This window comes from Bombus affinis, unplaced genomic scaffold (assembly GCF_024516045.1).
Source record: "Bombus affinis isolate iyBomAffi1 unplaced genomic scaffold, iyBomAffi1.2 ctg00000557.1, whole genome shotgun sequence".
NCBI classification, from domain to species: Eukaryota; Metazoa; Arthropoda; class Insecta; order Hymenoptera; family Apidae; genus Bombus; species Bombus affinis.
In genome coordinates, this window is record NW_026109184.1 from 12734 (window position 1) to 75431 (window position 62698).

A 62698-nucleotide genomic window follows, 5' to 3' on the forward strand; every position below is an offset into this window, starting at 1 on the left:
GGATATAGTGATGCAATATAACGTTATAACTGATATAGTGGTAGAATATAACGTTATAAGTGATATAGTGATGCAATACAACGTTATAAGTGATATAGTGATGCAATATAACGTTATGCGTTATAACGTAATAGTTTAAATCGTTATACGATATAAGGTAATACTCTACAACGCTATACGTTATAACGTAATAGTTCATAACGTTATACGTCATATAGGGATGCTATATAACGTTAAAAGTGCTATAGTGATGCAATATAACGTTATACCTTATAGCGTAATAGTATATAACGTTATACGTCATATAGTGATGCGGTACAACGTTATAGGTTATAACGTAATATTATACGACGGTTATACGTCAAATAGTTGTGCAATATAACGTTATAAGTGATATAGTGATGCATTATATCGTTATACCTTATAACGTAACAGTACATAACGTTATACGTCACATAGTGATGAAATATATCGTTATACCTTATAACGTAATAGTATATATCGTTATACGTCATATAGTGACGCAGCATGACGTTATAGGTTCTAACGTAATAGTATATGACGTTATACGTCATATAGTGGTGCAATATATCGTTATAAGTGATATAGTGATGCAATATGACGTTATGCCTTATAACGTAATAGTTTATATCGTTAAACGTCATATAGTGATGCAGTACAACGTTATAGGTTATAACGTAATATTATACGACGTTATACGTCATATAGTGGTGCAATATATTGTTATACCTTATAACGTAATAGTATATAAGGTTATACTTCATATAGTGATGCATTATATCGTTATACCTTATAACGTAATAGTATATAACGTTATACTTCATATAGTGATGCAATATATCGTTGTACGTTATAACGTAATAGTGTATAACGTTATACGTCATACAGTGATGCAGTACAACGTTATAGGTTATAACGTAATAGTATATGACGTTATACGTCATATAGCGGTGCAATATAACGTTATAAGTGATATAGTGATGCAATATAACGTTATGCGTTATAACGTAATAGTATATAACGTTATACGGCATATAGTGATGCAATATAGCGTTATGCGTTATAACGTACTAGTATATAACGTTACGCTTCATATAGTGATGCAATATAACGTTTTAAGTGATATAGTGATGCAATATAACGTTATGCGTCATAACGTAATAGTATATAAGGTTATACTTCATATAGTGATGCAATATGACGTTATGCCTTATAACGTAATAGTTTATAACGTTAAACGTCATATAGTGATGCAGTACAACGTTATAGGTTATAACGTAATATTATACGACGTTATACGTCATATAGTGGTGCAATATATTGTTATACCTTATAACGTAATAGTATATAAGGTTATACTTCATATAGTGATGCATTATATCGTTATACCTTATAACGTAATAGTATATAACGTTATACTTCATATAGTGATGCAATATATCGTTGTACGTTATAACGTAATAGTTCATAACGTTATACGTCATATAGGGATGCTATATAACGTTAAAAGTGATATAGTGATGCAATATAACGTTATACCTTATAGCGTAATAGTATATAACGTTATACGTCATATAGTGATGCGGTACAACGTTATAGGTTATAACGTAATATTATACGACGGTTATACGTCAAATAGTTGTGCAATATAACGTTATAAGTGATATAGTGATGCAATATAACGTTATGCGTTATAACGTAATAGTATATAACGTTATACGTTAAAACGTAATACTCCATAACGTTATACGTCATATAGTGGTGCAATATATTGTTATACCTTATAACGTAGTAGTATATAAGGTTATACTACATATAGTGATGCATTATATCGTTATACCTTATAACGTAACAGTACATAACGTTATACGTCACATAGTGATGAAATATATCGTTATACCTTATAACGTAATAGTATATATCGTTATACGTCATATAGTGACGCAGCATGACGTTATAGGTTCTAACGTAATAGTATATGACGTTATACGTCATATAGTGGTGCAATATATCGTTATAAGTGATATAGTGATGCAATATGACGTTATGCCTTATAACGTAATAGTTTATAACGTTAAACGTCATATAGTGATGCAGTACAACGTTATAGGTTATAACGTAATATTATACGACGTTATACGTCATATAGTGGTGCAATATATTGTTATACCTTATAGCGTAATAGTATATAAGGTTATACTTCATATAGTGATGCATTATATCGTTATACCTTATAACGTAATAGTATATATCGTTATACGTCATATAGTGACGCAGTATAACGTTATAGGTCCTAACGTAATAGTATATGACGTTATACGTCATATAGCGGTGCAATATAACGTTATATGTGATATAGTGATGCAATATAACGTTATAACTGATATAGTGGTAGAATATAACGTTATAAGTGATATAGTGATGCAATACAACGTTATAAGTGATATAGTGATGCAATATAACGTTATGCGTTATAACGTAATAGTTTAAATCGTTATACGATATAAGGTAATACTCTACAACGCTATACGTTATAACGTAATAGTTCATAACGTTATACGTCATATAGGGATGCTATATAACGTTAAAAGTGATATAGTGATGCAATATAACGTTATACCTTATAGCGTAATAGTATATAACGTTATACGTCATATAGTGATGCGGTACAACGTTATAGGTTATAACGTAATATTATACGACGGTTATACGTCAAATAGTTGTGCAATATAACGTTATAAGTGATATAGTGATGCATTATATCGTCATACCTTATAACGTAACAGTACATAACGTTATACGTCACATAGTGATGAAATATATCGTTATACCTTATAACGTAATAGTATATATCGTTATACGTCATATAGTGACGCAGCATGACGTTATAGGTTCTAACGTAATAGTATATGACGTTATACGTCATATAGTGGTGCAATATATCGTTATAAGTGATATAGTGATGCAATATGACGTTATGCCTTATAACGTAATAGTTTATATCGTTAAACGTCATATAGTGATGCAGTACAACGTTATAGGTTATAACGTAATATTATACGACGTTATACGTCATATAGTGGTGCAATATATTGTTATACCTTATAACGTAATAGTATATAAGGTTATACTTCATATAGTGATGCATTATATCGTTATACCTTATAACGTAATAGTATATAACGTTATACTTCATATAGTGATGCAATATATCGTTGTACGTTATAACGTAATAGTGTATAACGTTATACGTCATACAGTGATGCAGTACAACGTTATAGGTTATAACGTAATAGTATATGACGTTATACGTCATATAGCGGTGCAATATAACGTTATAAGTGATATAGTGATGCAATATAACGTTATGCGTTATAACGTAATAGTATATAACGTTATACGGCATATAGTGATGCAATATAGCGTTATGCGTTATAACGTACTAGTATATAACGTTACGCTTCATATAGTGATGCAATATAACGTTTTAAGTGATATAGTGATGCAATATAACGTTATGCGTCATAACGTAATAGTATATAAGGTTATACTTCATATAGTGATGCAATATGACGTTATGCCTTATAACGTAATAGTTTATAACGTTAAACGTCATATGGTGATGCAGTACAACGTTATAGGTTATAACGTAATATTATACGACGTTATACGTCATATAGTGGTGCAATATATTGTTATACCTTATAACGTAATAGTATATAAGGTTATACTTCATATAGTGATGCATTATATCGTTATACCTTATAACGTAATAGTATATAACGTTATACTTCATATAGTGATGCAATATATCGTTGTACGTTATAACGTAATAGTGTATAACGTTATACGTCATACAGTGATGCAGTACAACGTTATAGGTTATAACGTAATAGTATATGACGTTATACGTCATATAGCGGTGCAATATAACGTTATAAGTGATATAGTGATGCAATATAACGTTATGCGTTATAACGTAATAGTATATAACGTTATACGGCATATAGTGATGCAATATAGCGTTATGCGTTATAACGTTCTAGTATATAACGTTACGCTTCATATAGTGATGCAATATAACGTTTTAAGTGATATAGTGATGCAATATAACGTTATGCGTCATAACGTAATAGTATATAAGGTTATACTACATATAGTGATGCAATATATCGTTATACCTTATAACGTAATAGTATATAACGTTATACGTCATATAGTGATGCAGTATAACGTTATAGGTTATAACGTAATAGTATATGACGTTATACGTCATATAGTGGTGCAATATATCGTTATACCTTATAATGTAATAGTATATAAGGGTATACTTCATATAGTGATGCAATATATCGTTATACCTTATAACGTAATAGTATATAACGTTATACGTCATATTGTGATGCAGTATAACGTTATAGGTTATAACGTAATAGTATATGACATTATACGTCATATAGTGGTGCAGTATATCGTTATACGTTATAACGCAATAGTATATAACGCTATACGTCACATAGTCATGCAATATGTCGTTATACGTTGTAACGTAATGCTCCATAACGTTATGCGTCATATAGTGGTGCAATATATCGTTATACCTTATAATGTAATAGTATATAAGGGTATACTTCATATAGTGATGCAATATATCGTTATACCTTATAACGTAATAGTATATAAGGTTATACTTCATATATTGATGCAATATATCGTTGTACGTTATAACGTAAAAGTATATGACGTTATTCGTCATATAGTGATGCAATATGTAGTCATACGTTATAGCGTAATACTCTATAACGTTATAAGTTATAATGTAATAGTATATGACGTTATGCGTCATATAGTGATGCAATATAACGCTATAAGTGATATAGTGATGCAATATAACGTTATATCTTATAACGTAATAGTATATAACGTTATACGTCATATAGTGATGCAGTACAACGTTATAGGTTATAGCGTAATAGTATATGACGTTATACGTCATATAGTGATGCAATATAACGTTATAAGTGATATAGTGGTACAATATAACGATATAAGCGATATAGTGATGCAATATAACGTTATAAGTGATATAGTGATGCAATATAAGGTTATGCGCTATAACGTAATAGTATAAATCGTTATACAATATAAGGTAATACTCTATAACGCTATACGTTATAACGTAATAGTTCATAACGTTATACGTCATATAGGGATGCTATATAACGTTATAAGTGATATAGTGATGCAATATAACGTTATATCTTATAACGTAATAGTATATAACGTTATACGTCATATAGTGTTGCAATATAACGTTATAAGTGATATAGTGATGCAATATAACGTTATATCTTATAACGTAGTAGTATATAACGTTATACGTCAGAAAGTGTTGCAATATATCGTTATACCTTATAACGTAATAGTATATAACGTTATAGGTCATATAGTGATGCAGCATAACGTTATAGTTTATGACGTAATAGTATATGACGTTATACACCACATAGTGATGCAATATAACGTCATAAGTGGTATAGTGATGCAATATAACGTAAAGCGTTAAAACGTACTAGTATGTAACGTTAAACTTCATATAGTGATGCAATATATCATTAAACCTTATAATGTAATATTATACAACGTTATACGTCATATAGTGATGCAGTATAACGTGATAGGTTATAACGTAATAGTATACAACGTTATACGCCACATAGTAATGCAGTACAACGTTATAAGTGATATAGTGATGCAAAATAACGTTATGGGTTATAACGTACTATTATATAACGTTATACCTTATAACGTTATAGGTTACAACGTAATAGTATATAACGTTATACGTCCCATAGTGATGAAATATAACGTTATCCATTATAACGCAATAATATACAACGTCATACGTCCTATAGTGATGCAATATAACGTTATGCGTTACAACGTAATAGTATATAAGGTTATACTTCATATAGCGATGCAATATATCGTTATACCTTATAACGTAATAGTATATAACGTTATACGTCACGTAGTAATGCAATATGTCGTTACACGTTATAACGTAATACTCCATAACGTTATACGTCATATAGGGATGCAATATAACGTTATAAGTGATATAGTGATGCAATATAACGTTCTGCGGTATAACGTAATAGTCTATATCGTTATACGTCATACAGTGATGCAATATAACGTTATAAGTGATATAGTGATGCAAAATAACGTTATACGTTATAACGTAACGGTATATGACGTTATACGTCATATGGTGATGCAATATACCGTTATAAGTGATATAGTGATGCAATATAACGTTATGGGTTATAACGTAATAATATAAACCGTTATACGATATAAGGTAATACTCTATAACGCTATACGTTATAACGTAGTAGTTCATAACGTTATTCGTCATATAGGGATGCTATATAACGTCATACGTTACATAGTGATGCAGCATACCGTTATACCTTATAACGTAATAGTATATAACGTTATACGTCATATAGTGATGCAAATAGCGTTAGACGTAATAACGTAATAGTATATAACGTTATACTTCATATAGTGATGCAATATATCGTTATACCTTATAACGTAATAGTATATAAGGTTATACTTCATATAGAGATGCAATATATCCTTACACCTTATAACGTAATAATATATAACGTTATACGTCATATTGTGACGCAGTATAACGTTATAGGTTGTAACGTAATACTCCATAACGTTATACGTCATATAGTAAAGCAACATAACGTTATACGTTATAACAGTTTATAACATTATACATCATATAGTGATGCAGTGTAACGTTATAGGTAATAACGTAATAGTATAAATCGTTATACGCTACAACGTAATACTTCATAACGTTATACGTTATATAGTGATGCAATATAACGTTAAATGTGACATAGTGATGCAATATAACGTTATGCGTTAGAACGTAATAGTATAAATCGTTATACGATATAAGGTAATACTCTATAACACTATATGTTATAACGTAATAGTTCATAACGGTATACGTCATATAGGGATGCTATATAACGTTATCAGTGATATAGTGATGCAATATATCGTTCTACCTTATAACGTAATAGTATATAACGTTATACGTCATATAGTGATGCAGTACAACGTTATAGGTTATAACGTAATAGTATATGACATTATACGTCATATAGTGGTGCAATATAACGTTATAAGTGCCATAGTGATGCACTGTAACGTTATGCATTATAATGTAATATTATATAACGTTATACGACACATAGTGATGCAATATATCGTTATGCCTTATAACGTAATATTATATAGCGTTGTACGTCATACAATGATGCAATATAACGTTATACGCTATAACGTAATTGTATATAACGTTATACGTCATATAGCGATGCAGTACAACGTTATAGGTTATAACGTAATAGTATATAACGTTATACGTCATATAGTGCTGCAGTACAGCGTTATAGGTTATAACGTAATAGTATATGACATTATACGTCATATAATGATGCAATATAACGTTATTAGTTATAACGGAATAGTATAAACGTTATACATCATATAGTGATGCAATATAACGTTATAAGTGATATATTGATGCAATATAACGTTAAATGTGACATAGTGATGCAATATAACGTTATGCGTTATAACGTAATAGTATAAATCGTTATACGATATAAGGTAATACTCTATAACACTATACGTTATAACGTAATAGTTCATAACGTTATACGTCATATAGGGATGCTATATAACGTTATAAGTGGTATAGTGATGCAATATAACGTTATACCTTATAACGTAATAGTATATAACGTTATACGTCATATAGTGATGCAGTACAACGTTATAGGTTATAACGTAATAGTATATGACATTATGCGTCATATAGTGGTGCAATATAACGTTATAAGTGATATATTGATGCAATATAACGTTAAATGTGACATAGTGATGCAATATAACGTTATGCGTTATAACGTAATAGTATAAATCGTTATACAATATAAGGTAATACTCTATAACACGATACGTTATAACGTAATAGTTCATAACGTTATACATCATATAGGGATGCTATATAACGTTATAAGTGGTATAGTAATGCAATATAACGTTATACCTTATAACGTAATAGTATATAACGTTATACGTCATATAGCGATGCAGTACAACGTTATAGGTTATAACGTAATAGTATATGACATTATACGACATATAGTGGTGCAATATAACGTTATAAGTGCCATAGTGATGCACTATAACGTTATGCGTTATAACGTAATAGTATATAACGTTATACGACACATAGTGATGCAATATATCGTTATACTTTATATCGTAAAAGTATATAACGGTATACGTCACATAGTGGTGCAGTATAACGTTACAGGTAATAACGTAATAGTATATAACGTTATGCGTCACATGGTGATGCAGTATAACGTTATATGTTATAGCGTAATAGTATATAACGTTATACGTCACATAGTAATGCAATATGTCGTTATACGTTGTAACGTAATGCTCCATAACTTTATACGTCATATACTAATGCAATATAACGTTATACGTTATAACGTAGCAGTATATGACGTTATTCGTCATATAGTGATGCAATATGTAGTCATACGTTATAGCGTAATAGTCTATAACGTTATACGTTATAATGTAATAGTATATGACGTCATGCGTCATATAATTATGCAATATAACGGTATAAGTGATATAGTGATGCAATATAACGTTATGCGTTATAACGTACTAGTATATAACGATATAATTCATATAGTGATGCAATATAACGTTATATGTGATATAGTGATGCAATATAACGTTATAAGTGATATAGTGATGCAATATAACGTTATGCGTTATAACGTACTAGTATATAACGTTATACTTCATACAGTGATGCAATATAACGCTATAAGTGATATAATGATGCAATATAACGTTATATCTTATAACGTAATACTATTTAACGTTATAGGTCATATAGTGACGCAGTACAACGTTATAGGTTATAACGTAATAGTATATAACGTTATACGTCACATAGTGATGCAATATATCGTTATACGTTGTAACGTAATACTCCATAACGTTATACGTCATATAGTAATGAAATATACCGTTATCCGTTATAACGTAATAGTATATAACGTTATACGGCATATTGTGATGCAATATAACGTAATGCATTATAACGTAATAGTATATAACGTTATGCGTCATATAGTGATGCAATATAACGTTATAAGTGATATAGTGATGCAATATAACTTTATGCGTTATAACGTACTAGTATACAACGTTATACTTCATATAGTGATGCAATATAATGTTATAAGTGATATTGTGATGCAATATAACGTTATAAGCGATATAGTGATGCAATATAACGCTATATGTTATAACATAATTGTTCATGACGTTATACGTCATATAGGGATGCAATATAACGTTATAAGTGATATAGTGATGCAATATATCGTCATACCCTATAACGTGATAGTATATAACGTTATACGACATATAGTGACGCAGTATAACTTTATAGGTTGTAACGTAATACTCCATAACGTTATACGTCATATAGTAATGCAATATAACGTTAAACGTTATAACAGTATATGACGTTATGCGTCATATAGTGACGCAGTACAACGTTATAGGTTATAACGTAATAGTATATAATGGTATACGTCACATAGTGATGCAATATATCGTTATACGTTGTAACGTAATACTCCATAACGTTATACGTCATAGAGTGATGCAATATAACGTTACAAGTTATAACGTAATAGTATAAAAGTTATACATCATATGGTGATGCAGTATAACGTTATAAGTGACACAGTGATGCAATATAGCGTTATGCGTTATAAGTACTTGTATAAATCGTTATACCATATAAGGTAATACTCTCTAACGCTATACGTTATAACGTAATAGTTCATAACGTTATAGGTCATATAGGGATGCTATATAACGTTATAAGTGATATAGTGATGCAATATAACGTTATGCGATATAACGTACTGGTATATAACGTTATACGTCATATAGTGATGCAGTACAACGTTATAGGTTATAACGTAATAGTATATGACGTTATACGTCATATAGTGGTGCAATATATCGTTATACCTTGTAATGTAATAGTATATAAGGTTATACTTCATAAAGTGATGCAATATATTGTTATACCTTGTAACGTAATAGTATATAACGTTATACGTCATATAGTGACGCAGTATAACGTTATAGGTTGTAACGTAATACTCCATAACGTTATACTTCATATAGTAATGCAATATAACGTTATAAGTTATAACGTAATAGTATAAATGTTATACATCATATAGTGATGCAATATAACGTTATAAGTGATATAGTGAGGCAATATAGCGTTATGCGTTATAAGTAATAGTATAAATCGTTATACGAAATAAGGTAGTACTCTATAACACTATAGGTTATAACGTAATAGTTCATAACGTTATACGTCATATAGGAATGCTATATATCGTTATAAGTGATATAGTGATGCAATATAACGTTATACCTTATGATGTAATAGTATATAAGGTTATACTTCTTATAGTGATGCAATATATCGTTATACCTTATAACGTTATAGTATATAACGTTATACGTCATATAGTGATGCAATATAACGTTATGCATTATAACGTAATAGTACATAACGTTATAAGTCAAAAAGGGATGCAGTATAACGTTATAGGTTATAACGCAATAGTATATAACGTTATGCGTCACATAGTCATGCAATATGTCGTTATACGTTGTAACGTAATGCACCATAACGTTACGCGTCATATAGTAATGCAATATACCGTTATAAGTTATAACGTAATAGTATAAATGTTATACATCATATAGTGATGCAATATAACGTTATAAGTGATATAGTGATGCAATATAGCGTTATGCGTTATAAGTAATAGTATAAATCGTTATACGATATAAGGTAGTACTCTATAACACTATAGGTTATAACGTAATAGTTCATAACGTTATACGTCATATAGGAATGCTATATATCGTTATAAGTGATATAGTGATGCAATATAACGTTATACCTTATGATGTAATAGTATATAAGGTTATACTTCTTATAGTGATGCAATATATCGTTATACCTTATAACGTTATAGTATATAACGTTATAAGTGATATAGTGATGCAATATAACGTTATGCGTTATAACGTACTAGTATATAACGTTATACTACATATAGTGATGCAATATAACGTTATAAGTGATATAGTGATGCAATATAACGTTATACCTTATAACGTAATAGTATATAACGATATACTTCATATAGTGATGCAGTACAACGTTATAGGGTATAACGTGATAGTATATGACGTTATACGTCATATAGTGGTGCAATATATCGTTATACCTTATAATGTAATAATATATAAGGTTATACTTCATATAGTGATGCAATATATCGTTATACCTTATAACGTAATAGTATATAAAGTTATACTTCATATAGTGATGCAATATATCGTTATGCCTTATAACGTAATAGTATATAACGTTGTTCGTCATATATTCACGCAGTATAACGTTATAGGTTGTAACGTAATAATCCAGAACGATATACGTCATATAGTAATGCAATATAACGTTATACGTTATAACAGTATTTGACGTTATACGTCATATAGTGATGCAGTATAACGTTATAGGTAATAACGTAATAGTATATAACGTTATACGTCACATAGTGATGAAATATATCGTTATCCCTTATAACGTAATAGTATATAACGTTATACGTCACATAGTGATGAAATATATCGTTATCCGCTATAACGTAATAGTATATAACGTTATACGTCAAATAGTGATGCAATATATAGTTATACGTTATACCGTAATAGTATATAACGTTATACGTCATATAGTGATGCAGTATAACGTTATAGGTTATAACGCAATAGTATATAACGTTATACGTCACATAGTCATGCAATATGTCGTTATACGCTGTAACGTAATGCTCCATAACGCTATGCGTCATATAGTAATGCAATATACCGTTATACGTTATAACGTAAAAGTATATGACGTTGTTCGTCATATAGTGATACAATATGTAGTCATACGTTATAGCGTAATACTCTATAACGTTATAAGTTATAATGTAATAGCATATGACGTTATGCGTCATATAGTGATGCAATATAACGTTATAAGTGATATAGTGATGCAATATAACGTTATGCGTTATAACGTAATAGTATATAACGTTATACGTTAAAACGTAATACTCCATAACGTTTTACGTCATATAGTGGTGCAATATATTGTTATACCTTATAACGTAGTAGTATATAAGGTTATACTTCATATAGTGATGCATTATATCGCCATACCTTATAACGTAATAGTATATAACGTTATACGTCACATAGTGATGAAATATATCGTTATCAGTTATAACGTAATAGTATATAACGTTATACTTCATATAGTGATGCAATATATCGTTATACCTTATAACGTAATAGTATATAAGGTTATACTTCATATAGAGATGCAATATATCCTTACACCTTATAACGTAATAGTATATAACGTTATACGTCATATAGTGACGCAGTATAACGTTATAGGTTGTAACGTAATACTCCATAACGTTATACGTCATATAGTAAAGCAACATAACGTTATACGTTATAACAGTTTATAACATTATACATCATATAGTGATGCAGTGTAACGTTATAGGTAATAACGTAATAGTATAAATCGTTATACGCTACAACGTAATACTTCATAACGTTATACGTTATATAGTGATGCAATATAACGTTAAATGTGACATAGTGATTCAATATAACGTTATGCGTTAGAACGTAATAGTATAAATCGTTATACGATATAAGGTAATACTCTATAACACTATACGTTATAACGTAATAGTTCATAACGTTATACGTCATATAGGGATGCTATATAACGTTATAAGTGGTATAGTGATGCAATATAACGTTATACCTTATAACGTAATAGTATATAACGTTATACGTCATATAGTGATGCAGTACAACGTTATAGTTTATCACGTAATAGTATATGACATTATGCGTCATATAGTGGTGCAATATAACGTTATAAGTGATATATTGATGCAATATAACGTTAAATGTGACATAGTGATGCAATATAACGTTATGCGTTATAACGTAATAGTATAAATCGTTATACAATATAAGGTAATACTCTATAACACGATACGTTATAACGTAATAGTTCATAACGTTATACATCATATAGGGATGCTATATAACGTTATAAGTGGTATAGTAATGCAATATAACGTTATACCTTATAACGTAATAGTATATAACGTTATACGTCATATAGCGATGCAGTACAACGTTATAGGTTATAACGTAATAGTATATGACATTATACGACATATAGTGGTGCAATATAACGTTATAAGTGCCATAGTGATGCACTATAACGTTATGCGTTATAACGTAATAGTATATAACGTTATACGACACATAGTGATGCAATATATCGTTATACTTTATAACGTAAAAGTATATAACGGTATACGTCACATAGTGGTGCAGTATAACGTTACAGGTAATAACGTAATAGTATATAACGTTATGCGTCACATGGTGATGCAGTATAACGTTATATGTTATAGCGTAATAGTATATAACGTTATACGTCACATAGTAATGCAATATGTCGTTATACGTTGTAACGTAATGCTCCATAACTTTATACGTCATATACTAATGCAATATAACGTTATACGTTATAACGTAGCAGTATATGACGTTATTCGTCATATAGTGATGCAATATGTAGTCATACGTTATAGCGTAATAGTCTATAACGTTATACGTTATAATGTAATAGTATATGACGTCATGCGTCATATAATTATGCAATATAACGGTATAAGTGATATAGTGATGCAATATAACGTTATAAGTGATATAGTGATGCAATATAACGTTATGCGTTATAACGTACTAGTATATAACGTTATACTTCATACAGTGATGCAATATAACGCTATAAGTGATATAGTGATGCAATATAACGTTATGCGTTATAACGTACTAGTATATAACGTTATACTTCATACAGTGATGCAATATAACGCTATAAGTGATATAATGATGCAATATAACGTTATATCTTATAACGTAATACTATTTAACGTTATAGGTCATATAGTGATGCAGTACAACGTTATAGGTTATAACGTAATAGTATATGACGTTATACGTCATATAGTAGTGCAATATAACGTTATAAGTGATATAGTGATGCAATATAGCGTTATGCGTTATAACGTAATAGTATATAACGTTATACGTCACATAGTGATGCAATATATCGTTATACGTTGTATCGTAATACTCCATAACGTTGTACGTCATATAGTAATGCAATATAACGTTAAACGTTATAACAGTATATGACGTTATGCGTCATATAGTGACGCAGTACAACGTTATAGGTTATAACGTAATAGTATATAACGTTATACGTCACATAGTGATGCAATATAGCGTTATACGTTGTAACGTAATACTCCATAACGTTATACGTCATATAGTAATGAAATATACCGTTATCCGTTATAACGTAATAGTATATAACGTTATACGGCATATTGTGATGCAATACAACGTAATGCATTATAACGTAATAGTATATAACGTTATGCGTCATATAGTGATGCAATATAACGTTATAAGTGATTTAGTGATGCAATATAACTTTATGCGTTATAACGTACTAGTATACAACGTTATACTTCATATAGTGATGCAATATAATGTTATAAGTGATATTGTGATGCAATATAACGTTATAAGCGATATAGTGATGCAATATAACGCTATATGTTATAACGTAATTGTTCATGACGTTATACGTCATATAGTAGTGCAATATAACGTTATAAGTGATATAGTGATGCAATATATCGTCATACCCTATAACGTGATAGTATATAACGTTATACGTCATATAGTGACGCAGTATAACTTTATAGGTTGTAACGTAATACTCCATAACGTTATACGTCATATAGTAATGCAATATAACGTTAAACGTTATAACAGTATATGACGTTATGCGTCATATAGTGACGCAGTACAACGTTATAGGTTATAACGTAATAGTATATAATGGTACACGTCACATAGTGATGCAATATATCGTTATACGTTGTAACGTAATACTCCATAACGTTATACGTCATAGAGTGATGCAATATAACGTTACAAGTTATAACGTAATAGTATAAAAGTTATACATCATATGGTGATGCAGTATAACGTTATAAGTGACACAGTGATGCAATATAGCGTTATGCGTTATAAGTACTTGTATAAATCGTTATACCATATAAGGTAATACTCTCTAACGCTATACGTTATAACGTAATAGTTCATAACGTTATAGGTCATATAGGGATGCTATATAACGTTATAAGTGATATAGTGATGCAATATAACGTTATGCGATATAACGTACTGGTATATAACGTTATACGTCATATAGTGATGCAGTACAACGTTATAGGTTATAACGTAATAGTATATGACGTTATACGTCATATAGTGGTGCAATATATCGTTATACCTTGTAATGTAATAGTATATAAGGTTATACTTCATAAAGTGATGCAATATATTGTTATACCTTGTAACGTAATAGTATATAACGTTATACGTCATATAGTGACGCAGTATAACGTTATAGGTTGTAACGTAATACTCCATAACGTTATACATCATATAGTAATGCAATATAACGTTATAAGTTATAACGTAATAGTATAAATGTTATACATCATATAGTGATGCAATATAACGTTATAAGTGATATAGTGAGGCAATATAGCGTTATGCGTTATAAGTAATAGTATAAATCGTTATACGAAATAAGGTAGTACTCTATAACACTATAGGTTATAACGTAATAGTTCATAACGTTATACGTCATATAGGAATGCTATATATCGTTATAAGTGATATAGTGATGCAATATAACGTTATACCTTATGATGTAATAGTATATAAGGTTATACTTCTTATAGTGATGCAATATATCGTTATACCTTATAACGTTATAGTATATAACGTTATACGTCATATAGTGATGCAATATAACGTTATGCATTATAACGTAATAGTACATAACGTTATAAGTCAAAAAGGGACGCAGTATAACGTTATAGGTTATAACGCAATAGTATATAACGTTATACGTCACATAGTCATGCAATATGTCGTTATACGTTGTAACGTAATGCACCATAACGTTACGCGTCATATAGTAATGCAATATACCGTTATAAGTTATAACGTAATAGTATAAATGTTATACATCATATAGTGATGCAATATAACGTTATAAGTGATATAGTGATGCAATATAGCGTTATGCGTTATAAGTAATAGTATAAATCGTTATACGATATAAGGTAGTACTCTATAACACTATAGGTTATAACGTAATAGTTCATAACGTTATACGTCATATAGGAATGCTATATATCGTTATAAGTGATATAGTGATGCAATATAACGTTATACCTTATGATGTAATAGTATATAAGGTTATACTTCTTATAGTGATGCAATATATCGTTATACCTTATAACGTTATAGTATATAACGTTATAAGTGATATAGTGATGCAATATAACGTTATGCGTTATAACGTACTAGTATATAACGTTATACTACATATAGTGATGCAATATAACGTTATAAGTGATATAGTGATGCAATATAACGTTATACCTAATAACGTAATAGTATATAACGATATACTTCATATAGTGATGCAGTACAACGTTATAGGGTATAACGTGATAGTATATGACGTTATACGTCATATAGTGGTGCAATATATCGTTATACCTTATAATGTAATAATATATAAGGTTATACTTCATATAGTGATGCAATATATCGTTATACCTTATAACGTAATAGTATATAAAGTTATACTTCATATAGTGATGCAATATATCGTTATGCCTTATAACGTAATAGTATATAACGTTGTACGTCATATATTCACGCAGTATAACGTTATAGGTTGTAACGTAATAATCCAGAACGATATACGTCATATAGTAATGCAATATAACGTTATACGTTATAACAGTATTTGACGTTATACGTCATATAGTGATGCAGTATAACGTTATAGGTAATAACGTAATAGTATATAACGTTATACGTCACATAGTGATGAAATATATCGTTATCCCTTATAACGTAATAGTATATAACGTTATACGTCACATAGTGATGAAATATTTCGTTATCCGCTATAACGTAATAGTATATAACGTTATACGTCAAATAGTGATGCAATATATAGTTATACGTTATACCGTAATAGTATATAACGTTATACGTCATATAGTGATGCAGTATAACGTTATAGGTTATAACGCAATAGTATATAACGTTATACGTCACATAGTCATGCAATATGTCGTTATACGCTGTAACGTAATGCTCCATAACGCTATGCGTCATATAGTAATGCAATATACCGTTATACGTTATAACGTAAAAGTATATGACGTTGTTCGTCATATAGTGATACAATATGTAGTCATACGTTATAGCGTAATACTCTATAACGTTATAAGTTATAATGTAATAGCATATGACGTTATGCGTCATATAGTGATGCAATATAACGTTATAAGTGATATAGTGATGCAATATAACGTTATGCGTTATAACGTAATAGTATATAACGTTATACGTTAAAACGTAATACTCCATAACGTTATACGTCATATAGTGATGCAATATAACGTTATGCGTTATAACGTACTAGTATATAACGTTATACGTCATATAGTAATGCAATATAACGTTATACGTCACATAGTGATGAAATATATCGTTATCCGTTATAACGTAATAGTATATAACGTTATACGTTAAAACGTAATACTCCATAACGTTATACGTGATATAGTTATGCAATATAACGTTATGCGTTATAACGTACTAGTATATAACGTTATGCTTCATATAGTGAAGCAATATAACGTTATAAGTGATATAGTGATGCAATAAAACGTTATACCTTATAACGTAATAGTATATAACGTTATACGTCATATAGTGATGCAGTACAACGTTATAGGTTATAACGTAATAGTATATGACGCTATACGTCATATAGTGGTGCAATATAACGTTATAAGTGATATAGTGATGCAATATAACGTTATGCGTTATAACGTAATAGTATATAACGTTATACGTCACATAGTGATGCAATATATCGTTATACGTTACAACGTAATACTCCATAACGTTATACGCCATATAGAAATGCAATATAATGTTATACGTTAAAACATAATACTCCATAACGTTATACGTCATATAGTGATGCAATATACCGTTATAAGTTATAACGTAATAGTATAAAGGTTATACATCATATAGTGATGCAATATAACGTTATAAGTGATATAGTGATGCAATATAACGTTATAAGTGATATAGTGATGCAATATAACGTTATAAGTGATATAGTGATGCAATAAAACGTTATACCTTATAACGTAATAATATATAACGTTATACGTCATATAGTGATGCAGTACAACGTTATAGGTTATAACGTAATAGTATATGACGCTATACGTCATATAGTGGTGCAATATAACGTTATAAGTGATATAGTGATGCAGTATAACGTTATGCGTTGTAACGCAATACTCCATAACTTTATACGTCATATAGTGATGCAGTATAACGTTATAGGTTCTAACGTAATAGTGTAGAACGTTATACGTCACATAGTGATGAAATATATCGTTATCCGTTATAACGTAATAGTATATAACGTTATACGTTAAAACGTAATACTCCATAACGTTATACGTCATATAGTGATGCAATATAACGTTATGCGTTGTAACGCAATACTCCATAACGTTATACGTCATATAGTGATGCATTATATCGTTATACCTTATAACGTAATAGTATATAACGTATTACGTCACACAGTGATGAAATATATCGTTATCCGTTATAACGTAATGTTATATAACGTTATACGTTAAAACGTAATACTCCATAACGTTATACGTCATATAATGATGCGATATAACGTTATGCGTTATAACGTACTAGTATATAACGTTACGCTTCATATAGTGAAGCAATATAACGTTATAAGTGATATAGTGATGCAATATAACGTTATACCTTATAACGTAATAGTATATAACGTTATACGTCATATAGTGATGCAATATAACGTTATAAGTGATATAGTGATGCAATATAACGTTATGCGTTATAACGTAATAGTATATAAGGTTGTACTTCATATAGTGATGCAATATATCGTTATACCTTATAACGTAATAGTATATAATACTATATGACGTTATACGTCATATAGTGATGCAGTATAACGTTATAGGTTATAACGTAATAGTATATGACGTTATACGTCATATAGTGGTGCAATATATCGTTAAACCTTATAATGTAATAGTATATAAGGTTATACTTCATATAGTGATGCAATATATCGTTATACCTTATAACGTAATAGTATATAACGTTATACGTCACATAGTCATGCAATATGTCGTTATACGTTGTAACGTAATGCTCCAAAACGTTATGCGTCATATAGTAATGGAATATACCGTTATACGTTATAACGTAAAAGTAAATGACGTTATTCGTCATATAGTGATGCAATATGTAGTCATACGTTATAGCGTAACACTCTATAACGTTATAAGTTATAATGTAATAGTATATGACGTTATGCGTCATATAGTGATGCAATATGTCGCTATAAGTGATATAGTGATGCAATATAACGTTATATCTTATAACGTAATAATATATAACGTTATACGTCATATGGTGATGCAGTACAACGTTATAGGTTATAACGTAATAGTATATGACGTTATACGTCATATAGCGGTGCAATATAACGTTATAAGTGATATAGTGTTGCAATATAACGTTATAACTGATATAGTGGTACAATATAACGTTATAAGTGATATAGTGATGCAATATAACGTTATAAGTGATATAGTAATGCAATATAACGTTATGCGTTATAACGTACTAGTATATAACGTTACGCTTCATATAGTGAAGCAATATAACGTTATAAGTGATATAGTGATGCAATATAACATTATACCTTATAACGTAATAGTATATAACGTTATACGTCATATAATGATGCAATGTAACGTTATAAGTGATATAGTGATGCAATATAACGTTATGCGTTATAACGTAATAGTATATAAGGTTGTACCTCATGTAGTGATGCAATATATCGTTATACCTTATAACGTAATAGTATATAACGTTATACGTCATATAGTGATGCAGTATAACGTTATAGGTTATAACGTAATAGTATATGACGTTATACGTCATATAGTGGTGCAATATATCGTTATAAGTGATATAGTGATGCAATATAACGTTATGCGTTATAACGTAATAGTATATAACGTTATACGTCACATAGTGATGCAATATATCGTTATACGTTACAACGTAATACTCCATAACGTTATACGCCATATAGAAATGCAATATAATGTTATACGTTAAAACGTAATACTCCATAACGTTATACGTCATATAGTGATGCTATATAACGTTTTGCGTTATAACGTATTAGTATATAACGTTATGCTTCATATAGTGAAGCAATATAACGTTATAAGTGATATAGTGATGCAATAAAACGTTATACCTTATAACGTAATAGTATATAACGTTATACGTCATATAGTGATGCAGTACAACGTTATAGGTTATAACGTAATAGTATATGACGTTATACGTCACATAGTGATGCAATATATCGTTATACGTTACAACGTAATACTCCATAACGTTATACGCCATATAGAAATGCAATATAATGTTATACGTTAAAACATAATACTCCATAACGTTATATGTCATATAGGGATGCTATATAACGTTATAAGTGATATAGTGATGCAATATAACGTTATACCTTATTACGTATTAGTATATGACGTTATACGTCATATAGCGTTGCAATATAACGTTGTATGAGATATAGTGATGCAATATAACGTTATAACTGATATAGTGGTACAATATAACGTTATAAGTGATATAGTGATGCAATATAACGTTATAAGTGATATTGTGATGCAATATAACGTTATGCGTTATAACGTAATAGTTTAAATCGTTATACGATATAAGGTAATACTCTACAACGCTATACGTTATAACGTAATAGTTCCTAACGTTATACGTCATATAGGGATGCTATATAACGTTATAAGTGATATAGTGATGCAATATAACGTTATACCTTATAACGTAATAGTATATAACGTTATACGTCATATAGTGATGCAGTATAACGTTATAGGTTATAGCGTAAAAGTATATGACGTTATACGTCATATAGTGGTGCAATATATCGTTATACCTTATAATGTAATAGTATTTAAGGTTATACTTCACATAGTGATGCAATATATCGTTATACCTTATAACGTAATAGTATATAACGTTATACGTCATATAGTGATGCAGTATAACGTTATAGGTTATAACGTAATAGTATATGACGTTATACGTCATATAGTGGAGCAATATATCGTTATACCATATAATGTAATAGTATGTAAGGTTATACTTCATATAGTAATGCAATATATCGTTATACCTTATAACGTAATAGTATATAACGTTATACGTCATAGAGTGATGCAATATAACGTTATACGTCAAATAGTGATGCAATATATCGTTATACGTTATAACGCAATAGTATATAACGTTATACGTCATATAGTGATACAGTATAACGTTATAGGTTATAACACAATAGTATATAACGTTATACGTCACATAGTCATGCAATATGTCGTTATACGTTGTAACGTAATGCTCCATAACGTTATGCGTCATATAGTAAAGCAATATACCGTTATACGTTATAACGTAACAGTATATGACGTTATTCGTCATATAGTGATGCAATATGTAGTCATACGTTACAGCGAAATACTCTATAACGTTATAAGTTATAATGTAATAGTATATGACGTTATGCGTCATATAGTGATGCAATATGTCGCTATAAGTGATATAGTGATGCAATATAACGTTATATCTTATAACGTAATAATATATAACGTTATACGTCATATGGTGATGCAGTACAACGTTATAGGTTATAACGTAATAGTATATGACGTTATACGTCATATAGTGGTGCAATATATCGTTATAAGTGATATAGTGATGCAATATAACGTTATGCGTTATAACGTAATAGTATATAACGTTATACGTTACATAGTGATGCAATATATCGTTATACGTTACAACGTAATACTCCATAACGTTATACGCCATATAGAAATGCAATATAATGTTATACGTTAAAACGTAATACTCCATAACGTTATACGTCATATAGTGATGCTATATAACGTTTTGCGTTATAACGTACTAGTATATAACGTTATGCTTCATATAGTGAAGCAATATAACGTTATAAGTGATATAGTGATGCAATAAAACGTTATACCTTATAACGTAATAGTATATAACGTTATACGTCATATAGTGATGCAGTACAACGTTATAGGTTATAACGTAATAGTATATGACGCTATACGTCATATAGTTGTGCAATATAACGTTATAAGTGATATAGTGATGCAATATAACGTTATGCGTTATAACGTAATAGTATATAACGTTATACGTCACATAGTGATGCAATATATCGTTATACGTTACAACGTAATACTCCATAACGTTATACGCCATATAGAAATGCAATATAATGTTATACGTTAAAACATAATACTCCATAACGTTATATGTCATATAGGGATGCTATATAACGTTATAAGTGATATAGTGATGCAATATAACGTTATACCTTATTACGTATTAGTATATGACGTTATACGTCATATAGCGTTGCAATATAACGTTGTATGTGATATAGTGATGCAATATAACGTTATAACTGATATAGTGGTACAATATAACGTTATAAGTGATATAGTGATGCAATATAACGTTATAAGTGATATTGTGATGCAATATAACGTTATGCGTTATAACGTAATAGTTTAAATCGTTATACGATATAAGGTAATACTCTACAACGCTATACGTTATAACGTAATAGTTCCTAACGTTATACGTCATATAGGGATGCTATATAACGTTATAAGTGATATAGTGATGCAATATAACGTTATACCTTATAACGTAATAGTATATAACGTTATACGTCATATAGTGATGCAGTATAACGTTATAGGTTATAGCGTAAAAGTATATGACGTTATACGTCATATAGTGGTGCAATATATCGTTATACCTTATAATGTAATAGTATTTAAGGTTATACTTCACATAGTGATGCAATATATCGTTATACCTTATAACGTAATAGTATATAACGTTATACGTCATATAGTGATGCAGTATAACGTTATAGGTTATAACGTAATAGTATATGACGTTATACGTCATATAGTGGAGCAATATATCGTTATACCATATAATGTAATAGTATGTAAGGTTATACTTCATATAGTAATGCAATATATCGTTATACCTTATAACGTAATAGTATATAACGTTATACGTCATAGAGTGATGCAATATAACGTTATACGTCAAATAGTGATGCAATATATCGTTATACGTTATAACGCAATAGTATATAACGTTATACGTCATATAGTGATACAGTATAACGTTATAGGTTATAACACAATAGTATATAACGTTATACGTCACATAGTCATGCAATATGTCGTTATACGTTGTAACGTAATGCTCCATAACGTTATGCGTCATATAGTAAAGCAATATACCGTTATACGTTATAACGTAACAGTATATGACGTTATTCGTCATATAGTGATGCAATATGTAGTCATACGTTACAGCGAAATACTCTATAACGTTATAAGTTATAATGTAATAGTATATGACGTTATGCGTCATACAGAGACGCAATATAACGTTATAAGTGATATAGTGATGCAATATAACGTTATGCGTTATAACGTACTAGTATATAACGTTATACTTCATATAGTGATGCAATGTAACGCTATAAGTGATATAGTGATGCAATATAACTTTATATCTTATAACGTAATAGTATATAGCGTTATACGTCATATACTTATGCAGTACAACGTTATAGGTTATAACGTAATAGTATATGACGTTATACGTTATACAGCGGTGCAATATAACGTTATAAGTGATATAGTGATGCAATATAACGTTATAAGTGATATAGTGGTACAATATAACGTTATAAGCGATATAGTGATGCAATATAACGTTATAAGAGATATAGTGATGCAATATAAGGTTATGCGTTATAACGTAATAGTTTAAATCGTTATACGATATAAGGTAATACTCTACAACGCTATACGTTGTAACGTAATAGTTCATAACGTTATACGTCATATAGGGATGCTATATAACGTTATAAGTGATATAGTGATGCAATATAACGTATTACCTTATAACGCAATAGTATATAACGTTATACGTCATATAGTGATGCGGTACAACGTTATAGGTTATAACGTAATATTATATGACGTTATACGACATATAGTGGTGCAATATATTGTTATAACTTATAACGTAATAGTATATAAGGTTATACTTCATATAGTGATGCAGTATATCGTTATACCTTATAACGTAATAGTATATAAGATTATACTTCATATAGTGATGCATTATATTGTTATACCTTATATCGTAATAGTATATATCGTTATACGTCATATAGAGACGCAGTATAACGTTATAGGTTCTAACGTAATAGTATATAACGTTATACGTTAAAACTTAATACTCCATAACGTTATACGTCATATAGTAATGCAATATAACGTTATACGTCACATAGTGATGAAATATATCGTTATCCGTTATAACGTAATAGTATATAACGTTATACGTTAAAACGTAATACTCCATAACGTTATACGTCATATAGAGATGCAATAAAACGTTATGCGTTATAACGGACTAGTATATAACGTTATGCTTCATATAGTGAAGCAATGTAACGATATAAGTGATACAGTGATGCAATATAACGTTATACCTTATAACGTAATAGTATATAACGTTATACGTCATATAGTGATGCAGTACAACGTTATAGGTTATAACGTAATAGTATATGACGCTATACGTCATATAGTGGTGCAATATAACGTTATAAGTGATATAGTGATGCAATATAACGTTATGCGTTATAACGTAATAGTATATAACGTTATACGTTAAAACGTAATATTCCATAACGTTATACGTCACATAGTGATGAAATATATCGTTATACCTTATAACATAATAGTATATATCGTTATACGTCATATAGTGACGCAGCATGACGTTATAGGTTCTAACGTAATAGTATATGACGTTATACGTCATATAGTGGTGCAATATATCGTTATAAGTGATATAGTGATGCAATATGACGTTATGCCTTATAACGTAATAGTTTATAACGTTATACGTCATATAGTGACGCAGTATAACGTTATTGGTTGTAACGTAATAGTATATGACGTTATACGTCATAAATTGGTGCAATATATCGTTATACCTTATAACGTAATAGTATATAAGGTTATACTTCACATAGTGATGAAATATATCGTTATCCGTTATAACGTAATAGTATATAACGTTATACGTTAAAACGTAATACTCCATAACGTTATACGTCATATAGTAATGCAATATAACGTTATACGTCATATAGTGATGCAATATATCGTTATACGTTACAACGTAATACTCCATAACGTTATACGCCATATAGTAATGCAATATAACGTTATACGTTAAAACATAATACTCCATATCGTTATAGTTGATATAGTGATGCAATATTCCGCTATAAGTTATAACGTAATAGTATAAAGGTTATACATCATATAGTGATGCAATATAACGTTATAAGTGATATAGTGATGCAATATAACGTTATAAGTGGTTTAGTTATGCAATATAACGTTATAAGTGATATAGTGATGCAATATAACGTAATGCGTTATAACGTAATAGTATAAATCGTTATACGATATAAGGTAATACCCTATAACGATATAGGTTATAACGTAATACTCCATAACGTTATACGTCATATAGTAATGCAATATAACGTTATAAGTGATACAGTGACGCAATATAACGTTATGCGTTATAACGTAATAGTATATAACGTTATACGTCACATAGTGATGCAATATATCGTTATACGTTAAAACGTAATACTCCATAACGTTATACGTCATGTAGTGATGCAAAATAACGCTATACGTTATAACGTAACAGTTCATAACGTTATACGCCATATAGGGATGCTATATACCGTTATAAGTGATATAGTGATGCAATATAACGTTATACCTTATAATGTAATAGTATATAAGGTTATACGTCACATAGTGATGAAATATATCGTTATCCGTTATAACGTAATAGTATATAAAGTTATACGTTAAAACGTAATACTCCATAACGATATACGTCATATAGTGATGCAAAATAACGCTATACCATATAACGTAACAGTTCATAACGTTATACGTCATATAGGGATGCTATATAACGTTATAAGTGATATAGTGATGCAATATAACGTTATATCTTATAACGTAATAGTATATAACGTTATACGTCATATAGTGATGCAATATACCGTTATACGTTATAACGTAATAGTATATAACGTTATACGTCATATAGTGATGCAATATAACGTTATACGTTATAACGTAAGAGTATATGACGTTATTCGTCATATACTGATGCAAAATATCGTTATACCTTATAACGTAATAGTATATAAGGTTATACTTCATATAGTCATGCAATATATCGTTATGCGTTATAACGTAATAGAATATAAGGTTATACTTCATATAGTGATGCAATATATCGTTATACCTTATAACGTAATAGTATATAACGTTGTACGTCAAATAGTGACGCAGTATAACGTTATAGGTTGTAACGTAATAATCCAGAACGATATACGTCATATAGTGATGCAATATAACGCTATACGTTATAGCGTAATAGTTCATAACGTTATACGTCATATAGGGATGCTATATAACGTTATAAGTGATATAGTGATACAATATAGCGTTATGTGTTATAACGTCATAGCATAAATCGTTATACGATATAAGGAAATACTCTATAACGCTATACGTTATAACGTAATAGTTCATAACGTTATACGTCATATAGGGATGCCATAAAACGTTATAAGTGATATAGTGATGCAATATAACGTTATATCTTATAACGTAATTGTATATGACGTTATACGTCATATAGTGAAGCAATATATCGTTATACGTTATAACGTAATAGTATATAACGTTATACGTCATATAGTGATACAATATAACGTTATACGTTATAGCGTAAGAGTATATCACGTTATTCGTCATATACTGATGCAAAATATCGTTATACCTTATAACAGTATACCTTATAATAGTATATAAGGTTATACTTCATATAGTCATGCAATATATCGTTATACGCTATAACGTAATAGTATATAACGTTATACGTCATATAGTGATACAATCTAACGTTATGTGTTATAATGTAATAGTATATGACGTTATGATTCATATAGTGATGCAATATAACGTTATAAGTGATATAGTGATGCAATATAATGTTATGGCTTATAACGTAATAGTATATAACGTTATACGTCATATAGTGATGCAGTACATCGTTATAGGTTATAACGTAATAGTATATGACGTTATACGCCATATAGTGGTGCAATATAACGTTATAAGTGATATAGTGATGCAATATAACGTTATACCTTATAACGTAATAGCATATAACGTTATATGTCACATAGTGATGCAATATATCGTTATACGTTGTAACGTAATACTCCATAACGTTATACGTCATATAGTCATGCAATATAACGTTATACGTTATAACAGTATATGACGTTATACGTCATATAGTGATGCAGTATAACGTTATAGGTAATAACGTAATAGTATATAACGTTATCCGACACATAGTGTCACATATTTATGATATAGTGATGAAATATATCGCTATACGTTATAACGTAATAGTATATACGTTATACGTCATATAGTGATGCAGTATAACGTTATAGGTTATAACGCAATAGTATATAACGTTATACGTCACATAGTCATGCAATATGTCGTTATACGTTGTAACGTAATAGTATATAACGTTATACGTCATATAGTGATGCAATATAACGTTATGCATTATAACGTAATAGTATATAACGTTATACGTCAAATAGTGATGCAATATATCGTTATACGTTATAACGTAATAGTATATAACGTTATACGTCATATAGTGATGCAATATACCGTTATACGTTATATAGGGGTGCAATATATCGTCATACCTTATAACGTAATAGTATATAACGTTGTACGTCATATAGTGACGCAGTATAACGTTATGGGTTGTAATGTAATAATCCAGAACGATATACGTCATATAGTAATGCAATATAACGATATACGTTATAACGTAACAGTATATGACGTTATTCGTCATATAGTGATGCAGTATAACGTTATAGGTAATAACGTAATAGTATGTAACGTTATACGTCACATAGTGATGAAATATATCGTTATCCGTTATAACGTAATAGTATATAACGTTATACGTCATATAGTGATGCAATATAACGTTATGCATTATAACGTAATAGTATATAACGTTATACGTCAAATAGTGATGCAATATATCGTTATACGTTATAACGTAATAGTATATAACGTTATACGTCATATAGTGATGCAATATGTAGTCATACGTTATAGCGTAATACTCTATAACGTTATAAGTTATAATGTAAAAGTATATAACGTTATACTTCATATAGTGATGCTTCATATCGTTATAAGTGATATAGTGATGCAATATAACGTTATACCTTATAATGTAATAGTATATAAGGTTATACGTCATATAGTGATGCAGTACAACGTTATAGGTTATAACGTAATAGTATATAACGTTATGCGTCATATAGTGATGCAGTACATCGATATAGGATATACCGTAATAGTATATGACGTTATACGTCATATAGGGGTGCAATATATCTTTATACCTTATAATGTAATAGTATATAAGGTTATACTTCATATAGTGATGCAATATATCGTTATACCTTATAACGTAATAGTATATAAGGTTATACTTCATATAGTGATGCAATATATCGTTATACCTTATAACGTAATAGTATATAACGTTGTACGTCATATAGTGACGCAGTATAACGTTATAGGTTGTAACATAATAATCCAGAAAGATATACGTCATATAGTAATGCAATATAACGTTATACGTTATAACAGTATATGTCGTTATACGTCATATAGTGACGCAGTATAACGTTATAGGTAATAACGTAATAGTATATAACGTTATACGTCACATAGTGATGAAATATATCGTTATGCGTTATAACGTAATAGTATATAACGTTATACGTCATATAGTGATGCAGTATAACGTTATAGGTTATAACGTAATAGTATATGACGTTATACGTCATATAGTGGTGCAATATATCGTTATACCTTATAATGTAATAGTATATAAGGTTATGCTTCATATAGTGATGCAATATATCGTTATACCTTATAACGTAATAGTATATAACGTTATACGTCATATAGTGATGCAGTATAACGTTATAGGTTATAACGTAATAGTATATAACGTTATACTTCACATAGTAATGCAATATGTCGTTATACGTTGTAATGTAGTGCTCCATAAAGTTGTGCGTTGTCACGTCCCGCGTTCCGCACGTGACGCCACGAACCAATTACTTATGAATAATTAAACACGACCAGTAATAATAAATTAACTAATAACTAACCAATCAAAATAAAAAGAATTATACGACAGACAATCAAAATGAAATAAATGAATCAATAAGAAGAAACACTACAACCAATCAGCAATGACATATAAAATACAAATAAAATGAAATAATTAAATGAACCAATAAATAAAACAAGCCGCGATTCAAATGTATGAGATTTCTCTGCGAAAACACATGTATATACACACACGTGTATGCATATCTGTGTGTGTGACCTACTTCGTGAATCTGAATAATTGGTAATCTAATAAAATATAAAAGAAATAAAATATACTACACTACATCAGCATTCTAATAAAAGTGAAAATTGTATACAAGATTACTCTGCGACACACACATATATAGATATACACATGCGTACGCGTATCTTTGGGAAAAATTCATAATATATATATATATATATATTTATATGTATGTATACGTTATTGAACCATTAAAACGCAAAGAAATAAATATATAGAATTACATTTCTACGAACCTAGAGAATTATAAACGATATCCACATTATGGAATATTCAACCAATTAACGATCTGAGAAACAATGAGAATAACAATACACGCACATATACATATGCATATGTATATTTTACATAATGGAAAATTATATTGTGAAATGTATATATATATATATACACGTATTATTATATCGAACAACTACTCATCTAATATACAAAACCACCTTGTAAAAATTACATTACTGAACATTCAACAAAACCAACTGAAGATTTAATATAATAATATATAATAATATAATAATATATATATATATATATAGATATGTGAAATAGCGTTGTATATAACCAGAAACAATACAAATGTCACACGACTTCTTCAACAACTTCGACTCTTCGTTCCTGCCGACAACACCTCACACGATGACTGCGTCTTCTAGGGCCACTTACGGATTCTTTACAATTCTTCTTCTTCTTGCACTGAAATATCATATGCAGTGAATAAAATACGAAAGAAGCAGGATGAACTAAATAAAAGAAATCATAACAAGATACACACCGAGACAGTCCGCATGGGAACCTCTGACAAAGATACCTCCGTATCTATCATTAAACGCATAATAATCAAGATGCACAAACCTCATTTGGAAGTCGACACCACTCACAGCGTGCCAATGCAAGGGAGGAAAACGAATGAAATTGTATTTCGAGAAGACGTTTCACCACTTTCCATAGATCAGAAACTGGAGTTACACAACTAATAACCTAATAACAAGAAAGTAATATAAAATATACACGATTTAATATATAGCAAATATGGACATATAAATCTACAAGGAGCAAAATATATCTCATATTGTCAAATAAAACCAAATTGTCAAAAGATCATCAGGACACGACGCCAACGAAGGTGCCACTGTGCCTATTTGGATGGAAAACCGCCACTTCAGCATCATCCCTCGCACATATTCACACACGCACGTCGATCACGTCATCTCCTACCATTCGCATATCTTCTTCCTCTTGCGCTAAAACGAATTCACAAGTTTAAGGAAACAAACAACATGCGAAACGAGACAGAATACTAAAAACACACTCACACGGTTCGCACAGGCGCGGACGCTTTTGTGTCCATGACTCAACATAACCTGTAATCATCAAACTCCACGTTCTCTCATGAAAACTCTAAAAACCTGCAACATTGCGATTCCCACCGGAACGAACTGTCACGTGACCGTCATCCCATTGGGGATGTCATTATAAAAAGCGTAGCGACACAATTCAAATCGGAGTAATCGTTACCAGTTGAATAAAAGAGTAAGAGAGTAATTGTTAGCGGTTCGGGAGAATTAAGCGAAAAATAAAGAACAGTCAGATTAATTGTTAGCGTTAGCGTTAGCGATTAATTGTTAGTGGTTCAGTTAGAACAATCAGAGTAATTGTGAAAAGAGAGTAACTGCCATTAGTTGGTTCAGTTAGAATATAGTCAGAGAAATTGTTAGCGTCCGGGAGAATTTAACGAAATTAAAAAAGAGTAATTCAGTTAGAAGAAAGAAATAGGATAGGGCAATTGTGATTAGTTGGTTCAGGAGAATTTAGCGAAAATAAGGAGAGTAATTGTTAGTCGTGCAATTGAATTTGAGTGAGTCTGATATCAGTTCGTTCAGTTGATTTAATTAGAATTTAAGTTAGGATTAGAGAATAATTGTTCGTTCCAGTTCGAGTTTAAGAATTACGAGATATAAATGTTATTAGTCAGTTCGAATTATTAAATAATTGTTATTAGTCAGTTAGAATTAAAACAATAGTTGGCTCAAGTTTTTGTGTTAGAGTTTCGAATTGTTAAACACGTCCGGGCACACTGTTGTTTACACTGTTCAAATTAAATAAAGATTAAAACGAAAAATTATAGAAGTGTCGATCTTTGTAAAACCGGAATCACCCCAGCGGCCTGCCGTTCATCAGCGGAGGCCAACGTCAGGTGAGTCAACTTTAATTATTATTAATAATTAATAATAAACATAATAAATAATATCAATGATTAGTATAATTCGTCATTAATTCCGCCAGTAATAATTATTTATAATATAATTGTTTATTCCAAACAATCCTCTCCCGTGCTAGTATTCCTGCACATAGCAGGTTAGCGGAAACGTGGAGATTGTTGACCAGTGGCCTAAACTCCGATCAACGCTACACAATCTAACAAGAAATATCTAATTGAAACAGTCCTTAGACTGTTTCTGGTGGCAGCGACTACTACATTGTTTAAAATTTCAAAATTTGGATAGCGCAACGTAACAGCGTCATATAGTAATGCAATATAACGTTATACGGTATAACGTAACAGTATATGACGTTATTCGTCATGTAGTGATGCGATATGTAGTTATACGTTATAGCGTAATTCTCTATAACGTTATACGTTACAATGTAATAGTATATGACGTTATGCGTCATATAGTGATACAATATAACGTTATAAGTGATATAGTGTTGCAATATAACGTTATACCTTATAACGTAATAGTATATAACGTTATACGTCATATAGTGATGCAGCACGACGTTATAGGTTATAACGTAATAGTATATGACGTTATACGTCATATAGTGGTGCAATATAACGTTATAAGTGATATAGTGATGCAATATAACGTTATGCGTTATAACGTAATAATATAAATAGTTATACGATATAAGGTAATACTCTACAACGCTATACGTTATAACGTAATATTTCATAACGTTATACGTCATATAGGGATGCTATATAACGATATAAGTGATATAGTGATGCAATATAACGCTATACCTTATAACGTAATAGTATATAACGCTATACGTCATATAGTGACGCAGTATAACGTCACAGGTTGTAACGTAATACTCCATAACGTTATACGTCATATAGTAATGCAATATAACGTTATACGTTATAACAGTATATGACGTTATACGTCATATAGTGATACAGTATAACGTTATAGGTAATAACGTAACAGTATATACCGTTATACGTCACATAGTGATGAAATATATCGTTATCCGTTGTAACGTAATACTCCATAACGTTATACGTCATATAGTGATGCAATATAACGTTATAAGTTATAACGTAATAGTATGTAACGTTATACGTCATATAGTGATGCAGTACAACGTTATAGGTTATAACGTAATAGTATATGACGTTATACGTCAATTAGTGATGCAGTATAACGTTACAGGTAATAACGTAATAGTATATAACATTATACGTCATATAGTGATACAATATAACGTTATAAGTGATACAGTGATGCAATATAACGTTATTCGTTATAAGGTAATAGTATATAAGGTTATACTTCATATAGCGATGCAATATATCGTTATACGTTATAACGTAATAGTATATAACGTTATACGTCATATAGTGATGCAGTATAACGTTATATCTTATAACGTAATTGTATATGACGTTATACGTCATATAGTGAAGCAATATATCGTTATACGTTATAACGTAATAGTATATAACGTTATACGTCATATAGTGATACAATATAACGTTATACGTTATAGCGTAAGAGTATATCACGTTATTCGTCATATACTGATGCAAAATATCGTTATACCTTATAACAGTATACCTTATAATAGTATATAAGGTTATACTTCATATAGTCATGCAATATATCGTTATACGCTATAACGTAATAGTATATAACGTTATACGTCATATAGTGATACAATCTAACGTTATGTGTTATAATGTAATAGTATATGACGTTATGATTCATATAGTGATGCAATATAACGTTATAAGTGATATAGTGATGCAATATAATGTTATGGCTTATAACGTAATAGTATATAACGTTATACGTCATATAGTGATGCAGTACATCGTTATAGGTTATAACGTAATAGTATATGACGTTATACGCCATATAGTGGTGCAATATAACGTTATAAGTGATATAGTGATGCAATATAACGTTATACCTTATAACGTAATAGCATATAACGTTATATGTCACATAGTGATGCAATATATCGTTATACGTTGTAACGTAATACTCCATAACGTTATACGTCATATAGTCATGCAATATAACGTTATACGTTATAACAGTATATGACGTTATACGTCATATAGTGATGCAGTATAACGTTATAGGTAATAACGTAATAGTATATAACGTTATCCGACACATAGTGTCACATATTTATGATATAGTGATGAAATATATCGCTATACGTTATAACGTAATAGTATATACGTTATACGTCATATAGTGATGCAGTATAACGTTATAGGTTATAACGCAATAGTATATAACGTTATACGTCACATAGTCATGCAATATGTCGTTATACGTTGTAACGTAATAGTATATAACGTTATACGTCATATAGTGATGCAATATAACGTTATGCATTATAACGTAATAGTATATAACGTTATACGTCAAATAGTGATGCAATATATCGTTATACGTTATAACGTAATAGTATATAACGTTATACGTCATATAGTGATGCAATATACCGTTATACGTTATATAGGGGTGCAATATATCGTCATACCTTATAACGTAATAGTATATAACGTTGTACGTCATATAGTGACGCAGTATAACGTTATGGGTTGTAATGTAATAATCCAGAACGATATACGTCATATAGTAATGCAATATAACGATATACGTTATAACGTAACAGTATATGACGTTATTCGTCATATAGTGATGCAGTATAACGTTATAGGTAATAACGTAATAGTATGTAACGTTATACGTCACATAGTGATGAAATATATCGTTATCCGTTATAACGTAATAGTATATAACGTTATACGTCATATAGTGATGCAATATAACGTTATGCATTATAACGTAATAGTATATAACGTTATACGTCAAATAGTGATGCAATATATCGTTATACGTTATAACGTAATAGTATATAACGTTATACGTCATATAGTGATGCAATATGTAGTCATACGTTATAGCGTAATACTCTATAACGTTATAAGTTATAATGTAAAAGTATATAACGTTATACTTCATATAGTGATGCTTCATATCGTTATAAGTGATATAGTGATGCAATATAACGTTATACCTTATAATGTAATAGTATATAAGGTTATACGTCATATAGTGATGCAGTACAACGTTATAGGTTATAACGTAATAGTATATAACGTTATGCGTCATATAGTGATGCAGTACATCGATATAGGATATACCGTAATAGTATATGACGTTATACGTCATATAGGGGTGCAATATATCTTTATACCTTATAATGTAATAGTATATAAGGTTATACTTCATATAGTGATGCAATATATCGTTATACCTTATAACGTAATAGTATATAAGGTTATACTTCATATAGTGATGCAATATATCGTTATACCTTATAACGTAATAGTATATAACGTTGTACGTCATATAGTGACGCAGTATAACGTTATAGGTTGTAACATAATAATCCAGAAAGATATACGTCATATAGTAATGCAATATAACGTTATACGTTATAACAGTATATGTCGTTATACGTCATATAGTGACGCAGTATAACGTTATAGGTAATAACGTAATAGTATATAACGTTATACGTCACATAGTGATGAAATATATCGTTATGCGTTATAACGTAATAGTATATAACGTTATACGTCATATAGTGATGCAGTATAACGTTATAGGTTATAACGTAATAGTATATGACGTTATACGTCATATAGTGGTGCAATATATCGTTATACCTTATAATGTAATAGTATATAAGGTTATGCTTCATATAGTGATGCAATATATCGTTATACCTTATAACGTAATAGTATATAACGTTATACGTCATATAGTGATGCAGTATAACGTTATAGGTTATAACGTAATAGTATATAACGTTATACTTCACATAGTAATGCAATATGTCGTTATACGTTGTAATGTAGTGCTCCATAAAGTTGTGCGTTGTCACGTCCCGCGTTCCGCACGTGACGCCACGAACCAATTACTTATGAATAATTAAACACGACCAGTAATAATAAATTAACTAATAACTAACCAATCAAAATAAAAAGAATTATACGACAGACAATCAAAATGAAATAAATGAATCAATAAGAAGAAACACTACAACCAATCAGCAATGACATATAAAATACAAATAAAATGAAATAATTAAATGAACCAATAAATAAAACAAGCCGCGATTCAAATGTATGAGATTTCTCTGCGAAAACACATGTATATACACACACGTGTATGCATATCTGTGTGTGTGACCTACTTCGTGAATCTGAATAATTGGTAATCTAATAAAATATAAAAGAAATAAAATATACTACACTACATCAGCATTCTAATAAAAGTGAAAATTGTATACAAGATTACTCTGCGACACACACATATATAGATATACACATGCGTACGCGTATCTTTGGGAAAAATTCATAATATATATATATATATATATTTATATGTATGTATACGTTATTGAACCATTAAAACGCAAAGAAATAAATATATAGAATTACATTTCTACGAACCTAGAGAATTATAAACGATATCCACATTATGGAATATTCAACCAATTAACGATCTGAGAAACAATGAGAATAACAATACACGCACATATACATATGCATATGTATATTTTACATAATGGAAAATTATATTGTGAAATGTATATATATATATATACACGTATTATTATATCGAACAACTACTCATCTAATATACAAAACCACCTTGTAAAAATTACATTACTGAACATTCAACAAAACCAACTGAAGATTTAATATAATAATATATAATAATATAATAATATATATATATATATATAGATATGTGAAATAGCGTTGTATATAACCAGAAACAATACAAATGTCACACGACTTCTTCAACAACTTCGACTCTTCGTTCCTGCCGACAACACCTCACACGATGACTGCGTCTTCTAGGGCCACTTACGGATTCTTTACAATTCTTCTTCTTCTTGCACTGAAATATCATATGCAGTGAATAAAATACGAAAGAAGCAGGATGAACTAAATAAAAGAAATCATAACAAGATACACACCGAGACAGTCCGCATGGGAACCTCTGACAAAGATACCTCCGTATCTATCATTAAACGCATAATAATCAAGATGCACAAACCTCATTTGGAAGTCGACACCACTCACAGCGTGCCAATGCAAGGGAGGAAAACGAATGAAATTGTATTTCGAGAAGACGTTTCACCACTTTCCATAGATCAGAAACTGGAGTTACACAACTAATAACCTAATAACAAGAAAGTAATATAAAATATACACGATTTAATATATAGCAAATATGGACATATAAATCTACAAGGAGCAAAATATATCTCATATTGTCAAATAAAACCAAATTGTCAAAAGATCATCAGGACACGACGCCAACGAAGGTGCCACTGTGCCTATTTGGATGGAAAACCGCCACTTCAGCATCATCCCTCGCACATATTCACACACGCACGTCGATCACGTCATCTCCTACCATTCGCATATCTTCTTCCTCTTGCGCTAAAACGAATTCACAAGTTTAAGGAAACAAACAACATGCGAAACGAGACAGAATACTAAAAACACACTCACACGGTTCGCACAGGCGCGGACGCTTTTGTGTCCATGACTCAACATAACCTGTAATCATCAAACTCCACGTTCTCTCATGAAAACTCTAAAAACCTGCAACATTGCGATTCCCACCGGAACGAACTGTCACGTGACCGTCATCCCATTGGGGATGTCATTATAAAAAGCGTAGCGACACAATTCAAATCGGAGTAATCGTTACCAGTTGAATAAAAGAGTAAGAGAGTAATTGTTAGCGGTTCGGGAGAATTAAGCGAAAAATAAAGAACAGTCAGATTAATTGTTAGCGTTAGCGTTAGCGATTAATTGTTAGTGGTTCAGTTAGAACAATCAGAGTAATTGTGAAAAGAGAGTAACTGCCATTAGTTGGTTCAGTTAGAATATAGTCAGAGAAATTGTTAGCGTCCGGGAGAATTTAACGAAATTAAAAAAGAGTAATTCAGTTAGAAGAAAGAAATAGGATAGGGCAATTGTGATTAGTTGGTTCAGGAGAATTTAGCGAAAATAAGGAGAGTAATTGTTAGTCGTGCAATTGAATTTGAGTGAGTCTGATATCAGTTCGTTCAGTTGATTTAATTAGAATTTAAGTTAGGATTAGAGAATAATTGTTCGTTCCAGTTCGAGTTTAAGAATTACGAGATATAAATGTTATTAGTCAGTTCGAATTATTAAATAATTGTTATTAGTCAGTTAGAATTAAAACAATAGTTGGCTCAAGTTTTTGTGTTAGAGTTTCGAATTGTTAAACACGTCCGGGCACACTGTTGTTTACACTGTTCAAATTAAATAAAGATTAAAACGAAAAATTATAGAAGTGTCGATCTTTGTAAAACCGGAATCACCCCAGCGGCCTGCCGTTCATCAGCGGAGGCCAACGTCAGGTGAGTCAACTTTAATTATTATTAATAATTAATAATAAACATAATAAATAATATCAATGATTAGTATAATTCGTCATTAATTCCGCCAGTAATAATTATTTATAATATAATTGTTTATTCCAAACAATCCTCTCCCGTGCTAGTATTCCTGCACATAGCAGGTTAGCGGAAACGTGGAGATTGTTGACCAGTGGCCTAAACTCCGATCAACGCTACACAATCTAACAAGAAATATCTAATTGAAACAGTCCTTAGACTGTTTCTGGTGGCAGCGACTACTACATTGTTTAAAATTTCAAAATTTGGATAGCGCAACGTAACAGCGTCATATAGTAATGCAATATAACGTTATACGGTATAACGTAACAGTATATGACGTTATTCGTCATGTAGTGATGCGATATGTAGTTATACGTTATAGCGTAATTCTCTATAACGTTATACGTTACAATGTAATAGTATATGACGTTATGCGTCATATAGTGATACAATATAACGTTATAAGTGATATAGTGTTGCAATATAACGTTATACCTTATAACGTAATAGTATATAACGTTATACGTCATATAGTGATGCAGCACGACGTTATAGGTTATAACGTAATAGTATATGACGTTATACGTCATATAGTGGTGCAATATAACGTTATAAGTGATATAGTGATGCAATATAACGTTATGCGTTATAACGTAATAATATAAATAGTTATACGATATAAGGTAATACTCTACAACGCTATACGTTATAACGTAATATTTCATAACGTTATACGTCATATAGGGATGCTATATAACGATATAAGTGATATAGTGATGCAATATAACGCTATACCTTATAACGTAATAGTATATAACGCTATACGTCATATAGTGACGCAGTATAACGTCACAGGTTGTAACGTAATACTCCATAACGTTATACGTCATATAGTAATGCAATATAACGTTATACGTTATAACAGTATATGACGTTATACGTCATATAGTGATACAGTATAACGTTATAGGTAATAACGTAACAGTATATACCGTTATACGTCACATAGTGATGAAATATATCGTTATCCGTTGTAACGTAATACTCCATAACGTTATACGTCATATAGTGATGCAATATAACGTTATAAGTTATAACGTAATAGTATGTAACGTTATACGTCATATAGTGATGCAGTACAACGTTATAGGTTATAACGTAATAGTATATGACGTTATACGTCAATTAGTGATGCAGTATAACGTTACAGGTAATAACGTAATAGTATATAACATTATACGTCATATAGTGATACAATATAACGTTATAAGTGATACAGTGATGCAATATAACGTTATTCGTTATAAGGTAATAGTATATAAGGTTATACTTCATATAGCGATGCAATATATCGTTATACGTTATAACGTAATAGTATATAACGTTATACGTCATATAGTGATGCAGTATAACGTTATAGGTTATAACGTAATAGTATATGACGTTATACGTCATATAGTGGTGCAATATATCGTTATACCTTATAATGTAATAGTATATAAGGTTATGCTTCATATAGTGATGCAATATATCGTTATACCTTATAACGTAATAGTATATAACGTTATACGTCATATAGTGATGCAGTATAACGTTATAGGTTATAACGTAATAGTATATGGCGTTATACGTCATATAGTGGAGCAATATACCGTTATAGCATATAATGTAATAGTATATAAGGTTATACTTCATATAGTAATGCAATATATCGTTATCCCTTATAACGTAATAGTATATAACGTTATACGTCATAAAGTGGTGCAATATATCGTTATACCTTATAATGTAATAGTATATAAGGTTATACTTCATATAGTGATGCAATATAACGTTATAACGTATATACCTTATAACGTAATAGTATATAAGGTTATACATCATATAGTGATGCAATATAACGTTATAAGTGATATAGTGATGCAATATAGCGTTATGCGTTATAACATAATAGTATAAATCGTTATAAGTTATAAGGTAATACTCCATAACGTTATACGTTATAATGTAATAGTATATGACGTTATACGTTATATAGTGATGCAGTACAACGTTATAGGTTATAACGTAATAGCATATGAAGTTATACGTCATATAGTGGTGTAATATATCGTTATACCTTATAATGTAATAGTATATAAGGTTATACTTCATATAGTGAAGCAATATAACGTTATACCTTATAACGTAATAGTATATGAGGTTATACTTCATATAGCGATGCAATATATCGTTATACGTTATAACGTAATAGTATATAACGTTATACGTCATATAGTGATGCAGTATAACGTTATAGGTTATAACGTAATAGTATATGACGTTATACGTCATATAGTGGTGCAATATAACGTTATACCTTATAATGTAATAGTATATAAGGTTATGCTTCATATAGTGATGCAATATATCGTTATACCTTATAACGTAAGAGTATATAACGTTATACGTCATATAGTGATGCAGTATAACGTTATAGGTTATAACGTAATAGTATATGACGTTATACGTCATATAGTGGAGCAATATATCGTTATAGCATATAATGTAATAGTATATAAGGTTATACTTCATATAGTAATGCAATATATCGTTATCCCTTATAACGTAATAGTATATAAGGTTATACTTCATATAGTGATGCAATATATTGTTATACCTTATAACGTAATAGTATATAACGTTATACGCCATATAGTGATGCAGTACAACGTTATAGGTTATAACGTAATAGTATGGGACGCTATACGACATATAGTGGAGCAATATATCGTTATACCTTATAATGTAATAGTATATAATGTTATACTTCATATAGTCAAGCAATATATCGTTATACCTTATAACGTAGTAGTATATAAGGTTATACTTCATATAGTAATGCAATATATCGTTATACCTTATAACGTAATAGTATATAACGTTATACGTCATACAGTGACGCAGTATAACGTTATAGGTTCTAACGTAGTAGTATATAACGTTATACGTCACATAGTGATAAATATATCATTATCTGTTATACCGTAATAGTATATAACGTTATACGTTGAAACGTAATACTCCATAACGTTATACGTCATATAGTGATGCAATATAACGTTATACCTTATAACGTAATTGTATATAACGTTATACGTCATAGAGTGATGAAATATAACGTTATTCCTTATAACGTAATAGTATATAACGTTATACGTCACATAATGATGCAATATAACGTTATAAGTTATAACGTAATAGTATGTAACGTTATACGTCATATAGTGATGCAGTACAACGTTATAGGTTATAACGTAATAGTATATGACGTTATACGTCAATTAGTGATGCAGTATAACGTTACAGGTAATAACGTAATAGTATATAACATTATACGTCATAAAGTGATACAACATAACGTTATAAGTGATACAGTGATGCAATATAACGTTATTCGTTATAAGGTAATAGTATATAAGGTTATACTTCATATAGCGATGCAATATATCGTTATACGTTATAACGTAATAGTATATAACGTTATACGTCATATAGTGATGCAGTATAACGTTATAGGTTATAACGTAATAGTATATGACGTTATACGTCATATAGTGGTGCAATATATCGTTATACCTTATAATGTAATAGTATATAAGGTTATGCTTCATATAGTGATGCAATATATCGTTATACCTTATAACGTAATAGTATATAACGTTATACGTCATATAGTGATGCAGTATAACGTTATAGGTTATAACGTAATAGTATATGACGTTATACGTCATATAGTGGAGCAATATATCGTTATAGCATATAATGTAATAGTATATAAGGTTATACTTCATATAGTAATGCAATATATCGTTATCCCTTATAACGTAATAGTATATAACGTTATACGTCATAAAGTGGTGCAATATATCGTTATACCTTATAATGTAATAGTATATAAGGTTATACTTCATATAGTGATGCAATATAACGTTATAACGTATATACCTTATAACGTAATAGTATATAAGGTTATACATCATATAGTGATGCAATATAACGTTATAAGTGATATAGTGATGCAATATAGCGTTATGCGTTATAACATAATAGTATAAAGCGTTATAAGTTATAAGGTAATACTCCATAACGTTATACGTTATAATGTAATAGTATATGACGTTATACGTTATATAGTGATGCAGTACAACGTTATAGGTTATAACGTAATAGCATATGAAGTTATACGTCATATAGTGGTGTAATATATCGTTATACCTTATAATGTAATAGTATATAAGGTTATACTTCATATAGTGAAGCAATATAACGTTATACCTTATAACGTAATAGTATATAAGGTTATACTTCATATAGCGATGCAATATATCGTTATACGTTATAACGTAATAGTATATAACGTTATACGTCATATAGTGATGCAGTATAACGTTATAGGTTATAACGTAATAGTATATGACGTTATACGTCATGTAGTGGTGCAATATATCGTTATACCTTATAATGTAATAGTATATAAGGTTATGCTTCATATAGTGATGCAATATATCGTTATACCTTATAACGTAATAGTATATAACGTTATACGTCATATAGTGATGCAGTATAACGTTATAGGTTATGACGTAATAGTATATGACGTTATACGTCATATAGTGGAGCAATATATCGTTATAGCTTATAATGTAATAGTATATAAGGTTATACTTCATATAGTAATGCAATATATCGTTATCCCTTATAACGTAATAGTATATAACGTTATACGTCATAAAGTGGTGCAATATATCGTTATACCTTATAATGTAATAGTATATAAGGTTATACTTCATATAGTGATGCAATATAACGTTATAACGTATATACCTTATAACGTAATAGTATATAAGGTTATACTTCATATAGTGATGCAATATAACGTTATTGGTTGTAACGTAATAGAATATGACGTTATACGTCATATAGTGGTGCAATATATCGTTATACCTTATAACGTAATAGTATATAACGTTATACGTCACATAATGATGCAATATAACGTTATACCTTATAACGTAATAGTATATAACGTTATACGTCATACAGTGACGCAGTATAACGTTATAGGTTCTAACGTAATAGTATATAACGTTATATGTCACATAGTGATAAATATATCATTATCAGTTATACCGTAATAGTATATAACGTTATACGTTGAAACGTAATACTCCATAACGTTATACGTCATATAGTAATGCAATATAACGATATAAGTGATATAGTGATGCAATATAACGTTATGCGTTAGAACGTAATAGTATATAACGTTATACGTCATATAGTAATGCAATATAACGTTATAAGTGATATAGTGATGCAATATAACGTTATGAGGTTATAACGTAATAGTATATAACGTTATACGTCATATAGTGATGCAATATAACGTTATACGTTATAACGTAAGAGTGTATGACGTTATTCGTCATATACTGGTGCAAAATATCGTTATACCTTATAACGTAATAGTATATAAGGTTATACTTCATATAGTCATGCAATATACCGTTATCCGTTATAACGTTATAGAATATAAGGTTATACTTCATATAGTGATGCAATATATCGTTATACCTTATAACGTAATAGTATATAACGTTGTACGTCATATAGTGACGCAGTATAACGTTATAGGTTGTAACGTAATAATCCACAACGATATACGTCATATAGTAATGCAATATAACGTTATACGTTATAACAGTATATGACGTTATACGTCATATAGTGATGCAGTATAACGTTATAGGTAATAACGTAATAGTATATAACGTTATATGTCACATAGTGATGAAATATATCGTTTTCCGTTATAACGTAATAGTATATAAGGTTATACTTCATATAGTCATGCAATATATCGTTATGCGTTATAACGTAATAGAATATAAGGTTATACTTCATATAGTGATGCTATATATCGTTATACCTTATAACGTAATAGTATATAACGTTGTACGTCAAATAGTGACGCAGTATAACGCTATAGGTTGTAACGTAATAATCCAGAACGATATACGTCATATAGTGATGCAATATAACGCTATACGTTATAGCGTAATAGTTCATAACGTTAAACTTCATATAGGGATGCTATATAACGTTATAAGTGATATAGTGGTGCAATATAACGTTATAAGTGATATACTGGTACAATATAGCGTTATTTGTTATAACGTCATAGTATAAATCGTTATACGATATAAGGAAATACTCTATAACGCTATACGTTATAACGTAATAGTTCATAACGTTATACGTCATATAGGGATGCTATAAAACGTTATAAGTGATATAGTAATGCAATATAACGTTATATCTTATAAAGTAATTGTATATGACGTTATACGTCATATAGTGATGCAATATATCGTTATACGTTATAACGTAATAGTATATAACGTTATACGTCATATAGTGATACAATATAACGTTATACGTTATAACGTAAGAGTATATGACGTTATTCGTCATATACTGATGCAATATGTAGTCATACGTTATATTGTAATACTCTATAACGTTATACGTCATATAGTGATGCAATATAACGTTATATCTTATAAAGTAATTGTATATGACGTTATACGTCATATAGTGATGCAATATAACGTTATGCATTATAACGTAATAGTATATAACGTTATACGTCACATAATGATGCACTATATCGTTATACCTTATAACGTAATAGTATATATCGTTATACGTCATATAGTGACGCAGCATAACGTTATAGGTTCTATCGTAATAGTATATGACGTTATACGTCATATAGTGGTGCAATATAACGTTATAAGTGATATAGTGATGCAATATAACGTTGTGCGTTATAACGTAATAGTGTATAACGTTATACGTTAAAACGTAATACTCCATAACGTTATACGTCATATAGTGGTGCAATATATTGTTATACCTTATAACGTAATAGTATATAAGGTTATACTTCATATAATGATGCATTATATCGTTATACCTTATAACGTAATAGTACATAACGTTATACGTCACATAGTGATGAAATATATCGTTATCCGTTATAACGTAATAGTAAATAACGTTATACGTTAAAACGTAATACTCCATAACGTTATACGTCATATAGTGATGCAATATAACGTTATGCGTTATAACGTACTAGTATATAACGTTACGCTTCATATAGTGAAGCAATATAACGTTATACCTTATAACGTAATAGTATATAACGTTATACGTCATATAGTGATGCAATATAACGTTATAAGTGATACAGTGATGCAATATAACGTTATTCGTTATAACGTAATAGTGTATAACGTTATACGTCATATAGTGATGCAGTATAACGTTATGGGTTATAACGTAATAGTATATGACTTTATACGTCATATAGTGGTGCAATATATCGTTATACCTTATAATGTAATAGTATATAAGGTTATGCTTCATATAGTGATGCAATATATCGTTATACCTTATAACGTTATAGTATATAACGTTATACGTCATATAGTGATGCAGTATAACGTTATAGGTTATAACGCAAGAGTATATAACGTTATACGTCACATAGTCGTGCAATATGTCGTTATACGTTGTAACGTAATGCTCCATAACGTTATGCGCCATATAGTAATGCAATATACCGTTATACGTTATAACGTAACAGTATATGACGTTATTCGTCATATAGTGATGCAATATGTATTCATACGTTACAGCGAAATACTCTATAACGTTATAAGTTATAATGTAATAGTATATGACGTTCTGCGTCATACAGTGATGCAATATAACGTTATAAGTGATATGGTGGTACAATATAACGTTATAAGCGATATAGTGATGCAATATAACGTTATAAGTGATATAGTGATGCAATATAAGGTTATGCGTTATAACGTAACAGTTTAAATCCTTATACGATATAAGGTAATACTCTTCAACGCTATACGTTAAAACGTAATACTCCATAACGTTATACGTCATATAGTGATGCAATATATCGTTATACGTTACAACGTAATACTCCATAACGTTATACGCCATATAGTAATGCAATATAACGTTATACGTTCAAACATAATACTCCATATCGTTATAGGTGATATAGTGATGCAATATTCCGCTTTAAGTTATAACGTAATAGTATAAAGGTTATACATCATATAGTGATGCAATATAACGTTATAAGTGATTTAGTGATGCAATATAACGTTATAAGTGATACAGTGATGCAATATAACGTAATGCGTTATAACGTAATAGTATAAATCGTTATACGATATAAGGTAATACTCTATAACGCTATAGGTTATAACGTAATACTCCATAACGTTATACGTCATATAGTAATGCAATATAACGATATAAGTGATATAGTGATGCAATATAACGTTATGCGTTAGAACGTAATAGTATATAACGTTATACGTCATATAGTAATGCAATATAACGTTATAAGTGATATAGTGATGCAATATAACGTTATGAGGTTATAACGTAATAGTATATAACGTTATACGTCATATAGTGATGCAATATAACGTTATACGTTATAACGTAAGAGTGTATGACGTTATTCGTCATATACTGGTGCAAAATATCGTTATACCTTATAACGTAATAGTATATAAGGTTATACTTCATATAGTCATGCAATATACCGTTATCCGTTATAACGTTATAGAATATAAGGTTATACTTCATATAGTGATGCAATATATCGTTATACCTTATAACGTAATAGTATATAACGTTGTACGTCATATAGTGACGCAGTATAACGTTATAGGTTGTAACGTAATAATCCACAACGATATACGTCATATAGTAATGCAATATAACGTTATACGTTATAACAGTATATGACGTTATACGTCATATAGTGATGCAGTATAACGTTATAGGTAACAACGTAATAGTATATAACGTTATATGTCACATAGTGATGAAATATATCGTTTTCCGTTATAACGTAATAGTATATAACTTTATACGTCATATAGTGATGCAATATAACGCTATGCATTATAACGTAATAGTATATAACGTTATACGTCAAATAGTCATGCAATATAACGTTATACGTTATAATGTAAGAGTATATGACGTTATTCGTCATATACTGATGCAAAATACCGTTATACCTTATAACGTAATAGTATATAAGGTTATACTTCATATAGTCATGCAATATATCGTTATGCGTTATAACGTAATAGAATATAAGGTTATACTTCATATAGTGATGCTATATATCGTTATACCTTATAACGTAATAGTATATAACGTTGTACGTCAAATAGTGACGCAGTATAACGCTATAGGTTGTAACGTAATAATCCAGAACGATATACGTCATATAGTGATGCAATATAACGCTATACGTTATAGCGTAATAGTTCATAACGTTAAACGTCATATAGGGATGCTATATAACGTTATAAGTGATATAGTGGTGCAATATAACGTTATAAGTGATATACTGATACAATATAGCGTTATGTGTTATAACGTCATAGTATAAATCGTTATACGATATAAGGAAATACTCTATAACGCTATACGTTATAACGTAATAGTTCATAACGTTATACGTCATATAGGGATGCTATAAAACGTTATAAGTGATATAGTAATGCAATATAACGTTATATCTTATAAAGTAATTGTATATGACGTTATACGTCATATAGTGATGCAATATATCGTTATACGTTATAACGTAATAGTATATAACGTTATACGTCATATAGTGATACAATATAACGTTATACGTTATAACGTAAGAGTATATGACGTTATTCGTCATATACTGATGCAATATGTAGTCATACGTTATATTGTAATACTCTATAACGTTATACGTCATATAGTGATGCAATATAACGTTATATCTTATAAAGTAATTGTATATGACGTTATACGTCATATAGTGATGCAATATATCGTTATACGTTATAACGTAATAGTATATAACGTTATACGTCACATAGTGATGAAATATATCGTTATCCGTTATAACGTAATAGTATATAACGTTATACTTTAAAACGTAATACTCCATAACGTTATACGTCATATAGTGATGCAATATATCGTTATACGTTATAACGTAATAGTATATAACGTTATACGTCATATAGTGATGCAGTATAACGTTATAGGTTATAACGCAATAGTATATAACGTTATAAGTCACATAGTCATGCAATATGTCGTTATACGTTGTAACGTAATGCTCCATAACATTATGCGTCATATAGTAATGCAATATACCGTTATACGTTATAACGTAACAGTATATGACGTTATTCGTCATATAGTGATGCAATATGTAGTCATACGTTACAGCGAAATACTCTATAACGTTATAAGTTATAATGTAATAGTATATGACGTTATGCGTCATACAGTGATGCAATATAACGTTATAAGTGATATAGTGATGCAATATAACGTTATGCGTTATAACGTACTAGTATATAACGTTATACTTCATATAGTGATGCATTATAACGTTATAAGTGATATAGTGATGCAATATAAGGTTATGCGTTATAACGTAATAGTATAAATCGTTATAAGTTATAAGGTAGTACTCCATAACGTTAAACGTTATAATGTAATAGTATATGACGTTATACGTTATACAGTGATGCAGTACAACGTTATAGGTTATAACGTAATAGTATATGACGATATACGTTATATAGTGTTGCAATATATCGTTGTACCTTATAATGTAATAGTATATAAGGTTATACTTCATATAGTGAAGCAATATAACGTTATACCTTATAACGTAATAGTATACAAGGTTATACTTCATATAGTGATGCAATATATTGTTATACATTATAACGTAATAGTATATAACGTTATACGTCATATAGTGACGCAGTATAACGTTATAGGTTGTAACGTACTACTCCATAACGTTATACGTCATATAGTAATGCAATATAACGTTATACGTTATAACAGTATATGTCGTTATGCGTCATATTGTGACGCAGTACAACGTTATAGGATATAACGTAATAGTATATAACGTTATACGTCACATAGTGATGCAATATATCGTTAAACGTTGTAACGTAATACTCCAAAACGTTATACGTCATATAGTAATGCAATATAACGTTATACGTTAAAACGTAATACTCCATAACTTTATACGTCATTTAATGATGCAATATAACGTTATAAGTGATATAGTGTTGCAATATAACGTTATACCTTATAGCGTAATAGTATATAACGTTATACGTCTAATAGTGATGCAGTACAACGTTATAGGTTATAACGTAATAGTATGGCACGCTATGCAGCATATAGTGGAGCAATATATCGTTATACCTTATAATGTAATAGTATATAATGTTATACTTCATATAGTCAAGCAATATATCGTTATACCTTATAACGTAGTAGTATATAAGGTTATACTTCATATAGTAATGCAATATATCGTTATACCTTATAACGTAATAGTATATAACGTTATACGTCATACAGTGACGCAGTATAACGTTATAGGTTCTAACGTAATAGTATATAACGTTATACGTCACATAGTGATAAATATATCGTTATCCGTTATACCGTAATAGTATATAACGTTATACGTTGAAACGTAATACTCCATAACGTTATACGCCATATAGTGATGCAATATAACGTTATACCTTATAACGTAATTGTATATAACGTTATACGTCATATAGTGATGCAATATAACGTTATTCCTTATAACTTAATAGTATATAACGTTATACGTCACATAATGATGCAATATAACGTTATACCTTATAACGTAATAGTATATAACGTTATACGTCATATAGTGATGCAGTATAACGTTATTGGTTGTAACGTAATAGAATATGACGCTTTACGTCATATAGTGGTGCAATATATCGTTATACCTTATAACGTAGTAGTATATAAGGTTATACTTCATATAGTGACGCAATATAGCGTTATGCGTTATAAGTAATAGTGAAAATCGTTATACGATATAAGGTAATACTCTATAACACTATAGGTTATAACGTAATAGTTCATAACGTTATACGTCATATAGGGATGCTATATAACGTTATAAGTAATATAGTGATGCAATATAACGTATTACCTTATAACGTAATAGTATATAACGTTATACGTCATATAGTGATGCAGTACATCGTTATAGGTTATAACGTAATATTATATGACGTTATACGCCATATAGTGGTGCAATATAACGTTATAAGTGATATAGTGATGCAATATAACGTTATACCTTATAACGTACTAGTATATAACGTTATACTTCTTATAGTGATGCAATATAACGCTATAAGTGATATAGTGATGCAATATAACTTTATATCTTATAACGTAATAGTATATAACGTTATACGCCATATAGTGATGCAGTACAACGTTATAGGTTATAACGTAATAGTATATGACGTTACACGTTATATAGCGGTGCAATATAACGTTATAAGTGATATAGTGATGCAATATAACGTTATAAGTGATATAGTGGTACAATATAACGTTATAAGCGATATAGTGATGCAATATAACGTTATAAGTGATATACTGATGCAATATAAGGTTATGCGTTATAACGTAATAGTTTAAATCGTTATACGATATAAGGTAATACTCTACAACGCTATACGTTGTAACGTAATAGTTCATAACGTTATACGTCATATAGGGATGCTATATAACGTTATAAGTGATATAGTGATGCAATATAACGTATTACCTTATAACGTAATAGTATATAACGTTATACGTCATATAGTCATGCGGTACAACGTTATAGGTTATAACGTAATATTATATGACGTTATACGTCATATAGTGGTGCAATATATTGTTATACCTTATAACGTAATAGTATATAAGGTTATACTTCATATAGTGATGCAATATATCGTTATACCTTATAACGTAATAGTATATAACGTTATACGTTAAAACGTAATACTCCATAACGTTATACGTCATATAGTAATGCAATATAACGTTATACGTCATATAGTGATGCAATATATCGTTATACGTTACAATGTAATACTCTATAACGTTATACGCCATATAGTAATGCAATATAACGTTATACGTTAAAACATAATACTCCATCTCGTTATAGTTGATATAGTGATGCAATATTCCGCTTTAAGTTATAACGTAATAGTATAAAGGTTATACATCATATAGTGATGCAATATAACGTTATAAGTGATATAGTGATGCAATATAACGTTATAAGTGATGTAGTTATGCAATATAACGTTATAAGTGATATAGTGACGCAATATAACGTTACGCGTTATAACGTAATAGTATATAACGTTATACGTCACATAGTGATGCAATATATCGTTATACGTTGTATAGTAATACTCGATAACGTTGTACGTCATATAGTAATGCAATATAACGTTATACGTTAAAACGTAATACTCCATAACGTTATACGTCATATAGTGATGCAAAATAACGCTATACGTTATAACGTAACAGTTCATAACGTTATACGTCATATAGGGATGCTATATACCGTTATAAGTGATATAGTGATGCAATATAACGTTATACCTTATAATGTAATAGTATATAAGGTTATACGTCACATAGTGATGAAATATATCGTTATCCGTTATAACGTAATAGTATATAAAGTTATACGTTAAAACGTAATTCTCCATAACGATATACGTCATATAGTGATGCAAAATAACGCTATACCATATAACGTAACAGTTCATAACGTTATACGTCATATAGTGATGCAATATAACGTTATACGTTATAACGTAGGAGTATATGACGTTATTCGTCATATACTGATGCAAAATATCGTTATACCTTATAACGTAATAGTATATAAGGTTATACTGCATATAGTCATGCAATATATCGTTATGCGTTATAACGTAATAGAACATAAGGTTATACTTCATATAGTGATGCAATATATCGTTATACCTTATAACGTAATAGTATATAACGTTGTACGTCAAATAGTGACGCACTATAACGTTATAGGTTGTAACGTAATAATCCAGAACGATATACGTCATATAGTGATGCAATATAACGCTATACGTTATAGCGTAATAGTTCATAACGTTATACGTCATATAGGGATGCTATATAACGTTATAAGTGATATAGTGATACAATATAGCGTTATGTGTTATAACGTCATAGTATAAATCGTTATACGATATAAGGAAATACTCTATAACGCTATACGTTATAACGTAATAGTTCATAACGTTATACGTCATATAGGGATGCTATAAAACGTTATAAGTGATATAGTGATGCAATATGACGTTATATCTTATAACGTAATTGTATATGACGTTATACGTCATATAGTGATGCAATATATCGTTATACGATATAACGTAATAGTATATAACGTTATACGTCATATAGTGATACAATATAACGTTATACGTTATAACGTAAGAGTATATCACGTTATTCGTCATATACTGATGCAAAATATCGTTATACCTTATAACAGTATACCTTATAATAGTACATAAGGTTATACTTCATATAGTCATGCAATATATCGTTATACGCTATAACGTAATAGTATATAACGTTATACGTCATATAGTGATACAATATAACGTTATGTGTTATAATGTAATAGTATATGACGTCATGATTCATATAGTGATGCAATATAACGTTATAAGTGATATAGTGATGCAATATAACGTTATGGCTTATAACGTAATAGTATATAACGTTATACGTCACATAGTGATGAAATATATCGTTATCCGTTATAACGTAATAGTATATAACGTTATACGTTAAAACGTAATACTCCATAACGTTATACGTCATATAGTGATGCAATATAACGTTATGGGTTATAACGTAATAGTATATGACGTTATACGTCATATAGTAGTGCAATATAACATTATAAGTAATATAGTGATGCAATATAACGTTATGGCTTATAACGTAATAGTATATAACGTTATACGTCACATAGTGATGCAATATAACGTTATGCATTATAACGTAATTGTATATAACGTTATACGTCAAATAGTGATGCAATATATCGTTATACGTTATAACGTAATAGTATATAACGTTATACGTCATATAGTGATGCAGTATAACGTTATAGGTTACAACGCAATAGTATATAACGTTATACGTCACATAGTGATGCAATATGTCGTTATACGTTGTATCGTAATACTCCATAACGTTGTACGTCATATAGTAGTGCAATATAACGTTATACGTTAAAACGTAATACTCCATAACGTCATACGTCATATAGTAATGCAATATAACGTTTTACGTCATATAGTAGTGCAGTATAACGTTATTGGTAATAACATAATAGTATATAACGTTATACGTCACATAGTGATGAAATATATCGTTATCCGTTATAACGGAATAGTATATATCGTTATACGTTAAAACGTAATTCTCCACAACGTTATACGTCATATAGTGATGCAGTATAGCGTTATAGGTTATAACGCAATAGTATATAACGTTATACGTCACATAGTCATGCAATATGTCGTTATACGTTGTAACGTAATGCTCCATAACGTTATGCGTCATATAGTAATGCAATATAACGATATACGTTATAACGTAACAGTATATGACGTTATTCGTCATATAGTGATGCAGTATAACGTTATAGGTAATAACGTAATAGTATGTAACGTTATACGTCACATAGTGATGAAATATATCGTTATCCGCTATAACGTAATGGTATATAACGTTATACGTCATATAGTCATGCAATATAACGTTATGCATTATAACATAATAGTATATAACGTTATTCGTCATATAGTGATGCAATATGTAGTCATACGTTATAGCGTAATACTCTATAACGTTATGAGTTATAATGCAATAGTATATGACGTTATGCGTCATATAGTGATGCAATATAACGTTATAAGTGATATAGTGATGCAATGTAACGTTAAGCGTTATAACGTACTAGTATATAACGTTATACTTCATATAGTGATGCAATATAACGTTATAAGTGATATAGTGATGCAATATAACGTTATACCATATAACGTAATAGTATATAACGTTATACGTCATATGGTGATGCAGTGCAACGTTATAGGTTATAACGTAATAGTATATAACGTTATACGTCATATAGTGGTGCAATATATCGTTATGCCTTATAACGTAATAGAATATAAGGTTATACTTCATATAGTGATGCAATATGTAGTCATACGTTATAGCGTAATACTCTATAACGTTATAAGTTATAATGTAAAAGTATATAACGTTTATACTTCATATAGTGATGCTATATATCGTTATAAGTGATATAGTGATACAATATAGCGTTATGTGTTATAACGTCATAGTATAAATCGTTTATACGATATAAGGAAATACTCTATAACGCTATACGTTTATAACGTAATAGTTCATAACGTTATACGTCATATAGGGATGCTATAAAACGTTATAAGTGATATAGTGATGCAATATGACGTTATATCTTATAACGTAATTGTATATGACGTTATACGTCATATAGTGATGCAATATATCGTTATACGTTATAACGTAATAGTATATAACGTTATACGTCATATAGTGATACAATATAACGTTATACGTTTATAACGTAAGAGTATATCACGTTATTCGTCATATACTGATGCAAAATATCGTTATACCTTATAACAGTATACCTTATAATAGTAAATAAGGTTATACTTCATATAGTCATGCAATATATCGTTATACGCTATAACGTAATAGTATATAACGTTATACGTCCATATAGTGATACAATATAACGTTATGTGTTATAATGTAATAGTATATGACGTCATGATTCATATAGTGATGCAATATAACGTTATAAGTGATATAGTGATGCAATATAACGTTATGGCTTATAACGTAATAGTATATAACGTTATACGTCACATAGTGATGAAATATATCATTATCCGTTATAACGTAATAGTATATAACGTTATACGTTTAAAACGTAATACTCCATAACGTTTATACGTCATATAGTGATGCAATATAACGTTATGGGTTATAACGTAATAGTATATGACGTTATACGTCATATAGTAGTGCAATATAACATTATAAGTAATATAGTGATGCAATATAACGTTATGGCTTATAACGTAATAGTATATAACGTTATACGTCACATAGTGATGCAATATAACGTTATGCATTATAACGTAATTGTATATAACGTTATACGTCAAATAGTGATGCAATATATCGTTATACGTTTATAACGTAATAGTATATAACGTTATACGTCATATAGTGGTGCAGTATAACGTTATAGGTTACAACGCAATAGTATATAACGTTATACGTCACATAGTGATGCAATATGTCGTTATACGTTGTATCGTAATACTCCATAACGTTGTACGTCATATAGTAGTGCAATATAACGTTATACGTTAAAACGTAATACTCCATAACGTCATACGTCATATAGTAATGCAATATAACGTTTTACGTCATATAGTAGTGCAGTATAACGTTATTGGTAATAACATAATAGTATATAACGTTTATACGTCACATAGTGATGAAATATATCGTTATCCGTTATAACGGAATAGTATATATCGTTATACGTTAAAACGTAATTCTCCACAACGTTATACGTCCATATAGTGATGCAGTATAGCGTTATAGGTTATAACGCAATAGTATATAACGTTATACGTCACATAGTCATGCAATATGTCGTTATACGTTGTAACGTAATGCTCCATAACGTTATGCGTCATATAGTAATGCAATATAACGATATACGTTATAACGTAACAGTATATGACGTTATTCGTCATATAGTGATGCAGTATAACGTTATAGGTAATAACGTAATAGTATGTAACGTTATACGTCACATAGTGATGAAATATATCGTTATCCGCTATAACGTAATGGTATATAACGTTATACGTCATATAGTCATGCAATATAACGTTATGCATTATAACATAATAGTATATAACGTTATTCGTCATATAGTGATGCAATATGTAGTCATACGTTATAGCGTAATACTCTATAACGTTATGAGTTATAATGCAATAGTATATGACGTTATGCGTCATATAGTGATGCAATATAACGTTATAAGTGATATAGTGATGCAATGTAACGTTAAGCGTTATAACGTACTAGTATATAACGTTATACTTCATATAGTGATGCAATATAACGTTATAAGTGATATAGTGATGCAATATAACGTTATACCATATAACGTAATAGTATATAACGTTATACGTCATATGGTGATGCAGTGCAACGTTATAGGTTATAACGTAATAGTATATAACGTTATACGTCATATAGTGGTGCAATATATCGTTATGCCTTATAACGTAATAGAATATAAGGTTATACTTCATATAGTGATGCAATATGTAGTCATACGTTATAGCGTAATACTCTATAACGTTATAAGTTATAATGTAAAAGTATATAACGTTATACTTCATATAGTGATGCTATATATCGTTATAAGTGATATAGTGATACAATATAGCGTTATGTGTTATAACGTCATAGTATAAATCGTTATACGATATAAGGAAATACTCTATAACGCTATACGTTATAACGTAATAGTTCATAACGTTATACGTCATATAGGGATGCTATAAAACGTTATAAGTGATATAGTGATGCAATATGACGTTATATCTTATAACGTAATTGTATATGACGTTATACGTCATATAGTGATGCAATATATCGTTATACGTTATAACGTAATAGTATATAACGTTATACGTCATATAGTGATACAATATAACGTTATACGTTATAACGTAAGAGTATATCACGTTATTCGTCATATACTGATGCAAAATATCGTTATACCTTATAACAGTATACCTTATAATAGTAAATAAGGTTATACTTCATATAGTCATGCAATATATCGTTATACGCTATAACGTAATAGTATATAACGTTATACGTCATATAGTGATACAATTATAACGTTATGTGTTATAATGTAATAGTATATGACGTCATGATTCATATAGTGATGCAATATAACGTTATAAGTGATATAGTGATGCAATATAACGTTATGGCTTATAAACGTAGTAGTATATAACGTTATACGTCACATAGTGATGAAATATATCATTATCCGTTATAACGTAATAGTATATAACGTTATACGTTTAAAACGTAATACTCCATAACGTTATACGTCATATAGTGATGCAATATAACGTTATGGGTTATAACGTAATAGTATATGACGTTATACGTCATATAGTAGTGCAATATAACATTATAAGTAATATAGTGATGCAATATAACGTTATGGCTTATAACGTAATAGTATTATAACGTTATACGTCACATAGTGATGCAATATAACGTTATGCATTATAACGTAATTGTATATAACGTTATACGTCCAAATAGTGATGCAATATATCGTTATACGTTATAACGTAATAGTATATAACGTTTATACGTCATATAGTGGTGCAGTATAACGTTATAGGTTACAACGCAATAGTATATAAACGTTATACGTCACATAGTGATGCAATATGTCGTTATACGTTGTATCGTAATACTCCATAACGTTGTACGTCATATAGTAGTGCAATATAAACGTTATACGTTAAAACGTAATACTCCATAACGTCATACGTCATATAGTAATGCAATATAACGTTTTTACGTCATATAGTAGTGCAGTATAACGTTATTGGTAATAACATAATAGTATATAACGTTATACGTCACATAGTGATGAAATATATCGTTATCCGTTATAACGGAATAGTATATATCGTTATACGTTAAAACGTAATACTCCATAACGTTATACGTCATATAGTGATGCAGTATAACGTTATCGGTAATAACGTAATAGTATGTAACGTTTATACGTCACATAGTGATGAAATATATCGTTTATCCCGCTATAACGTAATGGTATATAACGTTATACGTCATATAGTCATGCAATATAACGTTATGCATTATAACGTAATAGTATATAACGTTATTCGTCATATAGTGATGCAATATGTAGTCATACGTTATAGCGTAATACTCTATAACGTTATGAGTTATAATGCAATAGTATATGACGTTTATGCGTCATATAGTGATGCAATATAACGTTATAAGTGATATAGTGATGCAATGTAACGTTTAAGCGTTATAACGTACTAGTATATAACGTTATACTTCATATAGTAGTTGATGCAATATAACGTTATAAGTGATATAGTGATGCAATATAACGTTATACCATATAACGTAATAGTATATAACGTTATACGTCATATGGTGATGCAGTACAACGTTATAGGTTTATAACGTAATAGTATATAACGTTTATACGTCATATAGTGGTGCAATATATCGTTATACCCTTATTATGTAATAGTATATAAGGTTATACTTCATGTAGAGATGCAATATATCGTTATGCCTTATAACGTAATAGAATATAAGGTTTATACTTCATATAGTGATGCAATATGTAGTCATACGTTATAGCGTAATACTCTATAACGTTATGAGTTATAATGCAATAGTATATGACGTTATGCGTCATATAGTGATGCAATATAACGTTATAAGTGATATAGTGATGCAATGTAACGTTAAGCGTTATAACGTACTAGTATATAACGTTATACTTCATATAGTGATGCAATATAACGTTATAAGTGATATAGTGATGCAATATAACGTTATACCATATAACGTAATAGTATATAACGTTACACGTCATATAGTGATGCAGTACAACGTTATAGGTTATAACGTAATGGTATATAACGTTTATACGTCATATAGGGGGTGCAATATATCGTCATACCTTTATAACGTAATAGTATATAACGTTGTACGTCATATAGTGACGCAGGTATAACGTTATGGGTTGTAATGGAATAATCCAGAGCGATATAACGACATATAGTAATGGAATATAACGTTATACGTTACAACAGTATATGACGTTTATACGTCATATAGTGATGCAGTATTACGTTATAGGTAATAACGTAATAGTATATAACGTTATACGTCACATAGTGATGAAATATACCGTTATCCGTTATAACGTAATAGTATATAACGTTTATACGTCATATAGTGATGCAATATGTAGTCATACGTTATAGCGTAATACTCTATAACGTTATAAGTTATAATGTAAAAGTATATAACGTTTATACTTCATATAGTGATGCTATATATCGTTACAAGTGATATAGTGATGCAATATAACGTTATACCTTATAATGTAATGGTATATAAGGTTATACGTCATATAGTGATGCAGTACAACGTTATAGGTTATAACGTAATAGTATATAACGTTATGCGTCATATAGTGATATAGTACATCGATATAGGATATAACGTAATAGTATATGACGTTTATACGTCATATAGTGGTGCAATATATCTTTATACCTTATAATGTAATAGTATATAAGGTTATACTTCATATAGTGATGCAATATATCGTTATACCTTATAACGTAATAGTATATAAGGTTATACTTCATATAGTGATGCAATATATCGTTATACCTTATAACGTAATAGTATATAACGTTGTACGTCATATAGTGACGCAGTATAACGTTATAGGTTGTAACGTAATAATCCAGAAAGATATACGTCATATAGTAATGCAATATAACGTTATACGTTATAACAGTATATGACGTTATACGTCATATAGTGATGCAGTATAACGTTATAGGTAATAACGCAATAGTATGTAACGTTATACGTCACATAGTAATGCAATATGTCGTTATACGTTGTAACGTAATAGTATATAACGACATACGTCATATAGTGGTGCAATATAACGTTATAAGTTATAACGCAATAGTATATATCGTTATACGTCACATAGTAATGCAATATGTCGTTATACGTTGTAACGTAATACTCCATAACGTTATACGTCATATAGTAATGCAGTATAACGTTACAGGTAATAACGTAATAGTATATGACGTTATACGTCATATAGTGATGCAGTACAACGTTATAGGTTTATAACGTAATAGTACATAAGGTTATACTTCATATAGTGATGCAATATATCGTTATACCTTATAACGTAAGAGTATATAAGGTTATACTTCATATAGTGATGCAATATACCGTTATACCTTATAACGTAATAGTATATAACGCTATACGTCATATAGTGACGCAGTATAACGTTATAGGTTGTAACGTAATACCCCACAAGGTTATACGTCATATACTAAATGCATTATAACGTTTAAACGTCATATAGTGCTGCAATATGTCGTTATACTTTATAGCATAATAGTGTATAAGGTTATACTTCATATAGTGATGCAATATATCGTAATACCTTATAACGTAATAGTATATAAGGTTATACTTCATGATGCAATATATCGTTATCCCTTATAACGTAATAGTATATAACGCTATACGTCATATAGTGGCGCAGTATAACGTTATAGGTTGTAAAGTAATACTCCATAACGTTATACGTCATATAGTAATGCAATATAACGTTATACGTTATAACAGTATATGACGTTTATACGTCATATAGTGATGCAGTATAACGTTATATGTAATAACGTAATATTATATACCGTTATACGTCACATAGTGATGAAATATATCGTTATCCGTTGCAACTTAATACTCCATAACGTTATACGTCATATAGTGATGCAATATAACGTTTATGAGTTATAACCGTAATAGTATATAACGTTATACGTCATATAGTGATGCAGTACAACGTTATAGGTTATAACATAACAGTATATGGACGTTATTCGTCATATAGTGATGCAATATGTAGTCAAACGTTATGGCGTAATACTCCATAACGTTATACGTTATAATGTAATAGTATATGACGTTATACGTCATATAGTGGTAAAAAAATAACGTTATAAGTGATATAGTGATACAATATAACGTTATGCATTATAACGCAATAGTATATAACGTTATACGTCACATAGTGATGCAATATATCGTTATACGTTTTGTAACGTAATACTCCCATAACGTTATACGTCATATAGTAATGCAATATAACGTTATACGTTAAAACGTAATACTCCATAACGTTATACGTCATATAGTGATGCAATATAACGTTATATGTTATAACGTAATAGTATAAACGTTATTCATCTTGTAGTGATGCAATATAACGTTTATAAGTGATATAGTGGTGCAATATAACGTTATGCGTTATAACGTAATATTATAAATCGTTATACGATATAAGGTAATACTCTATAACACGATACGTTATAACGTAATAGTTTCATAACGTTATACGTCATATAGGGATGCTATATAACGTTATAAGTGGTATAGTGATGCAATATAACGTTATACCTTATAACGTAATAGTATATAACGT

At 29.4% G+C, this 62698-nt stretch overlaps 1 long non-coding RNA gene across 3 annotated transcripts; it reads right to left on the minus strand.

Annotated features, from left to right (window-relative positions):
• Nucleotides 1-30861: 30861 nt before the first annotated feature.
• On the minus strand, nucleotides 30862-38164 carry LOC126928101 (uncharacterized). Of its 3 annotated transcripts, none has more exons than XR_007716298.1 (2): nucleotides 37702-38164; nucleotides 30862-31089 (listed from the first exon to the last, which is right to left on the minus strand). It is a non-coding gene; the product is annotated as an uncharacterized LOC126928101 (long non-coding RNA). The 3 variants fall into 3 exon arrangements; XR_007716299.1 differs by lacking the exon at nucleotides 37702-38164 and adding an exon at nucleotides 31169-31631; XR_007716297.1 differs by lacking the exon at nucleotides 30862-31089 and adding an exon at nucleotides 37467-37622.
• Nucleotides 38165-62698: the final 24534 nt, after the last annotated feature.